Genomic DNA, 71,505 nt, shown 5'->3' with positions numbered 1-71,505 from the left:
CCCGAGAAATTTTTTTAAAGGAATAATTGAATAATGCACGTCATTTTTCTTATCCAAAGGTAACAAGCAAAACATCGGGGTCAACTTTCAGGCTTTATACAGGTCACAAACAGGAACTAACTTAAATGGTCACTGATCTGTTTTGCACACTTTGGATTTGGGCTTCAACTGTGCTGTTAGCTTTAACAATGCTTCTACATCACACATATATTAAACAAATATTGACTGCCCCCCTGCTTAATCTCTTGGTTTCCGGAACATAGAAACTGAAAAATCACCTGACCTTAAAGAGAAATATCCTGCCAAAAACTGACCCATCACTTCCGAAAATCTAAAATACATGAAGAACAGTGCAAGGAGGCAGTCTCGTATGCAGATGAACATTCAAGGTTTGAAATTTTATGGTTGTCCGTCGGTAAAGGCTGAAATAAAACAGATCAAAATATTTCTTTTTCCTTTTTTGCCGATCTCCATGTGACTTGTCCTAAATATTACTTGAGGAAGTTAAAGTTCCAACATGAGTGTTTCAAGGGGAGGTTTGAGAAATTATTCTTCCAAAAATTATCGAACGTGATAGGATGGCCCAACGCAAAATCCCCACAGGAGGACCGCGCGAGGGTTCCAGAAGCTCGCTGCGTGACTATTTACTTTCAGGTTCTATTCCAAGCTAAATCAAAGTAAAAAACTGATAGTTACAAGTCAGGTCACGATTCATCAAAATAGCGACAAGAGTCGAAATCTACAACACTGATGTGCCGGTACTGCATCTCTTCTTTTCAAATGATGCAAATCGTTTAAATCTAGGCTACATGGCGTAAATAGAGGAATTTTTTCACAATCAAAAGCGGCTTCATGGATTTTTTTGGCTGGAATTATTCAACTGTGCGTAAATTCCATACATGGAGGGGTGAATTTGCCCACAGGTCTGATTTTAGTCGGGCGCCCTGCGCACCATGGAGTACTCCTGCAGTTTTAAATAGGATCTGTTGTCTGTGGTCTACATTCAGAGCAAGTGCCCCCTCATCGGTTGAACATAGTGATGTTGGTTAAGAACGACGCGACTTTGACGAGAGCATTTTAATAGTGCAGATTAATAATGGTCCCCAACGAGCTTCATTTGCCAAGACAATTGCGCCCTCTATTGATCCAGCTCGGGTCTCATGGGGGGCGGACGCGAGTAATTAGTTTGTTTATGTTTAGAAAAAGAGGGATTGCTGCTGTCATATAAGCGTGTGTAAAGGAGGGTAGCGAAGAGCCTGGCCTGTTACTGAAGTAGCCATACGGTGCCCGAAGTTTGTGTCAGCCACTTCTGGTAATTATTCTGTGTGTGTGCGTGTGTACTTACAATGCAACACCGGGCCGACCATGGCAACAAGTCGGCCACAAATTTACTCGTCGCTCCAAGAAGCAGAACATAGTGATGATCACGCACTAGAAACAAAAAAATTGGAATTCCACCACTGAGTAGCATAAGATACGCTTGGGGCAGGACCTTGGGCTTCCCCTTCTATTTTTAAACCTGCAAATGCTTATTGTAATTCGGTGGAGTTGAGATGAAAACTTTTGACAGTTGCCAGCAAATGTTCAAATTTATAAAAAAAAACCGAATTATTTCTTTATAACTCAACAAACTTTACACCAAGCCAATACAATAGTGTAAATACATGACTTTGGGTATACATTTAATTAAAGGAAACGTTCACACTACGAACATCTAACAAAAGAAACAAGGTGCATTAACGATGAGCGTCCATTGTTATTGCACCGTAATTCTTTAGTTAGATGTTCATAGTGTCAATCGAGTAAATATAAATACTTTTTTGCAATTGATTTTTTTTTAGAACAACGTACAGTGAGGACTGGTATTGAATCTGAAGAGACGTCATTACATCACAGGGTTGTTCATGAATATGGAAATTTCGTCAGCACAAGAAACAAAAAGGCAGTAAAGTCCCCTTTGAAATATGGAACCAAAAGGTTATCTGAGACTCAAAGGCTAGTTGGTCATTCTAATCACACTTGCAGTCGCCAGAGCAGCGTCAATGAGAATGCCGAAAGAATTTTGGGTTACCATGCTATACCCACAGCTCATTTGATACGTAGTAAATACTACTTACTGCTGGAAGGAGACTCCAGCGCACCCACTGCATATAGTCAAAGGAATGACTACATGTGCCGTTCATCTCCATCCTTCTGCAACGCAACATAACAATAGTTTGGTCATGATATAGGAAACACAACCTCTCCTGTTTTGAAATTGCGTCTCTCAATGGTGCAGATTTCAGGTTACATCTTTGATCTCTTCGTGAGTTGACTTCAGGACTATTATTCTTACACCCCTCCCAAAAATACAGACGCTAAAATAGATCAGGATATTTGGGGGGGGGGTGAATGATTTTTCGAAGAATCGAATGTGTTTTAAGTCTAATGTTATTTAATACAGAGCGCATTTTGAAATGTCCAGTGCCTTTCCCCAAAAAAGACTAAAGTCTTACGGACCTAACAAGTTGGCAAGATTCGAATAAATTTCAAAGACCTAACTCGTTTCTAAGATTCGAATAAAATATTAAAGATCCTTTCAAGCTGCTATTTAAATGTAACCGTCCTAACATTTTTCAAGATTAAAATGCACTTTCCTCGGCAAAAAGCAGCCGAGAATTTTGAATTCAGCACGTACATTTCATCCGAAACATCATGTCATCAGAATTAAAAAGCATTCGATCTTTTCGACAGGATGTGTTCTACCCGATTCAACCGGAAATTTCGAATGTGTCTGATGTGTCGGGCAAGCGCATGTGCAGTCGGAATAAAATGTAGACAAGTTGGTGCTCACTTAAGCCATTGAACAATTCACTTAGCCCCAGCTGTCTGGTTCCCAGACCTAAACATTCTTGACGGTTCTTGTTTTTAATAAAAAGAGCAAGAGAATGCACTCTACCAATTTGAGCCCCATCGTAAAATCAGCAATGTTTGGGGCTCAATAAAATGCAAGCCAATGTACCTGGGGTTTCTCAAACAAAAGTTCAATTATAATTTTTTCCTTCATCTTTCCATTTTTTTTCAATAGTTTGTTGGTTAGCCATTTCAATTACTCACAAAAAACGAACCCGCCCACCCAAACAAGTAGAGTAAAAGTTCCGAAGTAAGCCTTCGTGCATGCAGCCATTTTTGAAATGGTATCCCTTTATTTTCTTGGGACTTTTCACCATTTCTCAACCATGTTTATTATCTATTCTGCTTTCAGATGGAGCACTAAAGAACTAGAGAGTTGATCCTAACAAAGATTTACAATCTCTTTCGTTCAAAAGAAACTGGGCATTGGAACAGTAAGCTGGGCAGAAATTGTCATTTGAATAATTACTGGTAGACTGCATGCACCCAAGAGTCGTCAGAAATATTTAGGTCTGGGAACCGGACTATTTGGGGCTTAGCGTTGCAAATTGCACTTCATAAAATCACGGACGATTCAAACAAGGATAAGCAACTGCGAATCAGATTCAAGTAGTTCTCGTCTTTTCTCGTGACCTGCGTTGTTAATAAGTTTCAATTTACACGTTTTGTTTTGACGAACAGAGAAAAAGACATACGTGCAGAAATTTCGATCTATTTTCTAATCTTCTGTCTCGCTTTCTAAGATTTTTGCCCCTGTACATTTTCAATTGGACACTCAAGCTTATTACTTCCACTTGCCATTTATGTGCATGCGCACATAAACTAGAATTTATCTTAGTGACCTGATCTATTGAACCAGCTCTGAACTGACGTTGCATATGTTGCTGGACATTGGGTGGCGTGGACCAGAGCCACATGAATTCCGTTCCGAAACCTGATTTAGTCGAGGGGAAGGAAGGACTGTGCATTTGAACCCTAAACATAATCTGAATTATGATTAGCCCAACATGCATCTTCCATTCAAGCTCTTTTTACTACAAGCCTTTCTATTGCAAGCTCTAGATAGCACTACAGCTACTTGCCAAGTCAAGATAAGCCAAGTCAAGTCGTCCCCAACCTCAGCAATAGATCGTCTTCAAGCTAGGCCCTTTATTCATTTTCATTGTTAATTCATAATTTTTTCTGTTAAAAAGAATCCCTGTTTTTTCTCATTATTAAACGTATGCTTTATATAACGTGAGGATATTTGTATTTTCGCATACCGTGTGAAAACTTTTCACTATCTTATCCGGAAACGACTTAATTCTCACTGGTTGGCTGATAATAAAAGGCGTAGACTAGTAAATAAACAAAAAAATAAATAATGTAAGCAGGTGTCATGATTCTCATATTATGCCTGCTACAATATTTCTAAATCCATTCTAAGCTACAATACATCAATCATCATTACGTGCTTGCTAATGTAAGATGCGGATCTGAGGAGAAATTACGTGTGTGGCCAAACGGAGTTGAAAAAAAGACACGGCCACGATGATAATAGCGTCTGTATAATGTTTTATTCAGAAACATGGACTAATATCATTGAAAGTGTGGTGCTGATGAAGGTAACAAGGAAGACTGACCTGAAGGAAGACTAAGACGGAATATTCTGAGGGTATTATAGAGCAGGCTCGGTGGTAACTTCCTAAACCCGTGGTCAAACTTGCGGCCGTACAATCGTAGACAAATTGTCTAGAGAAATGGGAGTACTACTTAGAAATTACCGGAATGAACCACAGAGAAATACCGGTATCTATAAGGTTACAAATCTACCACAAAAGGGAAATTCATTGACGGTATGGAGAAGAAATCATCGGCTGGGTTTAAAGAGTGACGAATTCTGGGCTTCCACTTATTATGAGAGAGTAGTTCTTACGTATCCGGATTTTCTTTTTGCTTTTTTCATTTTCTCAACAAAATATGACAGAAATTAATCCTAATCGATGAATGGATGAAATAAAAACAAGAAAAATCAACACCAAAGAGCAAATAACATGTACTTTGCAAGCACGGGGGACGGAAATGAAAGAAAACAGTAAAGGCGCCCTCTACAAACACCATGAAGCAAAGGCCAACAGCACACGACGGGTCGCGTCGGGACGTATGGGCCGAGTTTGGGCGGCTTGTTCCCGTATGTTCACGAACAGCTCGATTTGTTGTTCGTGGTTCAGCCGCTCGAACGCCGGGAACAAACAACCGGTTACGCTGGTAGTTAGTGACAAGCAACATGGAGGCATCCAAGCAGGCTACGTTATTCGACAGTTAATGTTTGGATGGGCTGAATTCTTTTCTATACAAACAGGAACATTCATTTCTGTGTTACGGAAAATAATTAATGTTAATTTTGCAAAACTTTCCATTGTCTATGGCCATCTCTCTACATTTTGCAGCTATTCAAAAATCAAAATCTCACGAGTTTTTCCGTGTGTTCCGGTAAAACCCTGACGAGGAGGTGGTGTGTGATCCTGTTCCGAGAACAGTGTGTGTCAGTTGTGTTCCCGCCGTTCGAGCGCGAGAACAAGAAACCCGTGTTAAGAACAGGCCGCCCAAACTCGACCATGGTGTACTGTATGGTGTACTATTTTATGGTGTACTATTTCGAGGCAGATTGCGTTCACCACATTTTCAAAAGGCTTACAGCATTTTTGTAAATACGTTATAGAAAGATTTCTCACCACAGGGAATTCCCTAGCACGCAACTCGCACAAGACAGCCGGGCAGCAAACGTGCAGGTCATCGGATCGGGAAGGGACAATACAAATGAATAAAGTCACGCAAGAAGCGAGCATTATGCAAACAGAAACCCTTTATCAAGTCTAATCTTGGAATATGTTATGAGTTTGGTAGCCATCCGAATAGTCATAATAGTTCCCACCCCGTTATGCTTGTAACCAGTATTTAAAGAGCTCGATGGGATATGAAATGGTCAGTTGTTTGTAACTAGTCATATTGCTTATACATGTATGAGGCTGGATTAGCTGAATGGTTATATTTCTACAAAACTTTGACACATTATTCTTGCGCAACGTACTTTGCCGTGGCGTACGTGCGATTCTCCCTCTCTCCGATCGAGTTGTGTTGGCACATAACATTTATTCAGAGGAGAGAGGCGGGTCCGCACAATGCCCTTGGGAATTTAGTAAAAGTTAACGTGTAATGCCCTTGGTAATTTATTAAAACTTAACGTATAATGCCCTTGGGAATTTAGTAAATTTTAATTTATAATCACCTGGAAAATTATATATAACAGGTTTGCCCTTACCCAACGTATATAATAAGCCCCGTATGCTCAGTGCTTGTCCGAGAGCTTGCGAAAAAACCTCACAAGCTTACTCGGGTGGGACTCGAACCCACGACCTCCTGCTTACTAGTGCAGATGTCTTAACCACTCGACCACCGAGCTTGCGGGTACCGCGAACTATTTTCAAGATGTATTTTTGCGCAAAAATTTTCAAGATGTATTTTTGGGCAAAAATACATTTCATTTGACTCGGACCGGCCAGCCGATCCCGGCAAGCTCGGTGGTCGAGTGGTTGAGACATCTGCACTAGTAAGCAGGAGGTCGTGGGTTCGAGTCCCACCCGAGTAAGCTTGTGAGGTTTTTTCGCAAGCTCTCGGACAAGCACTGAGCATACAGTGCTTATTATATACGTTGGGTAAGGGCAAACATGTTATATATAATTAACATCTCCCCAACGCAAAAATACATCTTGAAAATCACCTAGAAACCTAACTTTATACAGTTGCACTTAATATCCCCATTTCTTGTCATGGCGGTTAGCATTTTACACTCCAGTACTGTGCTTGCCTTATCGGCTTATATTTATAGAATAAGGTCCTTATGTGAGTAGCCAATGTACATTATGTATTACCAGTGTGTACAGTGTGTTATCATGTATCCAATTATTGACGGCCTTGTTTGTTTGGTCATTGTACCCTGTATGTGAAGTTTGACTTCACCTTTGTAATCATGGCTGCACTCACAGGGCTTAAAGATGTACTTGCCATTCGTATATAATGAAAGGCTTGTGGCAACAGTGGTCGATGCAGTCAAAGATTTTGCTGTAGAAGCCACAGTTGGCAATTTTTCAACTCATTCCGAAGTTGATTTTGATAAGGTCATGGGGGACATTTTAGGCATATTTGCTGATACAAATAAGTTAATTGTTGAGAACATGTGCCCCTTACTTGAGCAAGAAGTTGTTACTGTTACACCCATTCTAGCTCTCAGTGAGCCATGTAATAACCATGGTGTTTTGGAGTGTAACGTTGATCTGTCCAGCAACTCTGCAGAGTTTTGTAGAGATGATGATTTTGAGACTGTGTCTTTTGAGGGAGATTGTTTTGAGGAAGAATTTGGAGATACTCCTGTGTCTCGCGATATTTCAGAGGAGGGGTGTAGTGTTGTATCTCCCTGTCCTCGTTCTGTTGTTGAAGAGGGAAACAGTAGTACTGAAGACCCTCATTGTTCAGAGAAAGAGAGTACAGTTATTGTTGAATGTCCTCAGATTGTTGTTACTCCCATTGTTTCTGAATTTGATGGTGTCGTTTTTCAGAGTGCATCCTGTGAGTTGCAAAATAGTACACCTTCTTGTGAAGACACAAAATGTTCCGCATCTCTAGAGCTTACTGCAGGTGGGCATAAGTGTTGCAATGAGGTTTCACCTGTCAAGGTGGTGAACCAATCGTGTTGGCCACAGTTTTCAGTAGGATCAGTGGATCCCAGCTATGTTCTGTCATGTACAGACACCAAGGTATGGATACCTTCCCTTGAGGATAGGACCCAGGAAAAAGCAGGGAAGTGGTATCGTGGGTGGCCAAATGCTATAACTTAATCACTGGCCTGACAAGGGCTGCCTGTAACGGGCAGGACATGGCGGTGACCTCCCTTTGTCAGTGCTGTATAGAGTTGTGATTGAAAACCGAGTTGTGTTGTACTATCACTTTACTTGTTTAAACTTTAATATGTGTAGCAAATATCCATCTGTTTGAAAATTGTGTGGGTTTGAAGTATTTATCTCCCACAAGTCAATTTTGAACATTTTTGTGGTTATCACACGTAATATACAGTGTGATCGAGAAATGTACGGTAGATACTGGCAAGCCCTTACTGTCACTGTTATTAGGGATGGGAATCACTTGACATTTTCTTCTTTTGACCCTACATACTGTAAGTGACGGGTTTTGGTTTTTGCTGTTGTAGCATTGAGGTGAATTGTATGCCATTGTTTGTGCAGTTGGTAAATTCCAGCTCACTTTCCTTCTCACTTTTAAGTAAGGGGTTGTTTACATTCCCTAGTCTGATGTGAGACTTTGTTTGGCTTGTCACCAACTTTTTATAATGCTAGTTAAGGAAATGTCTTATTTCCCTATTCCATTTGTCCATTATTTAACCCTGTGTACTATTAGTGATAAGTGTTCCAGGAGTGCTCCAGTGCAAAGTGCAAAATTATGTTTTATCTGAACAGTTGATGAGTTCAGCTTGCTTCTTATTATTGAGCAAGATTTGCAATGTTCTCCTTGTATGAGAGACTGCCACACAGTACCGTTGGTTGAACATTTTTGGGGTGAGCGGGATTATTTGCTAGTTTCTCCATCTCATTGTTTGTCATGTGTATTAAAGCACTTTTCATAAACCTGTATTTACTAGGATTATGGTGTCTTGGTTCAAGACACTGTTAACATTATATTTGCCCTAATTATTATCATTTGTGCTGGAATTTTTGTAATTTGTAATGTCTGGCTCTTCATTCTAACTATTTAGTTGGGTGTCAGCTTCAAATCTATTGATTGTTGTTCCCCAACCCTGGTTTTATACATAAAGTGTGTTCTACAACTCATAGTGAACGATGCAATGAAATATTTTAGTCGGCACTTTCACTAATGATGTTTTGCAGGTGTTATAAAATATCTTTTTGTAAACTTTGGCAATTGTTGGGCTTTCCAAAGTGTAACTTGCTTTGTATTTGCAGAATAAGGCATGCAAAAAAGCAGGGAACCTGCCCTGTTTTGGAGTAACGATGATGTAACTTCCCATCAGAGAAAATGAGCCAAAGATACCAGATAGTTGTTTCACATCCGCTTTAGGACGTGTTCCTTGAGAATATTGCTGTACTTCAAATTGTTCTGTGCTTTTTTCTTACAAGCCATTTAGTAGTTGAAAATTTTTGGCCTTGTGATTTAATTCATTCCCACATTTGTTGATCACTTATTCATTGTTTATGTATTGTACCTATCCATGGCGCTATACATGTACATTTCAATTGTTGAAAAGCGTTCTTTCGAAGATCCATTGATTGGCACTGTTGATTACCACCTTTTTTATTGGCTGTAATTTATAGATTGTTGATTCTGGCCTCACATCATGATGTTGCATTCTGGTGTAAGGTGTGACTTTAGTCAAGATTTTTGTGTCAAAAAAAAAAGAAACCGTTCAAGGGCAAAGGTTTGAAGCAGGGAAGTTGTGACGGACCGACTCGAATCAAGTCTAATCTTGGAATATGTTATGAGTTTGGTAGCCATCCGAATAGTCATAATAGTTCCTACCCCGTCATGCTTGTAACCAGTATTTAAAGAGCTCGATGGGATATGAAATGGTCAGTTGTTTGTAACTAGTCATATTGCTTATACGTGTATGAGGCTGGATTAGCTGAATGGTTATATTTCTACAAAACTTTGACACATTATTCTTGCGCAACGTACTTTGCCGTGGCGTACGTGCGATTCTCCCTCTCTCCGATCGAGTTGTGTTGGCACATAACATTTATTCAGAGGAGAGAGGCGGGTCCGCACAATGCCCTTGGGAATTTATTAAAAGTTAACGTATAATGCCCTTGGGAATTTATTAAAACTTAACGTATAATGCCCTTTGGAATTTAGTAAATTTTAATTTACAATCACCTAGAAACCTAACTTTATATTCTCAATTCTTGAGGAGTCTCATCTTCATAAACAAATACACTTCTGGTTATTGTCATACTCACACTTTAGATCTTCCTCCATGTTTATATTATAAGGTGGCCTATGCTGTCTCAAAATTGTTGGATCGAATAATTAAATCTAATCTGAAATGCAATCACGGAGCATCATGTTGTACTGAATACATATATTATTCTTTGATTAATCTGTGATCACCAAGCAGTTTCCTGTCCTCAATTTAAAAGTTGAGCGGACCCACTACGTCAAGGTGGCAACACCCCCACGTAACCGTGACATTAATTTAAGGCTTGGAACGATTCAGTTGGTGTTTGCGATTGGGAGATTAGTTAATTAGTTTGGTGAGGCTGGATATGTTGCCGACTAGATACATTTGAATCGAGTTTGGCAAAGATGAGGGTGAATGGATAATGGGGTCGGTGTTTAAATATGTCGTCGTCATAATCATCATCATAGCGCCAATAGGATACTTTATATGGCAGTATGTCTGCTGCCACCAGCAGCAGACATACCTGTCTCATTCCAAGATGCTCTCAGGCGTTTCACATTATTCAACTTACTAAATACTAATACCAAAAAACTTAAGTTTAAAACATTATCTCATTGACCACGAAAAAAGAAACTGCTCAGAAGTTCCCTGAGAAAAGTTTGGCCGTGTTCCTTTCTCTATGAGGATTACCTTGAACAAATAAATTGCATGTCAGTGAATCCTCAAATACAACGAAAAGGATCAAGCATTCACTCATCTCGGGAAACAAACTTAAATCGATTGAATGATCTCGATCTAACCGGGTCAAAAATGTTACTTACAAAAAAACCTAATTTCACAAGTTCATTGGGCCAAGCGCCAAATCGCATCCTAATATCATGACAAAGTGCTACGACGAATTAAAAAGATGGTTCTCCACAATCGGTAATGAGAATCCACCTCTCTATGTCTCAGGCCCCGGCAAAGCAAGTTCAGAAATTGCTCTAAGTAGGTAAGTTTCAACAGTTGCCGAACAATATAAACCCGAACAGTGTTTTAGCTTTCAGTGGGTCCATAAATCGTTGAGAGACCAGCTTTAGTATAAAGCACCATACAGCAAGCGTACGTCCAAATGAAATTAAAACAATAGAAAGAGATCAAACTTACAAATGAGAATACTAGCACCTCTGTGCGAAACTTCCTGAAGGAACAGCGGATCGGGACCACCAACGTTGGAAAGTGCGAGACGTCCTGAAGGAACAGCGGATCTAGACCACAGACGTTGCAAATGCAAGACCATGAACGTGAATGAGTCCTTAACAGAGAAACTGCACTATTGCATGGGGTTAGGCTATCGAAACACGGCGACAGGAAAAAAATATGCTGTAAAACAACAGAACCGTGACGTGAAACAGGCGTTTCATAACTATGGGGCGCCGTTTGTCAAATAACTAGTCAGCAAATTTTGAGCATTTTTATAACAGTTAAACTTAACAGTTTTGTTACTGTAGTAAAAACTCTTTTGTGGTTCGTAAATCATGACAAATTGTCCAAATTTATGGTATGTAAAGAAAAAGTGTGCTTAAAGCATGACAACTAAGGGAAAGTACACATGTACGGTGTGTCAACCATGGAGGATATAATGACATTAGTTTCATGGTTTATAAACGAAACTCACCTACTTGTCATTTTAGCTCCTCGTTGAAAATTACCCATTTCTTCCACGGACGTGACTGGGATGGATTCACGGATATTGAAAAAACGTACCACACTGAGAAATGCAAGTATAAGTTCATGCAGAGGGGTATTCATCCTCGGACAATACTTACAAAGTGGTTTGCTGATCCATGCCACCCAGCAAAAGGCTACACCTTGTGGAAAGTATAACGAATAATTTGCTAGTGCTTTCTGCCACATCTACATCAACACGAGTCACATAGGCCTACACAGTTAATATTCAATCATTCAGGGAATACTCAATGCAGTCATTACAGCTGGTATCGGTTTTACTTCAACAGGTCTTTATCAAAACTTGGATTAACATCTTACGTAGCATTCATATTGGAAGGTTTTTGTCTTCAGCTACTGACAGCCCAAAGACAAAGAACTTTTTGATATACAAATTTAAACAGAGGTACAAAAACCCTGTAATGCCACCAAGTATATATTTTCAAACAGTAATGTCTACTCTTTTCAGGCTCATTTTTGCGAAGGTTGAACGATGTTAAGTTTTTTTTTTTTCTAATTTCTAATCTTTTTCTTTTTTTTTGTTTAATTTTTTTCAAAATTTAAATTTTGTTCCAAAGTTTGTTTGTATGATATATTTGTTTTCCAGTTCGTTCTTAGAGACATCTTTTTAGAAACATTGTGTCTTTTTGGAAGCAGATCATTTGTTTTGGTTATATTTCGTAATGATTTTTGCTACTATAAAATGCATTACTTTTTATAAAGTTAATATTCAAAAGATAAATATTTTCAAGTGTGGAGGCACGCCTAGTGGCGCGTCCCTCGGGGGTAGCTTGAGTGTGTGCTATCAAGCTGATGTTGGGTGTGTACCCGGGTTAATATTCAGACAGTTGAAAGACCCCAAAATAAATGACGACAATAATTACAAAGATGTGCAGCTCAAGTCCAAGTTTTATTCCTGTTTAAGTTCTTTTAAGATCCCAATTAAATCCAGGTGCAAATCTTTGCAAACTCCAGCCAAATTCGCTTCAAATCCGTTGAAATAAGGCTCAAAACCAGGTCCAAATCAAATCAAATGAATCCAAGTCAAATCCAATTCTTAACCCCCCCCTGACCGGATAAATAAGTTCACTGCACGCTGCTCCGTCTCTCCAACTATTGCTGTTCAGCTAGACGGCCCACACCGCGTGCATGCAGCGGCGGGGGGTATGCAACCTTCACCAGGCTAAATCTGAATAAAATGCAAATGAGCCACCGCCTCCAGATAACAATTTCGAAGGTCCAAACCCCTGAAAATCTAGGGCAATTTCGGAGCAAACTCTCGGTAAAGTTGTCTCGGAGAAACGAGGAAAGAAGGGGAGAGTGAGTACGCGCGCAACTATTCACAGTACACGCGCATTTTATAAGATAACCCCAAGGCCCATAAAAGTGTTTTCACCATGGTACAAATATAACATGTCAGCTCTGTGTTTACACTGCAAGTACTTAAACGTAATCTTGTAATTAAAAAGAGTATACGAGTCCCCCCCCTCAAAAGTTAGATATATAGACACTCGTTCGGTCACCATGGTTACAGTTAACCAGTGTGTGCATTAAAGGTACACCCTCTCTCTTGCAATTATACAAATTAAAGGGAACAACTTTGACACGCCCTTTAACAAGTTTGAATTAATTTCTCGAAAAACAAACTAAAAACGTGCCTCAAAAATCATTTTCCCAAGAACGAACCTGGAAAAACCTATCTCCTAGAAATGATTTATTTCCAGAAATAGAAATAATGTTCCTAAATACACATCTCATAAGATTAATTAAGAATGAACTGAAAAATATATGTCCTGGACAAACGATCTTTGGAATAGTTTTATTTCCTAAAAACCGGCTTCGACAAGATATCTTTCACTTTTTGAAAATATGGCACAAATTCCCTTGTTTAAAACAAACTGTTAAAAAAGGTAAACATTTATTTGAGTTTTGTCTGTCACAGGTTAGGATCTAAATTTAAATTTGTGAACACCAAGATTATTTTAACATTTCAGTTAAGGGTAAACGGTAATTGAATATTCTTTGATTCAAATGGACGAGGACGTGAACCAAAGAATCTCCGCTTTTAAGTTGTTTGTCCGATTAAACCATGTCCTTCCCTCCACTATTGTTCAGAAGAACAAAAATTTTACCAACGCTTGAGCCGAAAGATGATTTGATCCATGGTCCAAAGCTGATGATGCACATCTGCACGTGTATAAAAACTTTATTCGACATTGCGTCCAAAACGCGTCCTGCGTATGCGTATTTTCAGGAGGGTAAATGACGAGCGTTGCGAATTTCTTTGCATCCACTTTCAAAATGGAATTTTTTCAAAAACCGGTTGAGGTTTTCGTGCTCAATCCAATCGTCAGATTTTGAAGGAAAACTGAATTCAGCACCTGTAATTGATACATTTGGAAAGAATAATGGTTGAGGTGTACGCAGTAGTGAATTACCGGAAATCAAGTCAAGTCAGGGTGTGAGCTCAACCTTTTAAGCTGATTAATATATAAATGAATTTTATTTCCATTTTTGTCACTGGAAATTCAAGATTGTGGCCAGAAGATCACTTTTCGTTTCAATGTGATGGGGCTTAGAGGCAAAATAGTTTTTATTCGCCATTCCCCAATGAGATACTCCTAAAATAGTGGTAAGATTATGCGCTCAACTCTAAAGGTAGCCGCCCGCCTCTATCCAAAATGGGCCCGCAATTTTGATTTTTTTTGTACAAGAAGTATCCGGACCTGGAAACTACCAGTCCAAAATTCGGGATTTATAGAAATATTTCTATGATCCCTCCCGATTATGGCATGTCTTAAAGTAAAAAACCCGAGGGACCACAAACTACTAATGAGCTTGCGCGCAGAATTCCAACCATTTGGTGAAATGCGTCCTGTTACGACTGTGCTTCTCCCACATTAATTTGAAATAGCGCCCTCAAGTTTCGGGTTACACGTTAAATACGTGTACCGTCTTGTAATTGTGTGTGACATTCAGGAACTAAATAGTAAAACTGCATGTTTTGTGAGATTATGATCACTTTGACATTTTCCTGTATGTCAGTCGTGTTTGCCGAATTCACTTTTTTTGGGGGGCAGGGGTCTGGTCTTATGCCCTCATCCCCCCAGGGGGTGTTACTGAACTACCCATACAAACCTGTTTGAAATAACAGGTACATTTTGGAAGTATTGAGATACTCCTAAAATAGTAGTAAATAAAAAAGGGAGCTCCCTTTTCAAACTCAATACTTGACTATGCCATTTTTGTAACTCCGAATTCCGATATTAAACTTATGGCCAACGAAGCACGGATTAATTTAAAATGACAACATTAAGTTTAAGTCAGCCTGAATCAAATTAAGTCTAACGTGGGTTACCGTGTGTTTGTGGGGGGGGGAACAGGATGGCCTAGGCGCCTTTTCAGGCGACAATGATATTGATTTGACATCCATTGCAATCTCGATGTCGTTTTCTGTTCTTGACATTCCAGCAACTATGGATTGTTCCTTTCTTTCATTTTCATTTCATTTTTTTCCTGCTTGTATTTTTCGGGCAGACCTGTCTGACTTGAGTAAGTGATCTGGATCAAACATTCACATTCAAGAAAAGGATAGAGCGGCAGATGCGAGGCATTTGTAGCAACTTTTGGGGGTAACCCAAGAAGATATGGGACGTATCTTTTGTGAGAATTTTTTTTGAAAATATCAAATTACTCTGCAGTTGAAAGCCAACGAAATTTGTTGTTATAACAAATGAAAATGTATTTCCATCAATAAAATAGGAAGGCGAGTGCCGCCCGACAGTGCCACCCCAGGATCTCTTATTATTGAATCTCCGATAATAAACATTATACGCCTGACAGCTTTTATACTGAGATCACTGAGAAGAAATGGACCCAAGACGTTTGGGATCGGTTTCACTGTCGAAAATTCGGTAATGAATGAAAATAAACCAGCATCAATCCTGCAGCTCACTGTATTCACTCCTAGAAAATTGCCTTGTGGGTTCTGCGCCCAGGCACATGAAAAAAAAATGTAGTGAGGGAAAAATCCAAAAGTTATGCGGTGTTGACCAAGCATTCAGGCGCACGGACTCCTGAAATTCGCTACGAATCGCAGTTACCGGCTTCCATATAGGACTCTTCTGGGATCTCGGGGTTCCCGGCCCACCACACTTCCTCCCTGCCCATCCATTTAACCCCCAAAAGGGTTCGAGCGACCATGCAAGGGAGGAAACGAGACAGGCCCCTAAGCCCTGGCCGCCGAGTCGGCCATACGTCTCGAACCTGTACTAAGGCGCTCACCTGGACTTCGCGGACAGTGCCAGCCGCAGAGCTTATCCCGGTCGGCTAAGGTACTGCTGGTATTTGACGAGGGTCAATTGGAGTCTCTTATAGCAACTGACTGACAGCAAGCTTCGGGAAAATAAAAAAGTCACTTCTGGGATTCGAACCCACCGTCTAACGATCTGATAACCGCGAACTTAACCACTCGGCCATCTCAGAGATACTGCGTTTCGCTGCTCATATTAATTAAGGAGATAACAAAGTCATTCAACTTACTGCACACAATGTTGCTGCGTAAATACTGAGTGATTGAAACATTATCCGCCCTGAGCTGAAGTGCACCCTCACCGGCGAAAGAAAGACAGGTGGCAATAAGTTTTCCAACTGGGTTCTAACACGTGTTCGGCGTGCACGTATAATTACTTAAAAATCGTTGCGCGTACGCAGCGTGCTCTGCGTCAACGCGCATAAACTTGCGAACCTATGCGGAGCGTGAGTACTAAAGGACTGTCGATTTCATTTCAAAACGCGCCCTCTTTTATTCATGCTCGGAGCGGATATAATGGAGATCAAGGGGTTACATGCATTGATCGCCATTTGGAGCCATGGAACCCGAAGTTAACGCACACCTTCTGCGATCGTCCAATGGGAGCCTGCAAGTCGTGCCGCGTCCGCCTTTGTGACGAAGTCACTTACGACTGGGATAGGGAGCGCGTACATCCCGCTCTTTGAAAATGCTGCACGCGCGCACGTGATAACAACTGCAACGGTACACCACCTCAACTGAAAAAAGGAGAGTTACTCACATCCTTTTTCATTTAATTTTTCATGATTCACCGTTGCAATGTTTCATCTGAAACCCAATCAGAAAGTGAAAAGAGGACGGACAGAATTGCGTACTCATCATTTAGCCATATAGCCCTTCAGACCGAATACAAAACTTCATTTAAGAGAGATGTGTGCTGAAATTCTATGGTGCACTGTTCACGATGCGCCTAACTCATCCCATTTTCAATGGTCAACTTGCCTCTTGTTGTTCATACTTGGGAGCAGCAATCCCATTCGTGCAAATTGACTATGGACCCTTCCACTGAAAATAATCCTGTAGGCTACCGATGGGTGATCATAACCCATTGCTCCTGTATCACTAAATATTAAATAACTATGTATTTCCATATACTTTTTTTGGGGGGGGGGTTATGCTCCTGACGGGACGCATTACCACACCTTGCCTATAATAGTCATTATTTATTCCTTTCCATAACCATGTAATGCTTACTGCATCACACGGCAGCGCCCGAAACAGCAACGTGGCAAACCCTCCCTGGTAACACAGACCCACAATCATGACACCCATTGTCCAATCCTGGACAAAATAGTTGGAACACCTTGTGGGAAGCGCGTTGCAAAGATCCCCCTCTCCCCCATTAAATGTTGCGTTCATTTATTGGACCAAGATTGGGCCCAACTTACCCAATGAGAAACAACATTGACAGGGGGCGAGGGGGGAGGCATGTTCCAAGGAGATTTGTCCAGGATTGTAGATTGAAGTTATCAAAATATGACTGTAGGTACGGAGCTGCAAACTTTTTACACCTCTTCGAAGCACATTTTGCGAGCAGCTGATTTGGGTACCACATTTTATTGTCTCTTCAAATAAAACTTACATGCATAAACATGCTTGCGCTTACTCGTCGAAATCTCTTTGTCAACGCAGCTACGTATAGGAAATTACTTCGTTTGGAAAATACATGCATTTGGATTATCCTCTGGTAAGTATTATTGATAGTAAGTTTCTAAACAGTTAATCTATTCGGTGAAGTTATACATCGTTATAGTTGTTCTTATATGAGTTAGATCAGAGTTTTAAAAAGTAGATTAGTTAAAGGCAAAAAAGGAAGAAAATGTATTATACAAGCCGGAATAAATTAGTTCACGCGTACTCAGCGAGCTCCGCCTCAAACGCGTATATGGTTTCACTACACCAAATACACGCCCACAGAAAACAGTGCAAAATCATACAAAAATAGCGCCGCCTGTTGACTCTCGTGAAGAGGTTGGCCTCCGTTTTTTCACTGGAAATTCAAGATTATGGCCAGAAAATGACTTTTCGTTTCAATTTAATGGGAGTTAGCCACGATTTTTTTTTTACTTCGCCTTTGAACGAAGATATCCCAAAATAGCAGTAAAACTAAGCGCTCATGGCATTTCTGAATGTAGCCTCCCGCCTCTATCCAAAATAGGTCCGCAATTTGGGGCTTTTTGTGAAAGAAATGCCGCAAACTGGCAACTGTCTGTCCCATTATGCGAACTTATGGCCTGTCTCATTGTAAAAATGTCGTGGAATCACAAAATATTAATGAACTCGCGCGCAGAAATACAACGATTTGATAGAATGCACCCATGCACGTACTTGTGCGCCTCATGGTGCGCCAACGCGGTGAGTACCAAAAACACGCCCTCTTTTGTTCCACTCGGAGCGGATAATGGCGAAGCTGTATCCAGCGATCCTGTACATGAAGGCGGTGGTCCTTGGTCTCCAGTTCAGAAACAGGGGTTTTTTTTGGAGAAGGTAGCAAAATGTTTAAGGTATCTTTTTAGTGGTCTTGAGGCTACATTCGGTGGTTTTTACACGCTTCGGGGAGCAAGGCAAAGAAAACAGAACCTACAAAAAGCATTCCTCTTTTTTTCTTAACAGTTTCTATACTCTCTGTTGGGCCCTCCTCTCCCAATCTGCTCTTATCAACGGCCGGTCTCAGCCACAGTCTGACGGTGTGATAGTACGATATTTAAATCATACAATACCAGGGGTTTGATCTCGTAAGGCATGGTGGGAACCAACATGGCGCGGCAAGATCGTGCCCATGGGAACGAGGTTGGTTGCGGACAGGTATCGATCGGAACGTGTAACACGTGCACGTGCCGTATGCAGTAGGCGAGTTCACCCAAAGAGGTCAATTTTTGGTACGATGTTTTCTTTCAGGTCATGAATTTTTTTTAAGATTCAAAAATTAATATGCTAGCAGATATTTTTCGAAAGTTATTTTCTGAGGTAAATTTAAGATACACACGCGAAAAGTTTTTAATTTAGAATTTTTGTTTGTTACTTTTTCTAACAATTCTGAAGCGTGCCATTGGGGATTAACTTTCAGGCTCTTCTATTGGCGCTAACCATTAAATTCCCCAGTTTTATATATATAAACAGAAGGTATACCTGCATATTATTCAATGTAGTCGCTTTTCACTATAACCAGAAGAAGGTTACCTCAAGTGCAGAAAGTGAAAACGAAGCGATCGTACACGTGCAGTTAGGAAACCTACAAGCGCATATTACCATCTCAAGATCTTGCGTGGCTCAAGGCAACCTTGTTCTCACGGGCACGATATGCCTCAATACGGTAGCTCCCAACATGCCTTTCACGATGGAAGGAATGCACACGTAGTCCATTGAGTCGAGGTTTTGCTCAAGGCCTGCCGAATTAAAAATTATTCACTTAAGCTGGAGATCGAGAATAAACGCGTAGTTGAAAGCGCACATGGCCGTTATAAAACACTCTACAACTGTAGTAAATGTTTTTAAAATATCGGCAAGTTCTGTGACTCTACCCATCTTATGCTTCGTTTCCACGAGAAGAGTTTTCTGTGGGATAAAGTAAACAATTTACACGACTGATGTGTGGGTAGGTTCACTGTTGAGGTTTGAGCATTTTAAACTCGAAACGCATCATGTATAACAAAAAAATCGTAAAAAGCTCGTAGAATTTACAAGGCACTCAGTTAAAGATCTGTTGTGCTGACATTATTTCATGACGTAACTCGTCTTTCTGGGTGCTAAGTTGGACATCAATTGAGGAGGGGAAGAAATTTGTCAAGAGGCTATTAATGCAACCTGTGCTTGATAGCAAGCCTTTTGTTCCAGAAACAAAATACTACACTGAACTGCCTGAATTTAACCGTTTTCAGTTATCTACTTTAAGAGCAAATTCGCAGAAAGTTTATATGAAAAAGCCTAAGAAGAAATAATCTGAAATCTAAAAGGCAAAATATACATGTTCTATATATGAATTCTACGTATTTTTCAAAGAAACACGCATCAGGTTACTTCCCAGCATTTCTAATCTGTGAGTTTCAAGTCAGTGTTCCTTGCTGGATCGTTAATTGCATCAATGCTGAAGCACTCAAGTATGCTACGATATTTTTTCAACTTACTGCGTGAAGTTACATTTGAGGAATTTTTTGACAGAAAGGATTGCCATTCAGGCCAAAAAATTACTTGTGTATAGACATTCAGTAAAACAGTAATAATGAATTCTTTCAAGATCATTGTAGTAACTGGCTTATACCCTTTACCGGGGCAAAATTGACTTCATGTGTATATAAATTTTAATAAGCACACTTATGATCGTGCACTTCTGACACCGTAGATCTGCCCAGTCATGCCAGTAGCTATTTGTCGCCTGTCCTTATACAGTCACCTTCATCTGATAATTCCTCGTCCCATATTAATGTAAGTCTGTCCATGCTTCCAATGAACAGAACTCCAAAGGTAAGGGCTTTCACGATGCGGTTGAAACAGCTCAGAATAACGAGGGTGAAATTAGCAAACAGCAGGAAGTACAGGGTGACATGCAAGAGACACGCCTGAAAAGAAAAAAAATGATCAGGTGAAAACACCAGTGCTCTCTGCATAGGAAAGTAGTTAATAATTACTTTTACTAGAGTGAACAGGCTTCTTGTGCGTGAACCACTAGTGTGTTAAGCTATGTTTTACCTGTTATCCAATCCAAGCGACGTTTTTCTGAAACAAACTTTAAATCTAGACTGTTCCTAGCGGTCCAGCGCCCTCTAGAGAAAAACGATTCGAGCGACGAGAATCTGCCCGTAGTAAAAGGCAAGGCCAACGACGAACGTTAACCTGGACGTGGTTGGAATTAGAAAGTGCATTATCAATTTCGCTTCGAGGAAAATGTAGAAAAAGAGTGTCCCCATCATCGCATCGAACTTCATTATTATTTAAACTTATTTCATCTACTCAGTTATCAGTTGGGAAATTTGGTTAGATCACCTAAATAAGATCATTTAAAATAAGAGGAGAAAGGTGTAAAAAGCATCAGTTTCGGAAGAAATGATCTGACAAGGTCTTCATCATTTCGATTGTGCTCAAGCTTACCAAAATGCCTTCAAGCTTCAAATTATACAGGAATTGTTCCCAAAGCTAAAGCAGGACAATGACTGACAGAATGACCCATATCAGGAGCTGTACGACTTCAAATCCCGTACCACAATGAGGTGTAAAATAGGAAACGAAATCTACAGGTGGTTGAAGTAGAGTGGCAGTAAAATGTTTTAGTAACAAGAAAAATTAGACTGATGGACGTTAAAAATTACATTCCGAATAACCTAAGAAAAGATGGAAAACAAGTGGTTTTTAAGTAATGATAAATGCTAGCACCAGTAGCTAAGAAATAAAGTAGGCCTATACTAAAATCAACAGAAAGAAAAACAAGCGAGACCATAAAGAATAAACAATCCTTACAAAAAATGCAGACTTGAAGACTTAATCTGAATGAGGTTGTTTCTAACTTTACTGAAAGTATGTACAGTAAGTAAACAGCCATCGAAAAATATTTGTAGAAAATGATTGACCATTCTAACAGAGTGCAAATCATACGCGGTTTAAACCATGATCAAAACAATGTTATTAGGCCATGGTGGCTGATTTATTTTGCAATGAAAATCCTCCCAGTGATAGAAAACCTACCCCAGACGCTGTATGCCACTTGATAGCTAGAATATTCTAAACTTGCAACCTATTACCAAACGGTGAATATGCAAAATAATGGGAATATTATCAACAAGAAGTTTTTTTTAGAGCGCACAAATAGGCCTACGTGGCGACGAATTCACACTTTTTGGTGTCTGAGGCCAAGGTTAGACACCATGTCACTGCCGTGTCGATTCTAATTTGACTGAGTGTGTCAATAGCGCGGCAGTTGCACTGAACGTTGAACTTAAACAGAGGTGCGTCGTGCCACTTCCATTTGGAACGACGATAGAGCGACATACAGTCGAGGGCTTTCCGTGCCGAATTCAGTTTGCCGAGTCAAATCATTTAAGTTCGGCATGGCAGAGGCACAGCCTATAGTGTAGGCCTGGCCCAGATAGCTACCATTTTTCATGCAAAATAAGGCCTGTTTCAATCGTCGGGTTTATTCAGTGAAATTGAATTGAGCATGATGTCAGCACGACGTAAGCCCAGCAGTGGTTTCAAACCTCGAACTTAAGTTCAAAACTCCCGGGCGAACTTAAATAAATCCAACATGGAGGACCACTACAATACGAAACGTGACTTTGCATCTTTTAGCTTGAGTCACAAAGAAACGAATTTAGCTCTGGCGAGCACTAAAAGTTATTTCTTGAAGAAATCGAGCAGATAGTGAGTGATGAAACCTTGTCAACTGTAATGTGTCTAGCTGAGTCTATAATAAAAAACAGGCCAATAACCACCGTTTCGGACTACATCAACGACTTGGAGCCACTCACGCCAAATCACTTATTATTTCTTCGTGGTACATCATATTCGCTTAGCGAATTCGAATAGAAAGATATATATGTTGTCTTCAGAGCTCAACTGTAACGAGCTCAAAAGGGCTTTTTTTTCTGTTCATGCCAAGATGCAAATTCTGAATGTAGACTGCGTCATTCCGGGAAAACACTGAAAACAAGGGCAACCCACGTCCTGTGTTCGTAGTGGATATACCCTTGCGCATGCCAAACAATGGCCATGTTTTCCTTCCTCTCTTCAAGTTGAATAGTATTTGACATGACATACATGTAAGCACGACGTTTGAAACGGGCCCACAAGGCATGGGTCAAATGTCGTGCTTCTGCCGAGTGGGAAACAATTCATTTAAGTGCGGCAAACGCACGACAGAGTCAGCACTGGTGTCAAACGTCGAATTTAATATCACATGATAGTCGTACGTACATGTAATCATCGTGACGTACCGTACCTACATGCGCGGCATCGATCGGTATCGGGACCACGAGCGGCATTTTTTCGAATCAAACTCTCCAGAGAGGCGTGATCATGAAAACAGAATTCTCAATTCAGGTTTCGGTGGCACACGTGAATCTGGTGAAGAAGCTTTAATTTTAGTGAGCGATTTTTTTAGGGCACCGATAATATTTATTGTTCAACGTTCCATGCAGAGATCAAAGCTGAGGTAGATTAAGTCCACACGTACACCGCTGAACTGGAGGTCGAGTCTCTGCCACTAATCTTCAAAATTGGCGTTTCCACTCGGACCCCGAACATAAACTATATAGAGACGCCAACGAAATTTGGCTACTAACGTTTAATTGTTTAATGTGTCAATAGCCCCAACTACACTGAGTTGTTTCACTTAAGTTTTTTTCTCTTTAATGTATGAGACTTAAATTTTCAACTTGTAGTTCTTGGCATGCGATCTGTCCAGTGTTGAAAGAATGCAATTGAATGCCACTCAACCTACAACTGAATAGCAAGTCTGGGCTCTGAATGATTGCGTCACACCTGATGCATTTAAGTCCTTTTGTATTTCTTTTGTTTAGTTTCCCTTGTGAAGTAGTGTGTATATAAGGCTTAGAATGCCACGATCCAGTAGAGTCACTGAGTGCCACAATGACACGGTGGGGAGTGCTTGACCAGCCTCGAGTACAGTGACGTGGACCTGATGCTAGCCTAGACAGCGCTGAAGGCCAAGACTTTTCCCGCAGACTACCTCAAGCTACCTGTCAAGCACACCCACCATTATGTGTCAATGCATACGTGTAGCTTAACCCTAACAGCACTGAATCCTCCAATTTTAATATGATTTTTCAAACACTCTAGGGAGTTAGGGTTAAACTCTGTACTACTTCTTCCTCAAATTGGCCCAGACCAGAGGCTTAGGGCACAGCCTCTGTTAATTTTAATTTATATTTTGTATAAATCCACTTAGTTTCGTTTGATTTGTTTAATTGCTTGAAATAAATGATAACTATTCTGCATCTTCTTTTGGTTGATTTTACTAAAATGGGCACTTTTATACAAATTTCCAAGGCTTTTCCTGACATATGATGATACTGGAAGGGAATATCGGCTGCAATTGTGAAGCAAAGATTTACATACTGAAAATATATAGAAAACCTGTTTACTAGCCTACTGTCAAAATCACCCAAGAAAAGAAAGACTTCTGACCAAATTATCCACATGTAAAAAGATTCTGATGAATTTGTGTGCCAAAATCTATAGAACCGAGGTTCCCACCTGGGTGATATCTTATTCAGATTTTTATTAGCATACTTGTATATTGCAAAAAACCGAGAATGCCCCAAAATACATGTACTCTTTAATTAAGGCGGTGAAACAAAAATGAAAGGTTGCGTTAAATTGTATACATACATGTACGAAGGTTTCCAGGATTTCATTGTAATAAACTGCACTGACTGTACTTTCCTCCATGGTCATTAACCCACTCTCCCTGTTTTTTTTTTAGTTTCCTACATCATCTCAACTCCTCCACTGATCAGGAGTCCACTAGCACATGTTTATTCATGCCGGTGATCTTTTAAGAGGCATCGATCTGCATGCCGTTAGACTGGATTCTAACCTCCATCCTGCCAAATCCTCCCAAAAATCCATGTGGATTCTGAGGGATTTGGGACAGTTCAAAGCTCAGTTCATGATGCTTTGATCCTTCACTATAATTCCGTCTTCTCTTTTGATCCTGACTGAATAAACCCATTATTTTTCATGATCTCCCCATACGCCCTGGCCGAAGCCCTCGGTGTCCTAGGTCGTTTAGGGTCATCAAAGTCTACCTGGTACAAACCAAATTTCTCCCTGTATCCCTCAGCCCACTCAAAGTTGTCCATGAGTGACCAGGCAAAGTATCCTTTGACATTCACACCATCAATCAGATGAGCTGTAGGGGTAAAATGAATATCAATATAGGATAAATTTTTTTGTTTTGAGGGATTTCGAACAGCTTACAGCCAAATAAAGGGTACTGAACATGTGCACTAGTTCCTGCATTTGAATATTACATAATATTACATAGTGCCGTGACAAATTTTCAACTGAACGTGTACAAAAATTAAGCATAAGGGGTCTCCAGTTGACAGTAATGCTTTAACTGTGTGACAAACTGTGTCAAGCTCCTAAGATACATGTACAAGTCATGTCAGAGTTTGTGTAATCAGAGGATGACATTCTGAGAGAGGCTCGTGGTAAAGACAAACTAAAAGCTGTATGCCAAGGATGGTGTAATTCCTGAAGCATGATGACATCCGCTAAGTTGTACTTCACAAATGCAGGTATGATTTTGGAAACACAGTTCAAGTAATTAATCACATCCTGAAAAAATGTCAGGCTACATGGGATGAGCAATGATTTAAAATACAGCATCCACCTGTCAGGATTTGGGTACATCAGTTCATTAGTACTTTAAAGGTACGGTCCATCATTTTCAGTTTTCCCAAAGTACATGTAACTGACAAAATCATTGCGGAAAAGCATACTTGGTTTAAAGATGATAATGGGACAATGAATTCCCTGTGAAACACTGTAAATCTTTCTAGTGAGCTGTTATCTTGAAGAAAACAGTGAAAGAAGGCCATGTCCAAAGATGCATCTGAAGATGCACCTTGGGTAACTTACCATTAGAAGCTCGAAAGATTTGTAATGAGGTGCATGTTCCGCTCCTAAGACTTTGAGTAATTTTGTTGCCGCCAACGAATATAACGCACCCAGGGCATTGATGGACTGTACCTTTAAGCAAGCATGTTTTGGGGTTAGCACATCTCACCTTTAAGCATCTCGTTGATGTAGGACTGGAAGTATTTGACTCTTAATTCATCATTGGTATTCATTTCACTCTGCGACATCCCATTTTCTGTGATGTAGATGGGCATGTCTCCATACCTGTCCTTGATCCATACTAGCAGCCTGCGAAGCCCCCAGGGAACAATGCTCAGCCAGGATGAGGCTGCCTTGGGCCAGGCCTCGTCCTCTGACAGTTCCAAGTCGTAATCCAAGGTGAAGCTGGCCACTCGGGGATCAGCTGTTGCTCGGTGGCTCACATAGGACGTAGTGTAGTGGTTCAGGCCCAGGAAGTCGTAGGTGCCGGCAATCATCTTCTTCTCGCTCTCCGTGAACTCAGGCAGACGGGATGTCGTCAGTCCCTGGAGACGGCTCACATTGGCCACATACTCCTTCATGTGGGCTGGGTAATCCCCGTCAACTAAGATGGGATGGGCAAACCAACCAAAGTTGATTTCGGTAGCCCGCTTTGCAGCCAGTTTGTCACCAACAGAGTCAGTCTTTGGCTCGAACCAATTTGAGAGAAAGACTGCCGACACTTTACCTTGTTGCTTGGATCTGTACCTTTGGTCATAAATGTGCCATGCCTGTGCATGGGCTTTGATGGTTGTATGCCCAGCCCTGTAGGCCCCATAGCCACTGTGCTTGAGTCCAGGGGCGTGGTTCCCAATCTCATAACCCTGGGTGGTGAAAATAATCTGCTCATTGAAGGTGACCCATAGCTTGACCCTGTCTCCAAACTCTCGGAAGCAGATGTCAGCATAATCACCAAAGTAACCAACCATCATCTCATTTTCCCAGCCGCCAATGTCCTGGAGATCTTGCGGGAGATCCCAGTGGTAGAGTGTCACCATAGCCTGAATTCCTCCCTCTGTCAAGGCGTCAAGGAGTCTGTTGTAGTAGTCTACCCCAGCCTTGTTGAAGCTCTTGGCCGTGCCGTTAGGCAGGATCCGGGGCCAGGATAGTGAGAAGCGATAGGCCTTCACACCCAGCTCCTTCAGCATCTCAATGTCACGCTCCAGCTTGTGGTAGCTGCTGCTCGCCTCATCACCCGTTTGATTCTGATAAACCCTGCCACCCTCGTGGCTGAAGGTATCCCAGATGCTTGGGCCTTTCCCGTCAGCATCCCACGCCCCTTCTATCTGGTATGACGAAGTTGCTGCACCCCACAGAAAATCTTCCGGGAAGGTTTCCCAGAGAAAGGCATCGCGTTTGGGATCTTGGAAAGCATCAAAGATGTACTTGCCCCCAGCTAAGGCATTTTCAAACAAAAAAGATAAGCCAAAGAAACTAAAAGGTAGCAGAAACATCTTCTGGAGATTCATCTGAAAGGAATGAAAGAAAAAGAACAAGAAGCTTTAAATGATACATGTAACTTGTAGAGATTTGGAAAAGAAATGTACATCCATGGGCATAAATCGAGGGAACGATTAAAAAGTGATGACATCTCGGACATTTTTACAGTGACTATACTTGTCTGCCGCCATCCCTCTGCCTTTTACAGTCAACACTGGTCAAATACAAAATTTTGTCTTTCAACAGGAGGTATTATTGTCCTTTCTATCCTGTGCACTATTTTTTGTGCAAAACAGGGACAAAAAAGGAATACCATACACAATGCAGATGAACCAGGATGCACGGGCACACAAGCCAAATCTCAGACTACTAGATGGACATGTCTGTTTGCATGCTACAGCTCAAGTCCACCAATCTGATTCAGATGATCACAGCTGCAAGAACCTCATACTCGAAACAACCTGAAGGTTGCCGGGTATCAGGAAATTGAGTTTCATCTGACTCGGGTTCTCAAAATGAAATAATTTACAATGTAGGTCCAAGACAAAAGGTGACATTTTGAAAACCCCAGTATCTGCCTGGCCTTGATTAAACCTGTGGCCTCCTCAGAATAGTTCTACAAGTTTAAAGACATCCAAGCATTCCATTACATTCTTACCCAATGGATCTTTCAACCGACTAGTACAAAAACTGTCACTGAAGTAATGAGCTGTCTACATACTTCTGTAAATTACACTGAATGAAAGCAACAACAGTATTAGGTCTCTTGTAAAGCACAGTTGGGTTGACTTATGTGATTAAGCCTTATGTAACAAGGCCTTGTAATTTCTTATCTCTATTATCCAACAACTATCAGATCATCCTTAACAGGTACTTACAGTAAGTGGAAGCAAAGATACTTGATATAAATTTTTTCCCCAGGGTTTGAAGAAAACAAAATTTTGCCACCAGGCCTGCCAGGTATTTTTTTCTCCCATAGTCACTGAGATGAGATGGGAGAGCTGCTTTATTTCAAGATCTGAGCCAAACTGTTTTTGAAAACTTCTTCTCTCAAGTGGCATATGGGGGGTCCTGAGGGCAAGTTTCTCCCTTTGAGTCACTATGCCAGGTTTCTTTCCTTTTCAAGAATTGAAAGCTGCAACACATTAGAAAATGGCAACACAACCTTTCTTAAGCTTGATCCTCGACACAACAATAATACAACAGCAGGTACATGTACTGTGGCTGTTGACATATACAAAATAAGACATGTTTGAGACGTTCCCTTTTATTTTAGATACAACAACAAGCACATGTCCAAGATTTCAAACAGTCACCAAATCAAACATGTGCAAAAGTGTAGATCAATGAAAAAAACTATCAAGAGGAACTGAGGAACTTTTTTTGAACCATGATGCATGTTGGGAAATCTGCTGGGACAAACAATCTATACACTCCCTATACTCATGAACATTGGTGACAGTGTACATACTGGGAAATCGAAAAATTGTGTTTGGAACACATGTCCCTTGGCCAGTTTAGGAAGTGATTGGGGTCACATGACTGTGGCGGCCTCCAGACCTGAGGATCTCTCAAAGTAGTTGGATTGATGTTGGCCTAGGAGCAAGGCTACTCGGGGGGAGGGGGACTGGAGGGGGGGGAGGATTCTTTTACTATTAACAAAAAAAGGACAATCATTTTTTGGAAGAAATAAATTTGGGCTGCCCTATGCCCAAACCCGGACACACCACTTCTTTTCCTTCCATCAAATGACATAGTAACCTTTTCCCCTAAAGCAGCTTAAAAGAACTGTCATATGCATTTTACAGACTTTGTAGTACTTGAGGTCTTACAGGGTGTTTGCTGTGTACATGTACATCTTCAACTTATCAGATCATATCTTGCCACAAATGATCATTGTTTATTTATTGCTTTAAGTATACATGTACATGCAGCTGGTTTGTGCTAACAGGTAGGGGGACTGAAAACTCATGTACACTGATTCGAAATTTGCATGGGTGTAAAGTCCCAGGGGATGGGAGTACTGGTATAACCCTCCCCCCCATGCCCAGGGGAATGACCCATTTGACTGGTATATATAACCCTCCCCCACTTTGCCCAGGGGAACGACCCATTTGACTGGTATACATAACCCTCCCCCACTTTGCCCAGGGGAACGACCCATTTGACTGGTATACATAACCCTCCCCCACTTTGCCCAGGGGAAGGACCCATTTGACTGGTATACATAACCCTCCCCCCCATGCCCAGGGGAACGACCCATTTGACTGGTATACATAACCCTCCCCCACTTTGCCAAGGGGAACGACCCATTTGACTGGTATATATAACCCTCCCCCCATTTTGCCCAGGGGAACGACCCATTTGACTGGTATACATAACCCTCCCCCACTTTGCCCAGGGGAAGGACCCATTTGACTGGTATACATAACCCTCCCCCACTTTGCCCAGGGGAATGACCCATTTGACTGGTATACATAACCCTCCCCCACTTTGCCCAGGGGAACGACCCATTTGACTGGTATATATAACCCTCCCCCCATTTTGCCCAGGGGAACGACCCATTTGACTGGTATACATAACCCTCCCCCACTTTGCCCAGGGGAACGACCCATTTGACTGGTATATATAACCCTCCCCCCATTTTGCCCAGGGGAACGACCCATTTGACTGGTATACATAACCCTCCCCCACTTTGCCCAGGGGAACGACCCATTTGACTGGTATATATAACCCTCCCCTCATTTTGCCCAGGGGAACGACCCATTTGACTGGTATATATAACCCTCCCCTCATTTTGCCCAGGGGAACGACCCATTTGACTGGTATATATAACCCTCCCCTCATTTTGCCCAGGGGAACGACCCATTTGACTGGTATATATAACCCTCCCCCCATTGTGCCCAGGGGAACGACCCATTTGACTGGTATATATAACCCTCCCCCCATTTTGCCCAGGGGAACGACCCATTTGACTGGTATACATAACCCTCCCCCCATGCCCAGGGGAATGACCCATTTGACTGGTATACATAACCCTCCCCTCATTTTGCCCAGGGGAACGACCCATTTGACTGGTATACATAACCCTCCCCTCATTTTGCCCAGGGGAACGACCCAGTTGACTGGTATACATAACCCTCCCCTCATTTTGCCCAGGGGAACGACCCATTTGACTGGTATATATAAAACCCTCCCCCCATGCCCAGGGGAATGACCCATTTGACTGGTATATATAACCCTCCCCCCATGCCCAGGGGAACGACCCATTTGACTGGTATATATAACCCTCCCCCCATTTTGCCCAGGGGAACGACCCATTTGACTGGTATATATAACCCTCCCCTCATTTTGCCCAGGGGAACGACCCATTTGACTGGTATATATAACCCCCCCCCATGCCCAGGGGAACGACCCATTTGACTGGTATGTACCCTCCTCTCATTTTGCCCAGGGGAACGACCCATTTGACTGGTATATATAACCCTCCCCCCATTTTGCCCAGGGGAACGACCCATTTGACTGGTATATATAACCCTCCCCCCATGCCCAGGGGAACGACCCATTTGACTGGTATGTACCCTCCTCTCATTTTGCCCAGGGGAACGACCCATTTGACTGGTATATATAACCCTCCCCCACTTTGCCCAGGGGAACGACCCATTTGACTGGTATATATAACCCTCCCCCCATTTTGCCCAGGGGAACGACCCATTTGATCAGCCCCTTACCCCCTTTTTGGTGGTGGGGAAGAACATATAATGAAGGTTACTTTGAACAGCCAAAATGGAATAATGTGGCAAGTTTGCTGATGGACTCAACACTTTTCAGAACTCTTGTACATGGGTAATTCCAGAAATTAAAGGCCATTTTTTGTGTCCCTGTCACATCTGATTTTTGTAAGTTTACAACACGTTTTCCGATTTCCAAGAGTGATGAATTAATGCAAATTACCTGGCAAACAAATAGCAACAGTTTGAAATCAATTCCAGTGATATTTCCATGTCAAATAACAAAGGTCAGATGTAACAGGAACACAAAAACGTGACATTTTTGGACCCCTAATTTCTGGAATTACCCGCATTCATGTATCTTATTGCTACAGATAGTTTCATGCAAACCTTGGAGAAGTACAGTGTAATGGTCTAAACACTTAAGGTGCCCCATTTCAATGCAAAGTTACAAGGCATGTACATGTAAATGTTTGTAAGCTCCGCTGTCATAAATTATACTACTTGTATGTGATTAGGCATGGCCTGCTCCCAAAGTTTTGGCTGCTACTGTTTTTAAGCTGTACACTGTCTTGTACTTGCCTCTTCAAGCACTGAGTCATTTTTGCAGTGCAGCATGCATGCTGTACATGTATGTATTGGCATGGGTGTGGAACAGCATCTTAGCATTAGGAAGGGGAAATCATCTGGCCTCTGTCAGAAAGATGCTGGGTCAGGGGATAACATGCCCTCCCTACTCCACCACTATCACCTCACATGTACATGTAGCTTAGAATAGCCCAGCCCTGTGGCTCATGAATGATCTACATGTAGTGAGATTGTAAAGGTGGGGTTTTTCACACTCCACCACCTGTGATTTATGCCTAAGCAGGTTGCTGTATTAAATTCAAAGTAATCTTCGGTGCTTCAACAGCCAAATGAATGTCAACACACTCACACATTGGAGCTAATACATGTACATGTAGCTATTGGCTCCAAGCTTGCATGGTATGTGCTAAGAACATGTAATAATAACAATAAAGGTTATTTATCATGTTTATATACATGTAGCATTTATCACTTTGGAAGTCCCTATGCTATCATTATCCCTGGACATTGGGCTCACAGTAACTGACCATTCCTGAAACCATCTCAGTTCCCTGGGGAGTATACTAGCTGAAGCAGCCCCATCAGGCGCACACGGCTAACATAACCAAATCTGCCCTCACAGGTACCCATTTACTCCTGGGTGGAGAGAGGCACATGGAGGTAAAGTATCTTGTCCAAGATTGCAACATCCTGCCATCAGTTGGATTCGAACCTCTGACCCTATGATCAGAAGCTACAAGCCCTAACCACAAGGCCGCATGCCCCCCATGTATGCACTACATGTACGTGTATATAGAGTCATGGTCAGAAATCCAACTCCTCAGAAATGTCAAATGTGCACACAGAGGACGTGAGTCCCCAGGCCTTCAACTTCATTCACTGTTCACTATACTATTACAGCATGTATTGCGATTATGCTGTTGAACCTTTGAGAACGATTCATTGCCTGATAATTTAAAGTCCAAAATTCCAAAATGTGGCATCTAGAAATTGGACTAAAATTCAGCCATGCCAGCTGCTCAGTTGCCTAATGTAGCAGGCCTACACTTGAACAAATTTTCCCAAACATCCTGTATTTGAATTCCTCAATTCTTGAGCTTTCTTCAGGATTAAGGACTATGGGGGTTTACCCTTACAGAGCCTGGTTATTTCGCCCATCTCCCAGCTAGGGAGGAAGGATTCTTCCCCTCTCCTTTAGAACTCTGCTGTGCCTCAGTACATTTTTTTTCAATTTGGCATGCATGTAAAAACACTCCTTTTGTCCTTATCATTACAAAATTGGTGTCAAAATGACTGCAGAAAGTTGCTTTAAAAACTCCTTCAGGCTCAACTCCTTAAGAAATGCAATGCAGCTACATGTACATGAATATCAGAAGAAACATTGGGGAGGGGGGCAGATTCCTTTCCCCCCCCCATTGCATCTTGAGAAAGTTCATTGTCAGTGGTTGAGAGTTCCATACAGTGTATATCAACGCCAGTAATTATTCCCTACAGTTACCTGTTAGTAGTCAGAAAGAAAACACGTGTCCAGAAAAGTTCAATTTAGGAGGGAAAATACAGAGTCTTCGAAAACAGAAATTTTCAGAACAGTCTCATAGGGTTTCTGCACAGGGTGTCAAAACAGAATTTCTTTGGAACTTAAAAATTGTAGCGGGATAGGAAAATTCAAGATTTATAAGTGGGAAAAATGTCGAGAGCTTGATGAAATTCATGTAATGCAAGTCCAAGATAAAAGATTGCTTCAGTAAGGCACTAGGGCAAAAAATCTGATTATGCTACGCTAGGGCACGAAGGTACAGTGTACACATAGAAACAGACATGTACATAATTAATAGTCTGTGGTAATGCCACCAAGCATGCCAAGGATTCCTCAAAAGTGTCCTATTTTAGGCACCATACGTGCAGCTTTCAAACCTGAAGAAAACTGTGGAGAGAAGACAATGAGAAGCAGGTACAGTTTTAGAGGTGAGAGGAAAACCCTAGAAGAATATTTTAGGTAAAACCCACTGAATCAATAGGGACTGAAAACCCAACCTACATGTGGACCGAGCTAGGATACACAGACCACAGCCTGGACCATAGAGGTTAAAGGTAAGGAAACAACCACTACACCATGTACGCCGCCCTGACTCCCCCTGCTGTTCTTGCTGTCGGGATGACGTCACTGATTCTTCTCTCTGATTGGTCAAGTGGCTGCTATTTTCACACTCGAAACTCAAAGCGGCAAAAGTAGTGTTGTGGTCTCTGGGGAAAAACTGAATCATTGATGGAACTGAAATTTCACTATTTATCATGTTTATGTGCTATAAACATCTCCTACGCTGTACTGAAAAGTTTATTTTTATCATGTTGCTGCAAAAAAAGAGGAAAACATGCAAATCCCTGTACAAAATAAATGGAGAATTGCCCCTTTGCCCAGACCTGAGTGCAATAAACATGAATAAATGGTCCAACAACCTACAGAGTAACGTTATGCTTAAGTTACCGTACAGCCCTGATCAACTTGATCAACAGTCGTGACAGTGTTGTCAGTGATCAACCTTCCTTAGTATCATTGACACTGTCAAGATCAACAAGTCAACAACGGAATATACACTGCAGGCCTAGGCCCTACATCACGTACATGTAATTTATAAAGCAGTGAGATATGTGTTTAGTGGGAGAACTGAGATGTCTCTCTGTGCATGGAGGATGTTTTATTCCTCCATATGCATATCAGTGCAGTGTTCCTTCCTCCGTGGCTAGTGTCACGACTGTCCACCTCTTGAAGTTATGAGGACATGAAATTCGGGATTTTCCAAGTAATTACTTGAGTAGTCAAATGAAGGGGGTGGTACTTAATGTTTAATCTTACCTTTTCGTAAAGAACGTGGGATTGATGCAAAAAAAATCGATAAAAATGTAGAAATCTCACATTGAACTCAATCACACAAGTTTACGCTTTGGTTGTAACGCTAGAGGGCGCTAGACCTGTCTCTGAGGTCACACATGCATGTTGAGATCGTATCAAATAAAACACCAGTGATAAGCGTGTCGCGCACAACGCGCCGGCGGTGACGTAGCCGGGGGGAGGGGTTGGCTGGGGGCCCGTGCCCCCCCCCCACAAATTCCCCGGTGCTCCCCAGGTGCCTCCCCCCCACACTAAAAAAAACGGATGGATGGATATTGAACAAGGCTAACAAAAGCTTGCCCCAACAAACCACATCACTGAAAGCTGGTGTCCCCCCATAAGATGCTGATGCCCCACCCCCCACTAGTAAAATCCTAGCTACGCCAACTGCACACGCCCGGCGTCCCATCTTTTTGTTTTGTTTTTTGGGTGCACAGACTTCTGACAACTCCAATTACACACACAATAAAAAGAACAGTTTAAATTTCAGTGCTTTTACAACTTTAAGATCTCAAAAATAATTGCGATTGGCCATCAGATGGCATTTTTTTTTGTTGTAGGTAGGCCTAAATTTATTCCTATCCCCAATATCGGTCCAAACAAGCTGAAAAGTTCTAGGCTTCTACAGAAAGGAAAAAAATGTAACGGGGAAAAATGGCACACTTCAGATAAGAATAAAAAAATAAAGAAGAGACTTGAAGAAAATAAAATACTTGGGAAACTCGCTAAAAAAACTTTCAAAAGGATCAAAAGGGAGAAGTCGCAAGAAGTCTATAAGAATAGGGATACGGAAGCTGAAACTTGATTCTAATTACAAGATCTTTTATTTCTTCTAAAAATATCCCCCCCCCAAAAGGAAAGTAACTGGAGAACTAAAAAACAGGACTGGGTCAAAAATCAGACTTTAAAAATATTCACCTAAAGACTTAAAAATCTAGCCTAGGGAATTGCAGAAACCAAACCTAAAATGTAGGAGAAATATGACCAAGACCAAAATTAAGTTTAGAAATTAGACCAATCCTAGACCAAAGTAAACCCGCCACAAAATCAAGGTAAGGCTTAATCAATCCAAAACAAGACCAACCCAAACTAGAAGAAAAAACCAAGAACCAACAAAACCAACACAAGCAACACAGCACCTAAGAAAAGTTACAGATCAATTCAACTCAAGCGTTAACTACCTGTAAGTCAAAGGAAAAGTAATAAAAACCATATAAATACAAGTGGAAAACAAAGAAATTATCCAATGCACAAAGTACCACTCTGCACATCCACAGTTGCTCAATCTGCATCACAAACTTTTTTAGCTTCAGTAACAAACATGTGCAGTAAGGCTGAGACCTGCCCAAACTCGTGAATATCAATGAGGTAATAAACAAAAGGTCCAGCCACTTCCAAGAAGGCAGGCCACACTAATCCTTAATCCCTGCAATTACCTAAGCCTCCTGCTGAATCATGTGCACAAGCATATGGGAGTCCATGAACAAAGAAAACTGACTTGCACAGGATACATATACTGGCCACATGGTTACCAAATACATGTACATACTACACACAGGTAAAAGCACAAAAAATTGATAATCGAATATACACACTCGAGTTCAAGACTAAATAATAAAGAAAAGTAAGACAAATCTTTCCGTGTTCTGTCATATGTACCAACTAAGTCAGCAGAAATACATTTCAACTCAATTTATTCTGCTTCACTTTCAATCATGTTTTGGAGTGAATCTACACGGCAATCCTCATCCTCACATAACCAACTTTAACTTAAAATGTTCATAGCCACGGACTTAAGAATCAAATCCAAAAGTAGAGAACCAAAATCGCAGATACGATCTATTTGTTACTAAAAAAAGAACTACATAGACTCCATCGTCAATCTTCCTAGTGAAGAACTTCCAAAAAAAATGCACTTGTGCGAATACAAACACTATCTTCATATTTAAACAGGCTAAGCAACAAGAACAAAAATATCCGAGTAGCCCAAAAGTTTTCAGCAATGATCAAAACACCTTGTAAAAGTTACACTCATCTGGCTAGAATTTGGTTCAAATCTTACAAAAGAACACTTGGCCAATAATGTGATTAAAGATGAAACAATATCTCATAACAATGAAAGTGACATCTATCATCAAAAGCAGTCAGCTGACATAAAATACAAAAGTCTTTCTCTTTAACAATACAGATCAATACAGAAATAAAAGTAAACTCACCAAGTCCACCGCAGGTCTGAGTTTTCAGGGCAGAACTTGACTGGTATTTAATTGGTGTGTTACTTCACCGACTGCCAACCTGCTTACTGAGACTTGGGCTCAAAGCATGCCCACAGTGCCTGTCCAGTTGCATGAATCATCATCAAGTAAACAATTATGAGGGGCACAGTGCAACTTTAGGATGGGTAGATTAGGGGGTGCTACTCCTATACAGTGTGTGGACATTTGCATTGAGTATAAAGAAAAAAACTAAGTTAAATCTGCCCCTGCTACACTTCCAGAAGCCAATATGGTCCAACTTATTTTGTGTTTTTATCCGAGTCCCTTGAGGTTGACCATCACTTCACTGGATAAATAAACAAACAATTATGCCATTAAGATAGAGCTTATTAGTATCCGGTAATAATCGACACATTCCAGGTCCGAGTACGAACGGATAAAATGAGTCCAGTCTTCAACATATTCTCCTAAAAAAGTGGTTCGGATGCTCTGGCGGTAACTGATATATTTTGTTTAAATTGTCATGCAAAATCAGAAAAAAAATTAATCAAAAAAGCAAAAGCACAATTTACAAAAGAAAAAAACGGTTGTCATCAGTTTCGATTTTCGGCTCCAAATTTTGGATCCAACATAATTAGTAACACTGCATAAATTCTGTTCAACTGAGAGATGACAAATGTACACTTATAAACCAAACGTGAAAGAACTGTGGTTAACATTTATTTCTTCAGTGCAACAGATGTAACGAAAACATTTCAGGAAGGTATAACACCATTCTAAATGATTAAAATGTATTCGGATATATACAGGGTAATTAATTAACTTAACAATACATGTATTAGGTTTTAGTAATGTAGTATTAACAGAAAGCTAACAATAACACACCTGAAGTATGCACGAAAAGGATTAATTAAATATAATATCCCCCGAGGGAACCTGGATGTCATTGGGAAGTCACTCTATGACTTTGTCTTAATAAAGCTCCTTCAGAGTGGCCGACCCGATCCCCCTTTTATCATCAAAAACGTGCAAAGAGTACAGTCGCCAATGTCTAAGGAGAAAAGGAACTATGCATATTTTCATCATATCATTTTTTGCAATGTTGAAAAGTGTAGATGGTACCCTAAAAACCCTCTCTTTCGGGCATGGTTTGTACATACATGAATATAAAAAACATATGAAAAGGATGATCCCTGAAGCTTTGGACATAAAGTGCCAATTATTAAAATATCAAATGAAAAAAGGTATATGAGAATTATTTGCATACTTTTAATATTAATTTACATTAAGGCTTCATTTCCCTTCATCTGTAGTAGTTTTTCTGGCAGCCACATGCCAAGATTTTGTTCTCTGAAGTTTGAAATAACACTTTTTTGTCCATTGAAAAGTTAGTTTTTATCTTTACCAAGCTGGTGAGTTCAAGTTAAAAACATGTTTGCCAAGACAGGAAAATCGAGAATTACTATTCGCCACTAACATTTCCAGAATTTCTCAAGGGAACTCTAGCACACACTCCTTTCACGGGGGTCATCCAGGAAATCCATCCTCTTGATGAGCAAACTAGCATCTGAACGACGGCCTTTGCCACCTGGATGTTTTTAAAATTCATACTTTGAAAAACATCCCAGAACTGCATAATGAATAATTGAAATAGACCCCAGAGAGCGTCACAAGTGCACTTGGAAATAAGGAGGTAACATGGGTAATGTAAATAACTCAGAAAGACAATGCTTTTCAAAAAGATATCCTGATCTGTTGTCATTTAAGTCTAGGTCTTCTGGTTGTTTGAATCAAATGTCATTTTTTGTTTTGCTTCTGCTTATTGAAATTGCATCCGTCTACCGCTCATAATGCACAGACATATCCATCAAATGTAAACAAAATGACAATGAAGATCTTGACTTTATAAACAATTGCACATGTACACATCCTAAAGCCCATTATACTTTACCCCAATAAAAACTTTCCCAAAGATCCATCAAAAGCGACAAGGAGGCTCGAGATCCGGCCTTTTGGAGGCCCCAGTACCAGCTAGGGAGGTAAATAAATAATTTCTATGCTTATGGGTTTTTTACTCATGGGGGGGGAGCTACTCATCCCCTAGCGATGGGCTTGCACATGGTGTTGATTAGTGTCCCTTGAAACTAAAGTTGGAATCCAAAGAATGCGAAACCTTTGGTTTTCTATAAAGTGGAGAATCTGGGAAGAATTTAGGAAGGTAAATTAAGGGTTTAAACGCTCTGGACCTGTATCCAACAAAGGCAAGTTTTGTGAAAATTATGTGCCTGTTGACAGGAATCTACTAAATCTTTATTAATTTGTCCAAATTTAATCCATTTTTACAAACCTACACGTATGTTATAATTTTAAAGTGTTGTCTCAAAAGTACCAATGTGAAACTATTTCTGCACTTGTTTCTGTTGAATTTAAGACCTTATAACTTATTAAAGAAAGTGCCTGAAATCATGTTATTTTGTTGTTGCAATCACAATTATTTCTGATAATGGAAATACACGGATAAACCAAACATTCAATAAACCATTAAAAACCTTTTTCTCATACAAACATGAGATGGAATACAAACACAGAATACAAAGTGTGAATCATGCCTCATCATTGCCTCTTTCCAAATTAAGGGTGCAGACCACTAATTCAAGTGAAAGTTTCTGGCCAGCTCATTAGCATTAAAAGTGCCCCCACTGTATTTTTTTGAAAAGGAGATTGTTTGGCCCCCAAAATGGTGAGATTGTGTAAAGCATTGCCAGGATCAACTCCCTGGGTCTTTGGGCTTCCATCTGAGAGCAGAAGGGCTAAAAACTACGGTTGAAAAATGGTCGTAAGTGCCCAAGAATGTTGAGGGTTGCCACTTGAGAAATGGCTGCAATCAGACTTCAGAAAAATCACTTTTTTGGGGGTGATTACGGTTTTGTGGGAATAATTAAAAATGTAATTGGTTAACCCACAAAAAATTGAAAAGAAATTGAAAGATTAGTGACCAGACAAGATCTGTACGTGTTTCAGAGATCTCAGGGATGTTGGCGTGCATGTTATTAGGCCATGAACAGTGCTAGGCTGATTTTACACTGGTTTCAAAGGGGCTTGAATTAGTGGACTGTACCCCGGCTTAATAGCCCAACCAGGCAGAAACCAACATGGCAACCGGGGTCAGAAGGTTAAAGGTCACCAAGGTGGCCCCGTTGCAGAGGTCTTCTTTGCAGCAGTGCCTACAACCACCAATGGTGGTGCCCTCCACTGACCCACAAGCATTGGGGCAATCCGGATTCTCTGAAGTGTCACATTTCCGCTCTACTCCAACCAGGCCACCAATTCCACCGCTCGCTTTCTGAAAGGACAAAACAAGAAAAAAGTGGTTTTGAGGGGTCCAGGAGAGAAAGAAATGAACGATGTGTGCCCTGTTGGTGCCTTCGACCTTGTCATTTCATTGTCAGTGGTATAGGAGTGAATTCACTTAACCCTCATACGATTTGGACTGAAAAATCCTTCCACATGATTGCAAAATCTATACAATTGGAAGGGTTTATGTAAAGGTATATTTTTGTAAAACCAATTTGCACTATTGTGTATGAGGCCTGCCTGAAGGAAGATTGGTTTCACATCTGTGCATGGCTAGAGAGTGCCAGTCAAGCATGATTAGCAAAGCAGTGGAACCAGTATCTCATCTGGTTCCCTGCCTGCCTGAAGGAAGATTGGTTTCACATCTGTGCATGGCTAGAGAGTGCCAGTCAAGCATGATTAATACTAGCAGTGGAACCATTGTCTCATCTGGTTCCCTGCCTGCCAGAAGGAAGATTGGTTTCACATCTGTGCATGGCTAGAGAGTGCCAGTCAAGAATGATTAACACTAGCAGTGGAACCAGTGTCTCATCTGGTTTCCTGCCTGCCTGAAGGAAGATTGGTTTCACATCCGTGCATGGCTAGAGAGTGCCTGGCAAGCATGATTAACGTCGCAGTGGAACCAGTTTCTCATCTGGTTCCCTGCCTGCCTGAAGGAAGATTGGTTTCACATCTGTGCATGGCTAGAGAGTGCCAGTCAAGAATGATTAACACTAGCAATGGAACCAGAGTCTCATCTGGTTCCCTGCCTGCCTGAAGGAAGATTGGTTTCACATCTGTGCATGGCTAGAGAGTGCCTGGCAAGCATGATTAATACTAACAGATGGAACCAGTGTCCCATCTGGTTTCCTGTCCACCTATTCTGCAGACTGGCAAAAATAAATTTGGTCAGGCAGTTTTTGCTCCTTTGAAATTTACAAACACCTATTGTTTGCACAAATCTTTGACGCCGGGGAACAAGTCTTCACTTTTCCTTCCCAAAAGACTGTGTGCAGTGGAAACAGGGCTGGAGATAACAGCAATTAAGGGATCATGGGTCAATTGCAAAACTTTTCTCAGAGAGAGAGAACAAGCATTTTTTCCCCTTGGCTGGGAAGAGACAGGCAAATGTTGCTATTCCAGATTAAACCTCAGGTGGAACTGTGCAAAATTGTGTTTATTGCTCAGTGTGCTGCCAAGCAAAGAATGGAAGACAGCAAGGTCCAAAGTGGCAGCATTCTTGTTCCCCAGTCAGTGGGAAGGCAGTGACCCGGCGTGGTGTTTACCAGTCCATCGGCTGTGTGGGTCATGGTTCCATATTTTTCAGGGGGGGAACTTTGAACTTCAACTTTCTTTGAATCCCTGGAAGGAACCCCAACACATGCATTGCAAAGAAATGAACCAGTTCACACTGATTACAATGCTCTCCAAACAAATTCATTTAGATAAAAATCCTGTGGGGGTACTTTTGTTGTTATAAAAAGTTCTTCAACAGAGAAAATTTGGGAAATATGATTTTAAACTCATTTTGCCACAGTGGAAGTTCATTAAGAAACTTGTTGGCTGAACAATGCATGAAAAAACAGGTCTAATTTGAGTAAAATGATTGCAGTTACACCGTGGATCAATGTCTTTGTTGGATATGTGTGGTTCTAGAGTTATTCCCCGGTTCTTCTCAGAACCACACATACATGCACTCAAGAAAGAGATAGATCTATGGTGTAACCGCAATCCCCTTATTCATATTGTTCTTTCACCATGAAAACCCTCGGGTCTAATTTGGTGGTGCAATTTCTTTGGCTACAGGTCCAAAGTTACTCCCCAACGCTGCCAGATTACTTACGACACACACGCCATCACACTCCACGATGGATGCCGCAGCACCGAACCCGTTCTTATTAAAGTTCACATCGCAGAAGCTATTGTAAGTGGGAACAGCATTGGTGTAGTTGCAAGCGTAACATTTTAGGGCCTGGATTGTTCCTACATAATCAAGAAGGAAATAAATTGATAGGTGGCAGTGTTGTAGTCGAGACCAATTAAGACCTTCACAAGACCAACACAAGACCTCCAGTCTGAATTCCAGTCACAAGCTATTCAAATGAACTGCAACAAAAGAATTCCTTTGTCATTGTTCACACTGTTGCTTATGGCTGGTCTTGTGCATGGTATTGTGTCTGGTCTTGTGTCTGGTCTTGTGATGGTCTCGGCTACAACACTGATAGGTGTACATGTAGGTTTTACTGCTACAGTTTTTCACTGTCACTTCGTTTTGAGTAGCTCGACTGATATTCCGTGGTGTTATCAAAGTTATCACAAACAATGCTACAAACTGACAATAGTTTTCCTTGCAATGGCATATTGGCCATCATGTCCCTAAAAAGTCAAATAAGCAGGAAAGCATTTTCATCAGGAAATGGTTCAAAGTTTTCAGACCAATCTCAGAGGGTTTGGTTTTCTTCTTTTTCTCCAGGTCAATCTTTGCTTCCAAGTTAACTTAATTGCCATCTTTGTTGGCTCATTTTTGGAGTAACATTTTTTCCCCTGACATCCTCCATTTAAATGTTTAATAATTTGATTTTTTGGGGGGTCACATTTTAATGTTAGTTCCTTTTTGCCTTCGTTTTAATTCCACTTCATTCTCTCTTTTCATTCAACCCCTTTGTTAGTCCCTTTTTGTGTATACATACACTTTTTATTATGAAGGTTTTTCATTCATTTTAATGATAAAAGGTCACTTTAAGCGTTATCGTTCTCAACGTTTTGATGTTGTAAATAAAGCCGCAATTCGGCCTTTTGTGGCTAAAGGTGGATATTTTGACAAATCATCATTGAATTGGAAACCAAATTAAGTGTCCCAGGATCATACTATACCATGGACAGCGAACATTTTCAACATTCCCGTCCACTTCAGTTTGACCAGGGAGGGGTTTTATTCCTCCATCATGGTTTGACTTACCAATGCAGGCAAACAGAGTCAACAAAATTACAAGGTGCTTCATAGTGATCACCTTCGGAGTGCTACAAAAAAATCCTGCTAGCCTGACGTTCAAGAGACCCAGGAAGTTGTCTTGGAACAGGCAAAGCAGCAGGCAAGCACAGATCTATTGATTGACAAATATGCAAATCACTTCTGTTAGTCATGTCAGTGAGTAGGCCCAGAGCCAAAATTGAAGGATTTGTACAATCATGTAGTCATAAGTTCCCTCTACCATGCCTCAACCATCTCCGAGTCAGGTTCAGTCTCCACTCAAGATCCCTATATTTGATCTGTGCCTCATAAGCTTCCACACGGCCATCCCATGGCATGATTGAAAAACTGACTAGGCCTACTACAGTCGGTTTCGAGTCAACTCGGACCCAAACCAACTCGGACCCATGCCAACTCGGACCCACGACCAACTCGGACCCATGTCAACTCGGCCCCAATACTAACTCGGACCCACGACCAACTCGGACCCACAACCAACTCGGCCCCAATACTAACTCGGACCCACGACCAACTCGGACCCACCCTGAGTCAACTCGGACCCAACCCCAGGAGCGTGATTAACTTGTTGAAAATTTTTATTTTGTCCACTTTTACATTTTAGCATTTTGGTAAATGACACTTTTGCACTGCATGCTGCCGAGATGTAACGTCCTCTCTACATACACGTTATGCAGGAAAACAGTGGCACAGGCTTCCCAGAATTTCTCCGTTTTCGAGTTTGAACAGGCATGGTGGTTAAAAACCGTTTAGGACTAATTTTGGTATCAGTGATGTCTTGGAACAAGTGACCGACGAACGTCGTATTTTTATGGAGGCACATTTCCTTTGATGTCTTATTTGCCGCTTGTAATCTGGAATCTTAATCAGGTGCTCAGTATTAGCTTCCAAGGTACTGGCGTGATTGACCACAAAGGCTGATTTTGTCACCTCCCATTCTTGAAACCCTGTGATCGGGGAGTGGGAGCTTGGGACAACTAATGGGAGCAGCTTTTGGAGTGTGACTGCCAGTACCAAATCATTGACGCCCTTTCTCTGAAGTTTTTTTGGCAGTCCAGATCACCAGCAGAAATCGAAAGAACTTTCACCAAACAGCCCCCAAAGTTTTTGTTGCAATAAAAAGCCACAGATAGGCCCTTCGGATGTACATAAGAGATGCTGCATACGTACAACAGATACTGCAGATATACATCAATGTCACGAACATTGACCCTTTACAGTGTCTAATGAAATCCCCCACCTCACTTTTCAACACCCCCCCCCCGAATACCGGCAAGATTTAGGCAGATGGAGGACTTCATCCATACAGGCCTTAACTGACTGTCCAAATAACGCAAATAGGTTGGTAATTTCGAACAACACAAATCAAATCATTTTAAAATAAAAATGTGGAATATTTCCTATTGGCTTAAACTTGGAGACGGTTTTGAAGCGTCGTATGTCTGCTCGCGAGCTCATTATTAATATTTTGTGATCCCACGGTTTCTTATTTTCTACAATAAGACGTACCATAATCACGAGGGATCATAGAATTATTTATATAAACCCCGACTTTGTGATTGATAGTTTCCGGTTCAGAGTATTTCTTTCACAAAAAGCCCCACAATGCGGGCCTATTTTGGATAGAGGCAGGCGGCTACATTCATATGAGCGCATAGTTTTACTACTATTAGGGGGGTATCTTCGGGAAAAGGCGAATAAAAAAGTTCATAAAATTGAAACGAAAAGTGATCGATCTGGCCATAATCTTGAATTTCCAGCGAAAAAAATGAAGGCCAACCTCTTCGCGAGGTTCAAGAGTCGGCGCTATTTCGGTCTACGGGCGCGTATTTGGTGTAATGCAACCATATGACTCAGTCCGGGGTCCGAGTTGACTCGAGGTGGGTCCGAAATGGCGTGGGTCCGAGTTGGCGTGGGTCCGAGTTGGTTGTGGGTCCGAGATGGTCGTGGGTCCGAGTTAGTATTGGGTCCGAGTTAGTATTGGGTCCGAGTTGGCGTGGGTCCGAGTTGGTCCTGGGTCCGAGTTGGCATGGGTCCGAGTTGGAATGGGTCCGAGTTGGTTTGGGTCCGAGTTGACCTGATCCCCTACAGTCATTCTATTCAGTGTTACGTAATGTGCATCAAGCGGGCTGGCGCAGGCCAGCATGCGTATGTATTGAGCTTTTCTCGCACTCGCACCTTAATCTGCTTGAGTAAGGACCTTTTAAAGCATGACGCAGGCAGGTTTGAAAGTCGGATCGGATTGGACCAAATAACTCTTACACGGTCTAGTCTCGCTTGCTTAAATAACTCCCAACGTTGGCAAAGCAAACAAGTATCCTTAGTCCTGATTTCTCCACATGCTCTGTGCACACATTTATCTACGCTCCGGCATAGTTATCAGCCTGAGTACATAAGTCATAAGTACAATCAGACATACATCAATAATGTGACCCATCATCCACACTTTACCTTTTACGATTAATGGTCTCAAAAATATTGATCATCGATACGAAGACAGTGGTGGTCTTACCCTGATTGTAAAAGCCTCCTAAAATTAAAACGGCATGAACACGATGAGCGATCACGTACACACGACACATCGCGCAATGAAATGACACGTACGTACACGTATGTCCATGCGTGCCATTCAGTTTTTACGCATGCGCAGCAAGGTGTTTAAATACCACGCTCGTAGTAAACATGTCTCGACGCGTCATCAAGAGGGGTCTCTTTTATCCACTGACATCGTCTGTTCTGATACCGTCATGATGAATATATTAATATTAATTACAAGACTTGGGTGATAGACGTTATTTGCAGCCGTTGGTGAGTTCATGTGCGCGCTATTTATGCTGCACTTCGTCTCAACAAAAAAGCGATATTTTGAGCCAAAATCCGTGTTTTTAGCAACATGCTTGCAAATTAAGTACTGAACATGACAACTTGAGTTTTCATGGGTCTTTCAGACCGATTTATTTGAAGTTTGAGGCTTTTGAAAAGCTGTCGTTCAATCAGTAGAAGAGCAATAATTTTGTTTTTACCAGCAAGGATTGTTGAAATTACGTGTTTTTCTGCAAAATTTCAAGTAACAGAGGTGAAATAATTTAATTTACAGTGTAAATTCATGAGGAAATGGAGTTTCAAAATACTTCGATTGATTAATTTTAGGCAAGGGATGCTATTATAATATTGATTGAAGACATCAATAACCGATTGAACACTTTAAAAGCGTCTAGGGGTTGAACCAAGGACCGAGGCGGTCGTTGTCGATGCATATCCATTTAATTGTGTACACAATCCGGAGGGCCGTGTCGCTGTTGTTGTACTTGAAGTTGTACATAATCGCCCATGTACATGTACATTGCTAGACGGAACCCTCGCAGTTCCAACGAAGATTGCTATTTTATTCATACAATAAGGAGTGTGGGTAAGTGCTATTTCAGCTTTTTGAGGAGAAACTGAGATCCAGGATAACATAGTTTGTGTGTGATCTTCCGTTTATAGATATTTCTTTCTGCTTGCAGTTTACAAAATAGGTCTCGTATACTCGTACTCGTAGTAGTCTTCTTGACTGTCATTGGAAAGAAACTCTGATAAATGTATACCCTGTGTGTTTAGGCCTTGTTTTGACGTGACAAGGGACAAGTTGATACGGCAACATAAGTGAATGTTTCATGTATCGTTGTTGGCCTATGTAAAGTGGCGCATGCAGCTATCTGCTTGTGATTGTTTACACCTGTTTTCATTTAATTAAGGGCAGCAGGCCTATACTAGTATTCTACGTACATATGTATGTATTCAGAAACCTGCATGTTTTTTACAAGAAGGCATATAGTTCCAACTTTGACTTTAAGATAGTTGTCAGCTAGAACATAAATTATATTTGGCTGTACTTTTGCTGGTTTGTGTTCCTCAGTGGTCTCCTCTTGTTGCGGGACTTGTCTGGATCCAGTGCGTCTCAATCACTGCTTTTAGGATGTCTGTTGCTTCCCTGATACCTCTGATATTGGAACGGATGTTGTTCTTGTCTGGAATAACCTCGAGTAGCAGCAATGGCAAATATGCTGTGGATGAATATCAGTCGTGTCTCCACTTATGTCCACTTCAAACCTGTGTTTTATTTTGTCCTGATATGCGGCCGCAAGTTTTGCCGTCTTCCCTTTGGCCTCCTCGCATTCTTTCATTGTTCTTTTTGCGCATATTCTGCATAGCCGTTGTAGATATTTTTTGTGACCCTCTAGCGTGGATGTAAGCCCCGGCCCCAGCATTAAAGACATTGTAAAACTTTGATTGTGACGATGATACTGAATGAAGTAAAAGTAAGCGCGTCAAAAGCGAAGTTATTTTTTTGAACCACGAAGAAGCGGCGGGAAAAACTTTTGTGTAGTGTCGATTCCATGTTTGTGTAGGGTATCGATTCTTTAGTCTGACAACAACAATGATTAAAAAATGAAAGCAGGAACCTTTTTGTATTTAGTGTTTATTGTTATTTAAATTGTAAGTCACAGCCTGTAGTTTTTAAAGCATGAAACCTGTCCAGTCACACTTTTTGTGCGTGAACCCGAGTTGGCGATACCGCGTGTGCACCGCGGAAACGTGTGGATCGGTTAATTGTAATGATCAAGCAACTATCGATGCCACTGTGAATCTGTTCGGAATTCCTGCCCTTGAATCTCCATTAAAAAAAATGTAGCACTGATCAACCTTCTTGCAACTATAAATGTGATGTCTGATCTACATAATGTATTGGTGATTTTTCTCGAGAAAACTCCTAATCAAGGACAATCCACCGTTATATTAGTACATTATTCTCATTCCTCTAACGTTATGCGATGACACAATCACCGCTTTGCGCATGCGCAAAGTACGCACGTAATTCTGAACTAAGTGCTGCACGGATAGCGCGCATTGGACATACGGCACTGCATGTGACGTATCGCGTAATGCAAACTACGCGTATACGCGTAGCGCGCGCATCATCAGGCGCATGTCGCTAAATATGACACGTTCAAAATGCACGCCATGAAAATACACGTAAACATTAATTACTCCTGTGTAAAAATGTCTGTGATGTTAACAACCCGCGTTATGCGGACACCCCACAATTTGCATTACACATGACGCCGTGACGTTCCACTTTTTTGTCCACTGCAGTCCCTCTTACGATATTAAATAAAGTCCCCGCTTAATTAGTCCCGGGTTGGTTCCCCGTGGCGGCGGGATTACAATTGACAGGTGCATTATCGCGATCAGTGCCGGGGACTGCGCACGGCGCAGTCACCCCAATCAGTCGTCACGGTAGGCTACTCGACCGTGGCAAACTGACTGAAAGAATGCCATGTCACCGATGACGATCGACTGCCGCCTGCAAATCCAGTTATGCTTTTATCTCCATCATTGCTTGCAAGATCTGAGCGTGGCAGCTAGGCGTGAATTACATCAGCACCCCCCCCCCTTTACTGTGGCACAAAGTAAACTGGTTTAAAAATGTAGAGTGAACGTGGTTGAAATCGACTTTGCATTTCATTTTGTGCTGCAAATAGGCTGCTAGCTCAAATGAAAAGCAGGTTTGTAAAGATGTTAAATTTAATTACGGGTTTTGCCCTTACACCGACGTATACCGACATTGTATATCCTTTTCCTGTAAGCTTTGAATAAATTCACTTGCGTGGGACTCGAACCCACGACTCGGCGCAGCGAGTGCAGGAGTCTACCACTTGACTATATGAGCTTGTCGGGTCCAATTATAAAGCCAGATGTAGCGGGTACCGCGAAACCATTTCAAGATGTATTATTCTTGCATCGATACTTGTTCATGTGAGTTTCAAAGACGTACATGTACAAGAGCACATTTTCGTAGGTCCACAATTTTCCCTAATTTGGGCTGTATAGGCATACCGCAAGAAACAGCGTTCGCACGGTCCAGCGGACTTCGTACAATGCATGCCTTGCCGGCGGGTCTGTCAACCGTTGAGTCGATCGGCCCAGGGTCCGGTCGCACCCGGCCGTCTGCCCGGCGCCCGCGCCCAGGGTCGCGCTCTCACCTTCACCTCTGAGGCTCCACACGTCAGAATTATTCAATCGACATTAGTCGGGCTCCCTGATGTCACTACGTGTTTTGGTACATGGGAACGTCTAGGCTGTGTCAAATTCTTTTCAGAGAATTCACATAGGCGAACATGCTTAAATTGAATCTCGTTGTTATCGCGTAGGCCTTGGTACTACTTCAAGGGTAACTATTGTGTTGCTGTATTCTTTATTCCCCCGTGGTTGTTGTAATTAGGTTGAATACCTTTTCTTGAACTATCTCAACTAACTTCATGAAGTTGCTGCCTTGATTTTCACTAACATTTTCGCAGTTGAAACCCCCTCAAGCAGTACACCAGACCATGGAGGTAGAATTTTTTGACCAGACCATGGTATAGGATGAAGACTGCCGTCCAAGAATCGTGTAGACCGAGATGATACAGGCATAGCGGCCTACTACTACCGACTACTACTCGTAGGCCTACATATTTTGTTGTTTGTTGGCCGTAATCTTCATCTTGGGACCAACTTTTCTCGCTCTTGACTTGAGACTGGCCGAGGCAGTTGCGTAACGTCTACTCAGCCCACTACCACAACGTACTGAGCGATACATTGACAAAAGACAAGTGGTGGGTATTGTTTGGGAAATTTCTCCTTTGTACATGTTTTAATTCTCTTCCTAGCCCTATAAGCCAATTTCCTGTTCCATACCATGTTGATTTTAGTGCTCCCTGTGCCAGTAAGTGAGCGAAGCTACAGGGGAACAAATTGTATACAATAACAATTGCGAGCATCCATTCACCAAAGTTACGCAACATTGTCATGAATCGGTTTTCCTCTATTAATGGTTAAGTCTTCTAAGCATGTGCACATGCACAGAAGACATGTGCGATAGCATGTATGTGTGATAGCGGTTGGCGTAAAGTCACTATTTCTGATTATTATTATTGTGGACTTTTATAACATACCACTTCCTAGTTCTTTATCCTGGTTGGCTGAAATACGGTCACGTGTGGTACACTCTAGATCAGTTCATGAATCTGGCGTCAGTGTGACTTGACACAAGCCTAGACATTGCATGCGTGTCAATTCCAGAGACCAGTGTCCTGTCAGGTACTAGTCTTGAAAATTTTTGACTGCTTATTGCGCCCTCTGGAGGTTGTCCTGAATCGAAACAGTTTAAAGCCTGGAAGATTTCTTTTCCTCGTTGACTGTAGCAACTCCAAATTAGACTGCATCTATGAAAACTAAAATGAACCTTCAATATTTTTGCAATTTTTGAAGTGCTAATGAAAGTTGAATAAAACAGTTCAAACCCTGGTATTTTGTTCTCGTTTTTAGGTGTGTTGTAAAACACATATGAACTGGCCAAATTTGGTCACGAGTGTAGGCCTACTGTATGCCCCCTCAGGCCTGTGAGTGACCAGAAGAGAGAGTCCTTCGGCCTCAGGAAATAGGACCTTCTTCTCACTCACAGTCCCTCGGGGACATACATGCAGATGTGCTCTAGGACTTCGTTGTCAGTCCATTAACACATGGGGCAAATTTACCCTTTGTGCTATCCAATAATGTACAAAAGCTCCTGGATGTCCGACAGCAGGATAAGTTCAGGGAATACCCTACCACCTGTAAAAAGTTGTAAAAAAAGTCCACAATACAAAACAACTCCCAACGTGGCAAAACTAATTTTGGGGGAGATTCACCCAGCCAGTCATGAAAAAATGAATGAAAAACGGAATCTTTTGATGAGCGCAGTACGTGATATTGCGACATGTTCAGTACGCCTAGTGTTGTTACTACAATCATCACAGTAAACACTATGTCAATTTATTGCTTATTGACTGTGCATTTGTCATGGTTTCTCTTCCAAATATTCTTCCAAAAATGGAAGCCCAAGTTTCTGTCTTAATGCAGGGTAGGAGAGTCTGATGAAGTGAAAGAATTTGGCATCAGGCCATTACCGTTTTTGAATGTCATAAACACCAACAAGTCTAAAAAAAAAGGAGACATTAGTGTCGAAAGGTGGGAAAGAATTCCATATACGGATGCTGCTTGCCGTTACCCCCAGAACTTTGGGGTTTGCTCCCTTAGAGCACGACAGACAATGAATTACACAGTGTTGGGGGTAGCTTGACACCCTGTAGGCAAACCCTATGAAACTGGTCTGAAGAATTTTGTTTTCTGAGTGAATACCTCAATATTGTCACGGCTAAATTTGACGTTTCAAGACATTTTATTGCTTTCAGATGGCTTATTCATTACAGCAGAAAAAATTAGTGGCGTCTGCAAATGGAATTCTTTCCAAAAGGTTGGCTTTTAAATTAATATGATTGTCCCACACGGAATTCTTGTTCTCTTATAGAAGTGGGGCTCTAGAGTATATTGCTGCCTGAGTTTATGCGTGAATGTGCTTATGGAAGAAGTACTATGTCGCAGTGATTTCTTGTAGTCATGGTAATCTCTCTCCTGTCACTCTTAAAATTAGGTTCTAAGCTGCATTAGGGGAGTTGACAATGGGGGAGCCAGTGATATGGCACAGGGATGGCTGTCACCACAGCACAGTGTTAGAGATGTTAGAGCGATTCCGCAAGGAGGGCCACCTCTGCGATGTCACACTGAAGATAGACAAGCACTGTCTACAGGCGCATAGGTGAGATTCAGTCCCAGCAGGTTAAAAATGGATACATCAATAGACTTGTCGTGTAGACTACAGAGGGCGTAACACAGCCTCAGGCACAAAGAGGACTAATGGCATCGTTAAGAATTGGAAATAGGCTCCCTGTCTCCCACGAAAGCCAAGATTTGCCTGTGAATGAAATACCAACCAGTTCAGTTCATCATCATCTTTCTTTAGAAACCTCTGGAGCGTAGTCCCACATTGACGGTGAAAGTTACAGACAAGAGTCCTTGAGAATTGTTTGGAGGTATTTTATCAATTGAAGAAACTGACTTAACTGTAAAAGGAGAATTTGGGAAATGCATGTACAGTGTATTCTGAACAATTACAATTTCTAACAGATTGGGAAACAAATGAGCATTTTCAGATGACCTTGACCTGTGCTGGCAACTCGTTTAATCATTTAATCACAATTTTTAAAAGGAAATGTCATTCGTATTATTCATGTTATACTTTTAGTTATTTTGAAAGGCATCCTACCACCTTTAGTATGTATTCAGTACAAACCTCTTCATTGCCTTCAAGGAGATATATGGAATTCTCACTTGTAAATATGAAGTTACTGTTATCAATAATGTACAACTGGTGGTTGCTTGGAGAGGTGGAGTGTAAGCAGCCTCTTGAGATGATCCTGAAGCATTCTATTTAAATAGAATATTCCATGGAGGGTTTTGCAGCACTGATAAGTGATAAATTTGATCTGAATAAGGGAATAAATGGGTGAGTGGCGGGTCTTAAACGTTAGTTTCAGACTGGCCAAGCACATATCTATTCCCATTCATAAATACCTTTTCAGTCTGTAGACTATTTTCCAAGTTTAGTTTGCAATCTGGTTTATTGCGTGCTCAGCAAAAAGTTGGTACACTGACTTGATGACTTGGACGTGCATTTATGAAGAAATTCAAGAAAAAACCCTCCCGGTATGTAGTTGCTGTCTCTCCCTTGAATATATGTGAGCTTCAAGTAAAGAGAAAACAAAGATAATTAACAGCACGTTTAATAAAGACCTTTTTATCGTTACACTCTCCTAATCACTTCAATTTAAATAGGATGAAAAGGCACGCCGGGAGATGTGTTGGTACATGTATTCCCGCAATAATTTTTGCTTAATAACCCATAATAATTTTAGCTAAATAACCCATATAAACGGTTCCATTATTTGCCTTGAAAATGCCCTTGACAGAATAAAGATTTCAAATGATAACTTACCCAACTGAATACTTCTGAACCCCCTAGGATGTATGATGATTGCTGATTTGAAAACCTGTTCCGAATTCTGTTAAATTGTATAAACCGAGGCGCTAAGCGTGGCCTTTTTTTGAAGCGCGCCCTCACGAGACGGCCCTGAAATCGCGGCACTGCTGCAACACAGAGAGTCAAAAGAAGTCAATGTATGATGGTTTTCCAATGATTTTGTTGTTGAATTTTACTTTTGTTTTCCGAAACACCCCATCCATTTTATTTTATAGTTGCCCAAAAGGATCTCCTTATATGGACATGGCGCACGCGTGGGGAGCCGCTTGCTCACCGACTCTTGTCCATTCAGAATCGATTAAACTGTGTTGTATCCATGTGCCAAAACACGATTTACAAATATGTACGCAGCTGGCATTTATCACTTTTCGGTGGGCGTTATCAAATTTTAATACGCAATCAAGTTCCACGTTGTTGAAAAGGGAGACTGTCAGGAGGTATTAATGAATGCATGTTAAAGGCATGTCTTTTTGAATGAGAATTGTGTGAAAGCTTGCCAGCACTTTTTCAAATCACCTGTTTTATGAGATGTTTTGAACCCAGCTCTGTAGTGCTGGCACTTCGGAATGTGTGCGACGTGCAACCTGCACATCAGTGTGCATTTGTATATGATGCAAGTGGTCATATATGTACCTATAGTTCTTTGATTGCTTTGTGTATTCATGTAGTTCTTTTGGTTCTGAAAAGCAAGCTCACAAATGTGGTGAATGTCGTGTGGCCAGTTCTCAGCCGATCATGATACAGAATCTGCAGGTGAGGTATTATTCTAATGATTATTTCCCTTTCCGTGTCCTTGGTTTTCCTAAATATCCTGTTTTTCTTGGTACAGGCTTGTCCTTGCCGCTAGCAGCCCCTATTTTCAAGCTATGTTCATGGGCAGCATGCAAGAAAGTCGGCTAGACACCATCATCATGAAAGATGTTGACCCCACAGCCCTGGAAGCCATGGTGTCCTATGCCTACACGGCCTCCATCAAGGTACGCTTTTGGGGATGTATGCAAGAAGGGGACTGTTCTACCACAGGAAAAAGTGTTCAGAATTATCCATTTTGAAGACTTAATTTTTGAGGCCTTTTTGGAAATTGAAGAAAATAATTAAATTGTGAAAAGATAATATCAGACTGCTATAGATGTATAATTTCTTGCATCTTGTGTCTGGGACATAGTCTAATATAAAAGGGATAGTATTTTGTAGTAATCACTTCCATGGGTACAAACTTGTCTGATTAGCTGGAGTCAAACAATGTCGAGAGCATCCTGGCCTGTGCGAGTCTCCTCCAAGTCACCAGTGTATCCAGCGCGTGCTGCCAGTTCCTAGCCTCCCACCTGGGCCCCAGCAATTGCCTGGGTGTGTGGCGTCTGGCCGACCTGTACTCCTTCCACGACCTGGGCCAGCAGGCCCTCAAGTACGCCCGGGACCACTTCCGGCAGGTGTCGGTGGAGGCGGAGTTCTGGTCGTTGACAGGGGCGGAGCTGGAAACATTGATTGCATGCGAGGAACTGGCAGTGGATTGTGAAGAGCAAGTAAGTTCCAGGTCTTTGCTTTATGTGTTAGAGGGCATCAATATCGACATCAGGTGTTTTGTTTTTTTCGATAGCCTAAAGCTAACATTGTAGAATCCAGAATTTTGCATGCAGAAAACAAAAATATATATTAAATTGAGAAACACTGCCTTGGATTCATTTCTCAAAAACTCTAATTGTGTTGCCTAATTTAACAGTTTTTGGCCAATTGTAATGAATTCTCTCGTGCCATGACCATGAATCAACCCTCCTATGGTTTTACAGCACAAATATGCTAAGAGTGACTTCAGCGTAGGAGGGTTAACCACTTCCTGCCGGGTGGCTTTCTCTTGAGCGGGATGTGATGTGACGAGACGTTTCCAAGATTTTCCGTTTTCAAAATTCTTCAAAAATTCATGTGTTCATTTACTGGACATTTACACCCACGCGAACGACTCTCTGGTGGCTACTCTAATCTGTCAGGCAACCTTCATTGACACCCAAGTATTCAGTCCATGCCTAACAATTCTGAATCTCCCATTGTAACAAAGTTTTTCAAATGTCCTTGGGGTCAGGGTTTCAAGTCCGTAGCTTTGTATTGTTTGGATTAGGAAACATAGTTTGGATGGTGCTTGATGTGATGCCAAGCAACTGGGCAAGTACCACTGTGTATCCCGGATAGCCACGTACCTGTGAAGTAGAGATAACTTCAACTCACTCCCTTAACCAGGTTTTTCAAGTCATAGTTGAGTGGGCCAAGTTTGATCCCTCCCAGCGCGCCTCTCAGCTCTGGCCCCTCCTGAAGCATGTTGCAGTACATCTCCTCTCGCCGGAGTATCTGCTGGACCAGATTGAGACCGAGCCAATTCTATTGCAAGAGGGCACCATTATGTCGCACCTCATCCAGCTATTGCAAGTCAACAATAAGGCAGAGAGCTCAGTGCAAATCAGGGGGCACAGGAAGAAGGCGAAGGTAAGAACTCATAAGTACTTCCTTTCTGTCCTTGTCTTGAAAGCTTCAAGGATTCGATAGCGGAGCAGGACTGCTAACTTTACATTGTGCTTGTTGGTTAATTTTGCAAAAGGTTTAAAGAATCTACAGTTGGGTTGCTGCTTAGTGTTGAAATTGGACTAAATTTGATTGGCAAAGATGCCCAGGGAGTATGATAAGTCTCAACTTGTTTGAACATTCATGTTTCCTCTGGAATGCTCCCTTATGGAAGATGATGCATTTCTGATGAGAATGTGATGCATCCCCTATTAGGAACACGCCCTTCCCAAGATAGTATGGGCTCACGTAGACCAGTGTCCAAATTTGGGAACATGCCTTGTTCTTAGAAAGAGCAGCTGGGTGTTCACAATTTGACACAAGCAGTGTTCTTGTTGGAATGATCCATTGTAGTCCGACCCTGCAAATGTTGGCATTGGCACTGCATCTTCAGTCACGTTTCTTGTCAAATATACCGGCAGGTGTTGCTCGCAGTAGGAGGGGAGCAGGAAGGGTGCTCCCTGAATTCTTGCCACATCTTCTCAGACGACAGCGACTGCTGGTCCGCGTCAGTACCTTGTCAGTCGTCGGGCCAGCTTGGGGACATGCCAATCGCAGCAATGAAATTGGGGAGGTCGGCATTTGGAATCGCGTGCGATGGGAATCAGGTCTACGTGGCAGGTGTGTACACCATGCTATCCTGTTTTCTGTGTGGTCTGAAAAGCCTGTGTAAATATTTAAATTATTTGTTGACCCTGTGTCACAGGTCATAAGGACAGTGGCACTCAGGCTATTTTGAGACTCTGAGTCTGTGTCTGAAGTTGTGGCTATGGCTGGAATTAATATGTTTGCCAATGGAAGCCACATGGCTGGTAGCTGCAGCCAGGTCCTGTAGACATGACTGTCAATCCCAGCTGTGGCTGGTTGAAACTGACACAGACTTGCAGTGGCTGATGCTGTATTCAGATTGCATGTGGGACAACCAAAAGTAACTTCAATAGCGACTGACATCCCTGTCAGTGGTTTTCGTCAGAAAATCCTTTTGCCATCAGCATGCCTGTGTAAATGATGACATTTGAGGACACCGTGATTTGCATACTCTCTCGTCATATATAATCCATTGCTATTTGCTCAATTGTTGGATGGTAATCAACCCCCTTAACCTTTGAAATATCTGGCTGCGGACCAGCCTTAAGCAATAAAGTTGTTTCCATCTGAACTGGCCATTATAAATTTATGGTCCCCCCATTACAAAAAGTCTAGCCATGCCCGTGCTATTACCTCTTGTACTTCGAGTAGGGCTTGGAATGAACCAGAGCAATATCTTCAACTCCCTCCAGGTGGGCTCTCCACGTCATCCAGTTCCATCAGCACCGTCGAGCGCTACAGCCCGACCGCCAACGCCTGGCAGGAAGTAGCTACAATGAGGGAGGGGCGTCACGGATGCCAGGCCTGTCTGCTTAACAACGCGGGCTACGTCTTTGGCGGCCACAATGGCAGTAGCTACTCCAAGACCATGGAGCGGTTCTGCCCGGTCAGCGGGGTCTGTGACTATGTCGCTGAGCTGCCGCAAGCCAAGGCATTCATGGGATCGGTAGTACTAGGAGGTTGCATCTATGTCATCGGTGGTACAGGTGTGCTATACAAAGATTATATGGTCTATTTCTGGTGGATGGTATGGACAAGCAATGAGGTTACTAGTGCACGTCTGTGTGCCCTTAGAGACTCTCAGTGACCATAAAAGGGTCCTGTTTCCTCAAGAGGACTCTCTGAATTCCCGAGCCCAAATAGGACTCTCTTCTGGTCACTCACAGGCCCGAGGGTGGCGCAGACATGCACTAGAAACTCAATTCTGCCAGTCCTTGGGTGTTTTAAAACATACCTCTGTCCACAATCGTAACAAAAGACGTTTCTAGGGGTTTCTATGACTACAGAGTGCTCACTTTGATCTGGCAATGTCTCCGGAAATTACACGTGCAATCTTATGACATGCATGCCGTTCAAACTGACACAAATATCATGCATCATATGATCAAGTATCATTTTATATGATACTGAATTTCACATGATAGCATATTAGCTCTCCATGGTATCAGAAGTTGATAAACTAGTTCCCAAGCCGAAGCCAATTGAACTAGTTTGTCAACCTCTTGAAACAAGGCTAATTCCATGCCGTACTTCATGCTAGCAGTATTGCTGAGCACTGCTTAACATTTACATATGTCATTGTCTTTTTTATAGAGGTTCATTATTGACTTCTTGCTTCTATGTCGTCAATTTGAAAAGAACGATACTATGGTATTAAGAAAGATTGATCGTCAGCAGAGGTTTCATGAAAAATGTGGTGTGAACAGTGCGAGTAAAAAAATGTAACATTAACCATTGATTTATTGCTTTTACTCTTAGGAAGCAATGGACAAAACATTTACCACAACAGCGTTCATTGCTATGATCCCGTTGGCAACCGATGGAACACTGTTATGCCATTACAGGAGTGCCGTGCCTATGTGGGTGCCGCTGTGGTGAACGGCTGCATCTATGCCATCGGTGGCTTCAATGGGAAGTGGCTCAAGACCGTCGAGAAGTACGACCCTGCCGCCAATCGCTGGGTCCAGGTGGCACCCATGAAGCACGAGCGCAGCAGCTTCGGGCTGTGTGTGGCGGATGGGCAGATCTACGTTGCTGGCGGGTTTGACGGCAGGCGCAGCCTGAGCACGGCAGTCAAGTATGACCCTGCCACGGACAGCTGGACGTCAGTCACCAGCATGCCTGGCAGCTGGTATGGCATGCGTTTGGCTTTCCTTAATTGGTGAAGACAAGTGGCATTGAATAGGAGGATGAAATGAAACAGGTCAATACCAAGTTATGCTTCTCTCCTAAGGGAGCCCGAAAGTGCAGTTCAGTTGAATATTGGCCAGCAGCGATCATTGTAATTCAACTGATATGTTCAGATTTGGTCAAACTTTATTCTACCAAGGTGTCAGCATCAGATAACATGATTGATTTGGCCCCAAAACCCCGGAAATTTTCCCTAAATCCCAGAGTTTGTCTCTGTCTGAAAAACAGTGCTAAAATGCACCTCTGCCAATGCCTCTACTGTAAAGTCAAGTCTGCCTATTAAGACATCTATGTACCATGGGCTAGAGTTATTTTCAGGGCAATTATTTCTTACAGGACTCGTGTGGCATGCATATTTCCAGCCATCATTCTTTTTAAAAAATGTTATAGCATAGAATACCCAAGTGTGATGTCATTTTGAACCAGGAATTGCAATGCAAGCAAATGGAGTAAAGGGGCATGTTGGTTCACCTGATAGTTCACATAATTGTGACACATAATACACTCATAATTGTGTTGATGGTGCATTCACTTTGGTACTCTATAGTAAAAGAGGCTGAATATTTCGAATGTATTTGGCAAACTATCTGTTTTTTAAAATTACAACTGCCGCAGTTTTTTTATCTTACTACTTTTAAGCATCACACGTATTTTTAAATTTCCTTCACCTTATCTCATGTGAAATGTTAATTTAGTTTTTCTAATAATGCAGGTGATTAATAATATGTAGAAAATGGCTTGTTTTATTGTAAGATTTTCATTTCAATGAAACCTTAAAAATAAGCAAATCAGGATACGAAGCAGTGTTTGTAATTGTTTTTTAATGTGAATTGTATTGACTTAATTGATTTGATGAACATCCAGGTCAAGACAGTGCGTGAACAAAATGATAAAAAGAAAAGAAAGCTTCAAGAGATCTCCAGAAGGGTATGCAGGACGCTAAGCGGATGTAGTTTTGCGCTCCAGAGGACCAGCCTTTTCGGCCTTTTTCATTTGCAAATATTGACTGCCTGACATTTTCCCATGGACAGCAAAAGTTCACCCTTGGGTGTTAACAACGTCAGCCTCTAAACTTCACATTTCGCTTCCTCCGTGTTAACATGGGTGGCATTTTCTATTAATTCTTTTGGCGTTGCACTCGCGACCAGCCAGAGAGTTCTCCAGCCAGTTTGGCAACTCTGCGCTTGTGACTTAGGCCAAAGGACAATATGACGTCAGGTAGCTTCTGATGACAGAATACAGCGTGACGTAATGTATGTACATGTATTTAGAACCCCATCTATATTTTTAAATGCAATGTGCGCTTTTTGTTCAATTTGAAAAGACCCCAGACCAATGGTGAACAGGTTTAGTGGTAGGTCCTTGTCACAGGTGTACAGAGCTGTGTCGATTAGTCTTCGCCGGGATATGCTGAGGTAAAACATCGCCTAGTTGTCTATGTCCTCTGGTGGTTTTTACAAGCCACTTTCAGGTGAACTGAGGTCAGTAAAGAGCGACTAAGGCAAGCATGCAGGGTATCATGGAAAGCCCATATATATGCAGTTTGCCTTGGTGGATTTCCAGTTGGGGAGGGAGACGTTATCTTCCTGCCGACAACTCATTTACTCGCAATGTCAAATTCTTTGATAAATTTTTACATGTCGGGGAGAAGTAATCAAACCCTCAACTACAGACAGTCTTGTCCTTGATTTGGTCCAACTGTTAACAATAGTTGAGCCTCTTGGGGTCATCGAGGATCTGTAGTTGAAATTAACAAATGAAACATTCAGAAAGGACACGGTGCTACCTCCCCCTCTCAAAGCAGGCCACCATTCAATTTAGACCAGACACTTACTACTTTTCTGGTGCCGAAAAGGTACAATGTCCCAACTGGACAAATGTCCAATGACTTTCTTGCCAGCTTGGCGAAGTGCGCTTTACACAAGCTGCTTTGACAACTTTAAAATAAAAGTTGGCAGGGTTTCAAAAACATACGTTTGCCATCATTCCTGCAGCCGGGTTTCTGTTTTTTTTGAGATTTTGTCTTGGAATCAGAGAGGCTATTTTATCCGTTGCTGGTTTCGCTGGAAGCACTCTTGCAGAAGTAATTTCAAGTGGCGGTCGCTCCTAGATTTGCCCTTTGCTCACTCTTGGAAGATTTCAGCCGAGTGGTTCAAAAAATCTTCGTCAGATAAAAGCGAAGACCTGCACAATCACTGGTGCCCGAGATACACCATAGAGGAAGGACACAGAAGGAGTTGCAACTTTGACACTTCAAAGCGTTCAGTGATGGTCGCCGCGGAGTCAGACGAATAATAGAAAACATTCCAAAAATGCCTGATTACTGCCTGCATCTTAGCTGGTGAAGCGGGTCCAATAATATCCTAGCAATACTTGTAGTTTTTGCGTGCAATTAAATACGAATTATTGCTTTGACCAGGAATAGAGAAAAATTCCTGATATGAGACCTACTTCGTAAATAAACTTTTAAAATTTTGATCCACTTTTCCATTATCGTTTCGTGGTTTCGTGGTTGTGAAACAGATGGTGCGTAGCAAGCGTTCGCCACGCTCTGGCTATGGACATACCAGGCATGCCAGAAAGCGGTAATTGGCCAGATGTTACAGCCCGGGCAGTTAAAACTCCTTCTGTGTCCTTCCTCTGTGGATACACAAATTGTGCGCTGCTCCAGGGGATTTTGTCAGCTTGCCGAGCGTCGTCCGTGGTCTTTATCGCCTTCTGAGTAACAGTCTTCTTTTTTCACCCGAACGAAGATTTTTTCTTTGACTCCGGCATTTTGATGAAGGACTGCAAAGAACACATCAAAGTCAATCAAAATGAAAAAGAACAAAGATGAAGCAAGAACAAACAACAAAAAACAAAACAAAAACAAAACAAACCAAAAAACAACCAAATTGAAGCAAAACAAAAGATTTACAACATGTGCACCATCATTATGCCATCAGCCATGAAATGACCAAATAGTTCTGCTTCCGCTCACCTGACCGACCCTTCTACAGAGCGACTCTAACTTGAACATTTTTTCCAGCGAGTTAACAAAAATTAGCAAAAATCCTGTAGTCTGGTCTGTCTTTACGAGGTGGATATAAACAATCTCTTTCTTGTATTTGTTTGCCTACTTACTTTTTTCAGAAGAAACCCCGGTAGTTTTCTTAAGTTTCCTTTGCGCCCGCGACTGTGAGCAATACCGTGGAACGAAGCAACGCTGTACGGTTCCCGCCGCGCCGCATCGCGCTCAGGAGCATAATGGAAATGCAGCGATCAGTCGACTCGTACTACACGACCCGCACGCTGCACTGCAGTTGAAGTCGATAACTTCATAGAACATGACCTTTCTTGTCTGTGTAGGCGGGCCTGTCGCCGGAGGGGGGGGGCAGGGTGAGGGGCGGGAAGCTGACTCCCCCCCATCAGCAAAAAGCATACACAGGAAAAATATATTTTGTTCCTGTGATGTGGCCCTAGCTAGCTGATACTGTGAACCCCCTCCCCATTAATGCCTGAAGCTGGCAACGGTGCTGTGTGCTGCCTGTGTATTTTCCGTGTTCATGAATTTACGTTTAGGATCCACCGCGACCTGCTACAGCTTCACAACCCGCGCCCCATCGATGCATTACGCATTGTCGGTCAGTTTCCGGTCGTGAGTAATGCTGTGCATAGAGAGAATTATCGAGAAAAAAAATAAGCCTTATTTTTCATTCATTATATTTGTTGCAAATTTAAATAGCTTTCGTAACTGAAATAGAAATAGTCTAGCCTAAAGTTCGCATACAAAATTGCATATCCCATTTAATTATCACAGAAAATTACCCTCCCCCATGAAAATAATAATTACAATAAAAGATAATTTCTGACCTACTGACCTTGTTTTTGAAAGGCATGTAATCGGAAGGAGAGTATTAGGGTATTTGCAATTTAATTCGCTCAGAACCATAAACGACACAACCAACTACTTTGAAATCTTCAATAATTGTACGTATCCTCATGGATGACAGTTTCCATATACACTCATGCAGACCACTTCGAGCAAAGCTATGGAAACTGCACGTCCGCGCGTTCATTCTTATACGCCTGCGTCAAATGTCTTGCTTCAAGATTTTCAAAGTCCACGTAGGCCTACATGAGTTCCACACTGCAGTTGCTGACTGGAAAGGTCGCGTTGCAGGATTGAATGGTAAAAGTGCAGAATGAAATGGTGAGAATGACGCGTTAAATTTTGAAATCGGCGAATGATGTCACCAAATGTTATGAATGACGTATTTGACACCATGCAGTACCGATCTGTCGCGCGTTTGCATTTGACGCGGCAGAAGCACGACGTTTGACCCAGGCTTCAGAGTCAAGAACCTCATGGCATGAGAATCAGTGGCATGAGCTCCACAATAAAAATCTTAAAATCATTGAAGATTACAATAGCCTCAACTATGCCAAACGGTGGTACATTATCTGTAGCCTGGAATGAAGTCGTATCCAGGCATCACTACTGTCGTCTTGGAAACCTGAATACGAATGGGCGTAAATCCCGGGTGATGGCGGTATGTAAATATTCCCCCCTTTTTGACCCACTTCGGATTGATGCAACAGTTAATATTCCCCCTTTTTGACCCACTTCGGATTGATGCAACAGTTAATATTCCCCCCTTTTTGACCCACTTCGGATTGATGCAACAGTTAATATTCCCCCTTTTTGACCCACTTCGGATTGATGCAACAGTTAATATTCCCCTTTTTGACCCACTTCGGAATGATGCAACAGTTAATATTCCCCCTTTTTGACCCACTTCGGATTGATGCAACAGTTAATATTCCCCCCTTTTTGACCCACTTCGGAATGATGCAACAGTCCAAATTGGATTTGGGGGAGGGGGGTATGTACCGTCAGCCTCCCGTGATATACGTTCCTGGAAGGATTTCGAGATGAAGACATTTCATTATACCTCTCCGACATGTTTTTCCGTCTCTAACAGACCTGCTTTTTAAAGTTTTTTTCTCATTGAGACCAACGATCTCTGGCCAAGAGATGACATTTTAAAAAAGACAAGGTGTTACGAAAAAAATGAACAACGTGATGACTACAGCAGGGCATGCCATAAAGGCTCAATTTTTCTCTTATCAAGCTCATTAGTCTCGGCATAATTAGAGACAGCGTGTGACATCGTTTGACCAAAAATATTGAAATAAAATGGCCTCCGACATGTTATGAAATGTCTTCTCCCGTGGCACACTTAATCTGAAGTGCTCTATACTCTATTCGATGTACTTCAATTGTCAGATATTCGGTTGACAATTTGAGTTTTATTTCTTCAGGCGTAGGGAGGGAACTGCACAAATATCGCACGTGTCAGGTTGTATGGGCTGATATCCTGGATCTTTATCAAGGGCAGCTTTGCTTGAAGAAAGAAATAGGCTGTTTCCTTTTTATGTAAAGTTGTAGTACGTTTGTCGTTTGATATACAAGGCCAAAACAAAAATCGTAGCCTCGTGATAAAGGTCTACACTCGAGCAACGTGACGTAGAGTTCAATATGTTCCAGCCTTGCCAACCGAGTTCGTTTCAATTATACCAGGCAAGATATGGGACGGAGGGGTACCCCCCTTACCTGTCCAATCCCTGTACACACTCTAGACTATTGTTACCTAACACATCCCCCAGAAGTCTGTAAAGAATTCCTGAGATTCCGATCAAACAATGACCAACACAAAGGCGGGGGGGGGTTCTCCGTCCCATATCTTGCTTCAAATGGTTTCAATCGTGATTCAGAATTTCATTATGACTACGTCTTGGCATTGTGTCAAACGTTTGTTCCATTCATTGACTGGTTATTCAAAGTGTTGCAACTGAGTCGGATGCCCCATTTTCAAGACAACGGTGTTCAGTCATGCATAACAGGAAGGAAACCATCAAGGTATCATTAGAAAGAATACTGCTTCTACTTTTTGGAGATCCTCATACATTATAATCGTATCTCATGGTTTGGGCATATTAACCCCTTTTCTCAGGGTCTTTTTTTCTGGAAAACCCTGTATTAAAATGTTGCATGTTTAGTGACAGGACTAGTGTCCGAAAATAAAGTACATAAGTTTACATGTTACGTACAAACTTACAAACAACGCCCGGTTTATAGTAAAAAAATTCTAAATCTTTCTATTGAAAACAAAAAACAATTTTATCCCCATTCTCCGACATAATATCCGGCATAATATCACTGTTCTGAATGTTGACATTAAAAAATCCTGATCAACATTTGCAATGTATCACGGGACCGGATGACGAACAAGCAAGGCATGCACTGGATGCACAGCCCAGAGAAAGCAGTGTACTGTAGCCTATCTGCATTGCATAAGTTTCTGTTTTATCAAATACCCAAAATCTGTCTCTTTTCGAACATACATTGTTTCATCAAGATCTTAATTAAGTAATTTCCAAAAAATCAAAGTTTAAAGCTCACCTGAATTGTCTTTGGAGAAACAGTTCCACTGAGTACCAGTTTGTGTCTTGAGTCATACTCGTGGATACCAGTGTGCTTTATTGGCCAATCAGGATTTGAAGCTCATTAATCCTGCACAGACTGACAAATCACGTAACTCATTGTACAGCCTAGAGTGACTGGTACTCTTTTATACAGACGTTTAAGGACGACATTTTCTTCTTATCAGTTAAATGATCTTTAAATTTTTAAAAAATTTTTCTGGTTTCTTGATGAACAGGCCCTTGAAAAACAGTCTCAAGAAAAATGTCACTCTGTGCTTGAGTGGTACACTTCCCCCTTGTTCATGCATGAAAACGCATGGCTTATTCAGCCGTCCAATGACATGATGCTAGACAATGTCAAAAAGATTTACAGGTATTTTGTTTTTGTTCAACATACAGAAGATAAGTTGTACTTCATTTTCACAAAGCCAAGAAACTACTGAAACAAACGATGAAAACATACGCCTCGGCAGAGGTGCATCAACTTCCTACTTTCGATTAACTAGGCTCTTCTCATAATCTGGTGATAGTAAAGTCCAAGGGAATTTAAAAAATTCATCAACAAGAAATCGCACCCTTAGCCCATAAAAGCCATCAGATTTGGATTTCACTCCGTCAAAAGCGCCCTAGGTACAGAATACGACACTCAGTATTCAAACAGAACTAATTTGGTTAAAGCAGTGGTTCTTTGTTCAACAAAAAAAATCTCGATGACGAGAAATTTTCTGTTTTTCTATGGTGTACAACCGTCCCTCTAGGCACATTCCGTGGGCGCGTGCGGTCGATTTCAATATACAAAATGTCAGAAGGCCGTGTAGGTGATCAGCTGTAACCTTTAGTGACGGTTACCATGGCGACAATTTTTAATCCGCAAGAGCGGGAGACAACGCTTGACAAGAGATTCACGAGGGTTTTAATTTTTCACAGCCTGTCGCCGTACCAACTCCTTTTCTAAGGCCATGTTGAAAACTAAAGGATACATGGAATGCAATTTTTACTAAAGCCCTTGAAAACGTGCCATTGCGTTTCATATAAAACCTACATTTAATTTTCAATTTGGCAATATATTGTTGTGTAAGCATTTTAGAGCAGTAAATCTCGGGGTTGGATTTAATACGGCCGTTTCACAATAGGGCGCCTCCAAGAGTTTGCAACGTGTTGGCCAATCACAACGCTCGAAATTTGTCGACCTTTTCTAAACGCGCTTTGGGTCGATGACTTTGTGTGATTGGCCAACGCGTTGCAAACTCTTGGTGGCACACCATTGTGAAACGGCCATATTGTTTCCCAATACTTTTGCTCATGGGGCCGGCCATTGAATAATTACCCTCACATTTTCGTGGAGAGAAGAAAAAGATGGCTTATTTTGATGAAATTTTTGGACTTCGGACAGCGATCCCTAGTGTCACATAATGTCACCGTCGACGTTTTACTGAACATATACCTGTGGTCAATTTAAAACATTCATAAGCCAGTATGGTTTGGGGGACTCCATTAAATAGACACGGTGTAAGAATGTGTTGACCGACATCTTATGCGAGAATAACAGCGCTCTATTACTGCCAAAGCCGTAACTTGTCTGTCTAGAGCCGTAACATGTGAGTGCAATCGCAATCATTTCCACCTCAAAAGGTAAAAACTGAAAAATGGTGCGTCCCAGCGGCTTTTTCCCCCTCCTTTTTTGTGGAAATGATGTACATATAACGCGCGAAGTCCACTGCGACTGCATCCGTACGTAACGCCAGCTGCTACTAACACTAAAATAGACTGGCCCTGCACATTTTGCGGTTAAAAGCCTTTTCATCTTCTACATGTACACAGGACATAAGACCACCACGTTTGTCTGGTTCCCAGATGTAAATATTAGCACAGAAATGACGTCATCTGAAAAGTGTACCCGACTTCATGTATGGGGAATTACAGAGACTCCTTTACTGTACATATTGCTCAACCATACCCCTTCAAAAACACGTTAAAAATACGCTGTAGCAGGATTCCAGTCGATTAAAGCTAGTTTGGCAGCTTTTGGACATCGTTTTATACCCGAATAGATATGTGCTTGGCCGGTCTTAAACGTGCATTCAAGACCGGGGTCGGGAGAATGGATGCCACGAGAAGTTCTAGAAGTTTACTTTCATTTAACCTAACACCCCATCTATTTTAAAATGTATTCCTTTTGAAAGTTGTCCATTAGAATCTCGTTGTATAATAGACTTGGCGAGCACGCCGGAGCGTTCTGCGTGTTGCATCACACGCAGACTCATGACCAATCCGGTTCGTAAGTGTGACGTCACTTCAGTTTAAACCACGCCCACTGCACATGCAGTGCACGCAGAGTTGATACACATGCATTGATAGCCGCTATACATGGAACCATAGAACCGGAAGTTAACACACATCTTCAGCGATCGTCCAATGGGAGCCTGCAAATCGTGGCACGTCTGCTTTTGTGACGAAGTCACTTACGAACTGGATACGGATAGGCTATGGCTAAAGAAATATGGAAGGGCTGCGTGGCACCGTGATCAGAATATTGACAAGAATATAATATCAAATCAGTGCTGATTTGATATTATATTCTTGTCGATAGACTATGGCTAAACTCTCTCGTATCCAGGTACCTGCCTGTGTTTTACGCAGCGGGCCTTATCACTTCTCAGCGGGCATTATCAAATATTAATACGCGGTCACGTTGCACGTTGTTGAATAGGGAAACAACAACGTGCAAGGCACGATAACGCACCAGCGGCTCGGGTATTAGTGGCGTCTATTTTCCTGAGCTGCTCATTTATTCCCTTAATAAAAAAACTTTTTTTGTTTTGCCGACGCGCAGGTCTACGGCAACGAGCTCGCTGACCAGAAACCGAAGACCTTTTGGAGGGCCAAACTCTTAATTAGACAGTATCTGAGAAATAAAATTTATTTTAAAATTTCTTTACATAAAATTTTTCTGGAAAATATTCCAAATAGTTCAAATTTCCAGAGCAAAATTTTTTAATGGATATCATCCTGTTTCTTCCTGCTGTTGTAGGCCTATAAACTGTAACAAACAGTGGGCCTTTTTGCACAACTGTTGATAGGCTTTTTTTACCATGCTCTAACTTGAACTGTGCACCAACATCTTCGTTGTGTGTGGCTTGCGCATTTGTTCTAAGGTCTCGACCAAGAAATCGACCAAGTAGCGTATCTGCCTTGAGGCAGAAGCACCCCCTCATCGGTTGAAAAGAGCCATGTTGGTCGGGCGTGCTCATTTTGTTGGTAGCTATGCGAGCGTAATGTGTGTATTTCATTGTCGTTTGTGAACCAGCGAAGTGCAGTTCCCACCAAAGGAGTCTGCGTTGATAGGAAAATTGCGCCCTCTCTTGGTCCAGCTCGGGCAGGATAGGATAAGTCGAGCTGGCACCTGTGTGTATTTTGTATACACATCTATATGTGCCAAAACTGTAAGGCATATTGAATTTTGTACGGGTTTTTATTCCGAGTTGAAGCCCAACTCCTATGGAATTCAATATCTGACGTCGCCCGTCGTGAGTCGCCCGTGGGTTCTTTTTGTCACGATTGCGCAGTGGTATTTTTAACATTGACCCTTGATTGTTTCACATGTACATGTCCTTGTTCGATCGATCCACCATGCCTGACTCTCATTTCAGCAATAGAACTAGAAAATGTACATGTATTCGTTTTTCCAGTTGCGCCAAACTCCAATTGAAAGAAGAAATAATATCCTGACATCGGCTAAGTAACGTGTATATGAAATAATACCATTTTGGTTACATACATAAATCAACAAAATAGACTTTTGTTAGGGCAGATTGTTTTTCTCGACAACTTAGTTACTCTAGAAATAACTTTAGTTGTTAACAGCCAGACTTTAGGTCTATAGTCTATGTGATATTTCTGTCCGTCCCTGCACGATATCCCACAGAACGGAATGTAAATAATAGATTATTTACAATGTTTGATTCCTTAATAGTTTTCATAAGAGACGAACTGATTCAACATTATTTTGAGGGCGGGTATACCTATGATGAAATTTGCTGTATACTCCAAATTAGACATGACTTGAGTTGCAGGTAGGCTCACAGAAGTCTTTTAAACAGTAACGTTACTTGTTAGCCCCATAAATAATGCTGATGTACTGGACAACCTGTTCTCATTGGTCTATCCACCATGGCATACACACCCACAAAAACCAACACGTCATATTTTCTGAAACATAAACCAGGTGGTAATTGCCCCTTAACAATACATTTAATAAACAGTTTTTTTATCCACAGCACGTCTAGTATTTCTGGATTTCAAGGTGAAATTGAGAGGACAGGATAGAATATCTGTATCGGTTGGCAGATTTCTTCCTGGAATTTGATGAAAACAAGTCGGCACATTTTTACAGTATGCAAATTAGAATAACACTGTGGATAAGTTGGCCAGAACATTTTTGCTGAAAATGTTTTTCCCCAAAAATCACTTGGTTGAATTCTCAGAGAGGCGATATTTTCTTGTCAAGGGGCAGGGGTAGTCTAGTATTATTGGCATTAATTATGTGACTAGTATATGCTTTGCAGCTGGGATTTATACTTGCCTTATTCGGAAAAGATCTTTAGAAGTGAATGGAATCATCACATTGTCATTTGTTAAACAACGGCTTTTGCAGGTCCGATGCAACCCATTTGATGGGCGACGCACGACTGGCGACGGAAAATGGCATGTTTGGAACTGGTAAATGGCAGAATTGGGACACAACAAAAAGCAAAAGGCGACGGACGACGGCAGATATGGAATTCCATAAACTCCGTATTGACTGCTAGTATCAATGACTTGAAATTTCAAAGTGCAAAGGCCAAGCAAACATTAGGATTCATCTGGCAAGTAGCGGGGGCACTTCATCCAAATCACTCTTTTCATTATATGGGTCACTATTCATCCCTGTCTTGGAGTACAGACTATCAGCACGGTGTCATTACACCATCTCATTGGCCACTGAACTGGAGCAAATTCAAAGAAGAGCGACTCGAATGATACTCAAACAGCGGATAGGGGAGACGAACTACGAGGATAGGCTGAAAACACTTAATTAAATGAGCCTGAGCACACAAAGAAATGCATACCTGGTTAATTTACCATTAAATGTTTATTTGGAACCACTGACTGCAAATCTGTCAAATCAGCTTCATAAACACAAGGCACCAGAATACTTCACAGTATCATCATCATTACGCCCGGACTTTAAGTCTTAAGAACTTACCTATTGACCTTTTCCCTCGCACTTGGAGTGAATTGCCTCTTTGCTGCTGTGAACTCTTGTTTGCAAATTCACCAAGACTGCGGAATCATTATTAGGATATGTATGGCTATGATTAGCTTCTACCGTGGTCTTCAACTAGTATATGACGTAGAGCAATGCATTGTGGGTGGAGAGTGGGAATAGAATCATAAGTCATGCGAGCCTTCGCACGACTTTAGACGGAGCAAACTTGCGGTCTCTTGAAAGCTCTGACGTTCGTCGTGTGCTTGATACACACAATGGCACACAGCAGTTAACACGAACCATTTTGGAAAATATAGGCCTTCTTGATCTCAGGATCTTTTAGACAATTTTCCATGTGCGTGGTTCTGGAAATAGAACATTATGTGTCGTGACTGTCGTCCCCATCTTTCAATCACAATGCATCACGGTAAACATTGCGTTACGTCATTATGATTTAGGTCTATTCGGCTTACAAAGAAACTGCAATGTACCATTTGCTCTTGCAGTGGACTGCTAACACAATTTGACATATTCACATGGTCAATGAATCAATGTCTGTTGTCACTGAATAAAGCGTTGCGAGGTACCAGACCCGGGTACCGTACGTCAAACACTTTAGAAGACCAATACCTAACGGATTTATTGGATACCCTTCTAGTGGATCATTTGCTCAGCGAAGTCAGCACCAAGAAAAACTGCGTTGCAACGTACAAAGACACTTTTGTTTGTATTCCACCACCGAAGGAAACAATCCCAGGAGAGTCGTACTTTACCGTAAAAGATACCCCGACGGAGAGGAATGGTGCTGAGCATAGCACCGTTGTTAGCTTAATTCAGATGCCTGAGGTCTGGAGTACATTTGCATCCACCACACAAACCTGACTAATGTTTTACATTACTGAAGGCAAATTTATAAGATCAGATCCGCTATTCTAAAAAAACCCCTCAAGTCTTGTAGGTGAGGTTCTGACGACAGATGAAGTAGATGTCAATCCCATGGAACACCATACAAAGACAAACAGAAACTGATAATGTTGTATTATACTTTAGGGAACATCACTTTCGAGTATCGCTCTCGGCTGCTTATGATCCAGTCGTTAGGTGTAGCAAAACTAAGGAGTTGAGATGTTGGGCCACGTCTGTTGCAAGATTTAATCTCGTGCATAAAAATGAGCTTGGGCGGAACTAATGTTAATGTCCAGCAGTCCATCTTTCTTGAAGGAAACTGATTATTGTGCCTTGATGGCCCGGCGCCTCAGAAGTAGGTGTTGTCATTGTATGAGGCCTGCATAGTCAATTTAGAAGAACAGACATTAAAAAAAAATAATTCCATGGACAGAATTTCATCCTAGGGGATGCGTCAGAGCGCCGGAGGCGGTGTTTATCATTTGGTAATATTGTCAGAAGCATTAGAGCAATACTGGAGTAAAGAATGCGACAACAATTCACTTGGTTGTCTTCACACAGTTCCTGATTTGTCTACCCTGTTCCGTCCTTGTGCAGTTACCACGGACGTCGTTAGACCATTTTGAATGGGAGGGGGTGCCACATGAAATTTGCCGACGGGCAGTCACGCAAAACGAGTGTACTGTAGGCCTCTACCTTTCATCTTCTCCGTTCTTTGTGAACCCCCCCCCCCGACGCCCGTGGCAGTTACCCTATGCAAATGTTCTGGAGAAGGTTTGATTCCTTTGCAGCTGGCAAATATACCGCATCACTTTGTTCTTGTGTCAAAGCTCTTCACTTTGGAATGGCTCATTCGTCCCACAGATATCAGCCTTTCCATGCACGTACTTAACCTTGCA

At 41.7% G+C, this 71,505-nt stretch overlaps 4 protein-coding genes across 17 annotated transcripts in view; 1 reads left to right on the top strand and 3 right to left on the bottom strand.

The window, feature by feature from the left end:
- The window catches only part of LOC110990940 (stimulated by retinoic acid gene 6 protein-like), a 15,252-nt gene extending 3,446 nt beyond the window's left edge, over window positions 1–11,806 (bottom strand). Inside the window, exons 1-4 of one of the 6 annotated variants that reach the window (XM_087133564.1) lie at window positions 11,665–11,806; window positions 11,003–11,103; window positions 2,118–2,193; window positions 1,346–1,431 (exon numbers count right to left, since the gene is read on the bottom strand). In XM_087133564.1, coding sequence (XP_086989690.1) covers window positions 1,346–1,431; window positions 2,118–2,189 — 158 coding nt within the window. In that variant the 5' untranslated portion in view covers window positions 2,190–2,193; window positions 11,003–11,103; window positions 11,665–11,806. The other 5 variants (XM_087133563.1, XM_087133565.1, XM_087133566.1 and 2 more) reach the window with 5 other exon arrangements.
- Window positions 11,807–23,168: 11,362 nt separating this feature from the next.
- LOC110986641 (cytosolic beta-glucosidase-like) lies at window positions 23,169–36,990 on the bottom strand. Of its 5 annotated transcripts, XM_087132683.1 has the most exons (4): window positions 34,143–34,251; window positions 33,401–33,543; window positions 25,660–26,998; window positions 23,169–24,777 (listed from the first exon to the last, which is right to left on the bottom strand). In XM_087132683.1, exons 2-4 carry the CDS (start codon window positions 33,401–33,403, stop codon window positions 24,554–24,556), a joined length of 1,566 nt encoding a protein of 521 aa, XP_086988809.1. In that variant the 5' UTR covers window positions 33,404–33,543; window positions 34,143–34,251; the 3' UTR covers window positions 23,169–24,553. The 5 variants fall into 5 exon arrangements, with proteins under 5 accessions (XP_086988809.1, XP_086988813.1, XP_086988812.1 ...); XM_087132687.1 differs by lacking the exons at window positions 33,401–33,543; window positions 34,143–34,251 and adding an exon at window positions 36,395–36,990; XM_087132686.1 differs by lacking the exon at window positions 33,401–33,543 and having other exon boundaries at window positions 34,143–34,242.
- A 102-nt stretch (window positions 36,991–37,092) lies between these two features.
- LOC110986621 (uncharacterized) lies at window positions 37,093–45,369 on the bottom strand. Of its 2 annotated transcripts, none has more exons than XM_087132689.1 (4): window positions 45,229–45,369; window positions 42,687–42,831; window positions 41,571–41,710; window positions 37,093–39,737 (listed from the first exon to the last, which is right to left on the bottom strand). In XM_087132689.1, exons 2-4 carry the CDS (start codon window positions 42,727–42,729, stop codon window positions 39,519–39,521), a joined length of 402 nt encoding a protein of 133 aa, XP_086988815.1. In that variant the 5' UTR covers window positions 42,730–42,831; window positions 45,229–45,369; the 3' UTR covers window positions 37,093–39,518. The 2 variants fall into 2 exon arrangements, with proteins under 2 accessions (XP_086988815.1, XP_086988816.1); XM_087132690.1 differs by having other exon boundaries at window positions 45,168–45,309.
- A 569-nt stretch (window positions 45,370–45,938) lies between these two features.
- LOC110986640 (kelch-like protein 28) lies at window positions 45,939–60,858 on the top strand. Of its 4 annotated transcripts, XM_087132680.1 has the most exons (10): window positions 45,939–46,125; window positions 46,615–48,515; window positions 49,058–49,354; window positions 51,211–51,375; window positions 53,486–53,633; window positions 53,886–54,179; window positions 54,889–55,131; window positions 55,629–55,827; window positions 56,487–56,780; window positions 57,553–60,858. In XM_087132680.1, the coding sequence occupies exons 4-10, from the start codon at window positions 51,239–51,241 to the stop codon at window positions 57,957–57,959; spliced, it is 1,722 nt and encodes a 573-aa protein (XP_086988806.1). In that variant the 5' UTR covers window positions 45,939–46,125; window positions 46,615–48,515; window positions 49,058–49,354; window positions 51,211–51,238; the 3' UTR covers window positions 57,960–60,858. The 4 variants fall into 4 exon arrangements, with proteins under 4 accessions (XP_086988806.1, XP_086988807.1, XP_086988808.1 ...); XM_087132681.1 differs by lacking the exon at window positions 46,615–48,515; XM_022248661.2 differs by lacking the exon at window positions 45,939–46,125 and having other exon boundaries at window positions 46,144–48,515.
- The last annotated feature ends 10,647 nt before the right edge of the window (window positions 60,859–71,505 follow it).

Source organism: Acanthaster planci, linkage group LG02, assembly GCF_054643075.1.
Source record: "Acanthaster planci isolate LZ-2023a linkage group LG02, COTS_SCS, whole genome shotgun sequence".
Lineage (NCBI taxonomy): Eukaryota > Metazoa > Echinodermata > Asteroidea > Valvatida > Acanthasteridae > Acanthaster > Acanthaster planci.
Note: the sequence above shows the minus strand (reverse complement) of the source record. Positions and strands in the feature narration are given on the sequence as shown.

Excerpts from the sequence above, each read along its gene's own strand:
- LOC110986621 (XM_087132689.1), bottom strand. The coding sequence starts at position 42,729 with ATGAAGCACCTTGTAATTTTGTTGACTCTGTTTGCCTGCATTG. Across the intron at positions 41,711-42,686 it reads GACTCTGTTTGCCTGCATTG|GAACAATCCAGGCCCTAAAA; the intron begins GTAAGTCAAACC and ends TTGATTATGTAG. Across the intron at positions 39,738-41,570 it reads AGTGTGATGGCGTGTGTGTC|AAAGCGAGCGGTGGAATTGG; the intron begins GTAAGTAATCTG and ends TTGTCCTTTCAG.
- LOC110986641 (XM_087132683.1), bottom strand. Across the intron at positions 24,778-25,659 it reads CATCAACGAGATGCTTAAAG|CTCATCTGATTGATGGTGTG; the intron begins GTGAGATGTGCT and ends TTACCCCTACAG.
- LOC110986640 (XM_087132682.1), top strand. The coding sequence starts at position 51,239 with ATGGGGGAGCCAGTGATATGGCACAGGGATGGCTGTCACCACAGCACA. Across the intron at positions 51,376-53,485 it reads CACTGTCTACAGGCGCATAG|GCTTGTCCTTGCCGCTAGCA; the intron begins GTGAGATTCAGT and ends TTCTTGGTACAG. Across the intron at positions 53,634-53,885 it reads CCTACACGGCCTCCATCAAG|CTGGAGTCAAACAATGTCGA; the intron begins GTACGCTTTTGG and ends TTGTCTGATTAG.